The 71,669-nt window shown below is 46.0% G+C and overlaps 1 protein-coding gene, 1 long non-coding RNA gene and 2 other non-coding genes across 4 annotated transcripts; 3 read left to right on the plus strand and 1 right to left on the minus strand.

The window, feature by feature from the left end:
- The first annotated feature begins 11,827 nt into the window (after positions 1-11,827).
- TRNAF-GAA (transfer RNA phenylalanine (anticodon GAA)) lies at positions 11,828-11,900 on the plus strand. Its single transcript has one exon. It is a non-coding gene; the product is annotated as a tRNA-Phe (tRNA).
- A 12,058-nt stretch (positions 11,901-23,958) lies between these two features.
- TRNAF-GAA (transfer RNA phenylalanine (anticodon GAA)) lies at positions 23,959-24,031 on the minus strand. The gene has a single exon. It is a non-coding gene; the product is annotated as a tRNA-Phe (tRNA).
- A 17,695-nt stretch (positions 24,032-41,726) lies between these two features.
- On the plus strand, positions 41,727-45,002 carry ARC (activity regulated cytoskeleton associated protein). The gene has a single exon (XM_009503866.2). The coding sequence runs from the start codon at positions 42,242-42,244 to the stop codon at positions 43,454-43,456; it is 1,215 nt and encodes a 404-aa protein (XP_009502161.1). The 5' UTR covers positions 41,727-42,241; the 3' UTR covers positions 43,457-45,002.
- Positions 45,003-45,570: 568 nt separating this feature from the next.
- On the plus strand, positions 45,571-47,924 carry LOC135312270 (uncharacterized). The gene is made up of 2 exons (XR_010371839.1): positions 45,571-45,735; positions 46,146-47,924. It is a non-coding gene; the product is annotated as an uncharacterized LOC135312270 (long non-coding RNA).
- The last annotated feature ends 23,745 nt before the right edge of the window (positions 47,925-71,669 follow it).

Below are 71,669 nucleotides of genomic sequence, written 5' to 3' on the forward strand. Positions count from 1 at the left end.
GGGAGTAACTATGACTCTTAAGATGGGACCATAGTTACTAACTGGGCTGAGCTGCAGAGGCCACACCTCCTCACGGTCCCGCTGGATGCCCTTCAGGGTAACTAAGTTGACCTCTGCCCCACTGTTCAGGGAGTTATAGTCCCTTCCTCCCCATCAATTAGCTTCAACTATCGTTCAATAGTATTCACAAATGTGAAACAAATTTCTGGCAACGAGATTACATTAGTGCTCTGGGTATTAGCTGGGCCCAGTCTGACAGCACTGGAGGGTGGTGCTGTCTGGCAATTCCTCACCCTCACTTTATATTGGCGAAATGGGCAGACCAATGCGGGTGTCATTCACATCCGTGTCTACACAAACTTGTTTCACCGAGTGGCGTGATGAAGTGGTCACTAAAAACATCAAAGACTGTGATAAATTGGTGGAAGAGGAATTAAATGTGAGGGGATGGAGTTTGTTAACTCAATTGTTGGTGTGGAACGGTACCTTCCTTCCACCTGGACTGAAAGGTTGGCTGTGTTTCTGGAGGTGGATGAGGTACCTACCTATTCGAGCCTCAAGGGCACTACCATCAGCTTGCTCTTAAGAGAGGCTGAGAGTGAGGAGAAGGAGGGTTTGGCTGTGAGTGTGTTATATGACCATTTGTTAATAAACTGACCCTTCCTTTTTATCTATCTAAGGTGAGAACTGGACCCTCTGGAGCTACTGAGGGCAACAAAATCTTGTGAAAATAAGGGTGAGAGTAAGTCGGGACAGACTTGGGCTTGGTGTCATGATGCATCATCATTCTTGCCAAAAATGAAAATTAACACTGGACTTTAACAAGGTGGCTGTCCACCTATATTTAACCTGGAAAAGGAACATATATATCACTATATATGTTTGATAAATTAGGGAGGACCATACCTTATCTGCCTTCTTGGCTTTTTGTATCTGAACAGTCATACTCTTAGACAGGAGCAAAGCAAACAGCAGGACCCTCACTGATGGGAAGCATGTAACTGTGGGACTCAATACTGCTGCCTGAGCAGTCATCTGACACCTTCTCAGACATGCTACTGCCTGTCTGCAATACAATGCGAGAAGCAGGATGGCCTTTATCCTTGAAATGAGTAACTTACACACAGACAGTTGGGTTGGTTTCCACATCACCTCACCTTAGAGAACTCAGTCTGAGCTAGTCATGTTCAGTCCATGCTATAATCAGAAGAGATAAGTTTTTAGGGTGTGATTCCTCCAAGCTACATTAGCCACTTGCTGCAGGATGAGATAATTGTGCCCTCAGCCTTGTGGCATCACTCCCCACAAACTGCAGGGAGCTGAGAGTGACTAACTCAGGAGAAACCCACCCTGGGCAAGAGATTATTTTGCCTGAAGTTATCCCAGAACTGGGGAGATGCGAAGGTATAGTCCAGAATTAGTTAAGAGGAATGCACCTGACTTAGCTCGGTCAAGGATACAGTCATCCTATGGCTAGTTACTGCTTTAGGAGGGCTAAAATATCTTGCAGAGCTCTGTCCCAGAGGCCAGCTAATGCACACACAACCTGGGAGGGTGAGCCTACCGTGTTGTACTGCCCCAGATGCACTTAGCAGCACATGTCTCCCGACCTGGACATCTTCTGCAAGTGCTCTATTTCACCATAGAGCTATAAATAAAATCCATCTGTAGGTTTTCTGTTGCATTAATGCCTTTTGGAATACACCAGTGAAAGCATTTACCTATGGAAAAGACCTCCATCATGATTCAGGCTGTTGGCATTCTGAGAATCATACATATCCTGACCCTGCAATGTTCTTGCCCTAGAATGAGCTGAAGAAACCATTTAGGTGAGAACTGGAAGGAATCCTTGCTCCAATTTCTTGCCCAGCTCTGAGTTTTACAGATTCATCTCTTGTTTCTTGTCCTAAAACACTGGGTATAATTAGACAACCCGAGAGCTAACAGTGTCTGCTAGACTTTGCTGAAGACACAGAGGGAAACACTTGTCAGTCACCCACCAGGAAGGTTGCCCTCGCAAAGCAAAGCAGTGTGCCATGACCTACATTGCATGCACCCACCTACACCATGCGTGGGCTGCATCTTCTCCTGGGGGAAGCCCAGCAGCTGCGTGTGGGTATTATTCCAATTAGTTTTCACATTGTCAGTGTGACTGCGATATGGAGACACGCTGGCATGTCCTGCATGACAGCATTCTGCCAACAAAAGAGACTCCCCCCGCTACTGGGAAAATATCATCTATCTGCAAATCTGTCCACAGATTTACAGATATTTGTGCTGTTCTGTGAAAAGAGTAATTTTTATTTTAGAAATATATATCTGCCTCTAAGCATGTGCATCTATACCCCTCTCTACATACAATACTTGGCTGGCATTTTTCAAACTCAGCCACTTAAGCAACAGAAGGGTTGTTTTTTTAATCTCTATGTGTCATTAGTTAGCAGCCTGCATCCTTCCATCTTAGGGAGGAAAAAGCTCTCAGATGAAACCCCAGTCCCTTTCTCCCAGGCTGAGTCAGCAGGAGATTGTTATTTTTGTGTTGCTGGAAGACAACTGAAGGGAGAGAGTGGACTTGCACTGCCCACAACACCCAGAAGGAATGGTGAACGCTCCACGGAGTCCACAGCATCCTCCCTAAGCATGGTGGGCCATACCAAGAGCCGCAGAAACAACATCCTCATGAGAATGTGCACTGAAATCACAGAGTTGTTCAGGGTTTGTGGGTTTCACACTTCAGCTTCGCCATCCAAGGGAGATGCTGGCTGTTGTTGTCCACGTGACTTGACAAGTTTTCTGGCTTTTAGCGTCCTAATGGGCACAACAGCCACCCCCTGCCGCTCACTTTTGCTTGCATTATGTTGGTGGGAAAATTAGGGGCTTTCTACTTGCTGGAGAGATGTTAAAAAAAATAGGCTGGATAAAAACAATCAGAGTGTATATTTGCAGGCAAAACTCTGCAGTTAGATGGGGCCTGTTACTTAAGACTGTGAGAACAGAGAGAAGTACAGCAGCAAATACAGTTACTGCTACAGAGAGGAGCAGATGGGGGAAGACTCAGCAAACATACAGTTTGCCTGTTTTCAAAACTTTTCAACAGCATCTTTTTTCCTTTTTATTTTGGTACCCTCTGGCTGTTGCTGGATGCCCAGTAGTTACATGTTTGGAATAACTGTAAAACGTATTAAACAGACAGCTTTGCAGATAGTGTGAGTTTTGGGTGGTGGTATTTCTTCCCTCTGTCCCATCCTGTTAGCAATCAGGAGGACATTTATTGGGGTTATAACTGAAGTTCACTCTTCAATCTAGGGCAAAATGCCTTGCAAACAGAAATATAGGGTTTGGTCCTGAAAGAATTTGCAAATTCAGACTGAAGGCCAAGCTTTTTTCTTTTTTCCCCAATATTATGTAACAAAGCCTTTGCTTCATAGCTTTCTATTTAGACTCCTCTTTCTGGATGTAGGAACCCTCAGTTCAAGCATTTTCTTTTTTTTTTTTTAGGGATAGGGTGAGGCTCTGAATTTCCATGAGATACAAAACCACCTTTTGGGCATTTCAAAGGGGACAGCTCTCAGTCAGAGCCAAAGGCATTAAAGTAGGCATAAAATAAGCCAGGGAGCAACGTTGAAGGACAAAAATTATTCACAGATTTAGTTATGCTTATTCGTGTAATAGTTCTCAGAGATGCTGGTCAGTAGCTGAAGCCCTGAAATCTCCCCCTCACACTGCTTTTGGGTTGAGCGCTGATCCTGAAATAATTTCTGTATAGGGAAAAGCTGTCGATGTGTCAGGAGGTCTGACCTCCCTCCTACAAACCTCAGGTGGCTCAGATTTTCAGCATGCCCAAGATGATTCAATGTCACAGGCTTCCCAGACCCACTGGGAGACTTATGGGGGCTTCTCCCCTATGTTTCACTCCTCTAAAACTGCTGTATCCTGCTGGCATAAAATACCCTTTGAATGTCAGATGAGCAGAAGCTGGCAGGTGACTTTACCTCACTCCTCAGGGACATTTCTGACTCCTTGGGGTCTCCTGACTCACAGGCAGTGCCTGGGGGACTGCACTACCCACCTCCTTGGCGGGGGAAGGCAGGTGGGCAAGGCAGAGCCCCGGCCCTGCGGGGAGAGGGATGCTTTTCTCTGTGACTCATCTGTGTGCTGCCTTCGGAGGGAGAGGCAGCAGCTTCGGTGAGTGGGAGTTGCTCTGCTATTTTCTGTTTACAGGTTTTTCTTGCTGTCTTTTCCCACCTGGGGGATGATGGTTTTGAAAGCCAGAGTGCAGTCATTTTGTGGTTAGAAAATTATTTTTTCCTTTCCTGAGGAAGATTGAAAGTTTGGTGTCTACAGGAGAAGCTATAAAATGGAGAAGGGGAAGGAAAGACTTATTTTGAGCAGGGACCAGCTATGCACAGGATACTCTTATTTCACATCCTAGCATCCAGCCTGTCCAGAAGGTTTATTGGCATTAAAGTGTAGCAACATGTCAACTTGAGAAATATGGGGGAAAAGGAAGGAAAAGGCTTCTTTGCCTCCAGGTCTTGGATGGATGTTTGATCCCAGACACCATAGCCAATGTCAGTCCTGCCACATAGGACCCAGATAAGCTACCATGAGTCCCTTTGGGTCAATGCTTCTCTCCCTCCAACCTGTCAATCTTCTCATCAAACTCAGTTGTTACTCAGGTCCATTTCACGCTGGATGCATTAGCCATGGTGAATCAATTGCATGGCTCGGGGCTGGGTTATTAGTGCCATTATCTTGTTTACTGCTTGTGGACCTCCCTAGCTTTAAAGCAGTGCCCTTCTAACATCCTAGTGAAAGAGAAAGTCAATTATTCCCATATTTCACATGTCAAAATGACAACTGGGAGATGGATTCGCTAAGGGTCTTTGCTCTGCCAGGCTTATGTTTTCTGCAGGGCTTGATCCTGTCCATATTCCCTGGGAATACCCTCCAGCCCCGGCCTCTCATTGCACACAGCTACAAGAGAAAGGCTCTGACACTCAACAGCCCAAGAGCAGTATCACTCACAGCTGTCAAGCCTCAAAACCTTGCCCAAAAAACTAACTCACTTATCAGAAACAACTTCATGGAAACTCCTAGGCAAGGGTAGATGATATCCTGCACTAGACTGGTATCCTTCTTGTTGAAGCCATGGACTAAATTGTGATGTGGATATGAATTGCCAGGAAACCCAGAAATGGCAACAAACCCAGAAATGGCTTTGTTGCCAGCCCATAGCTGTCCATGAAGTAAGAGTCCCACCATGGCAGCTGCACTTGGAAAGCTCATGAAATAGCTTTGGCCTCAAACCTGTTCTCTGGTCACCTCTGGTCTGGCATCAAGATAAATCTCTACACAGAGAGCTGGAGTTTAAAGCTTGATGTGATGAATGAGTGTTTAATAGTGGTGAACCAGCTTCAGCTGGCCAAGCTGAAGTTCTCCAGGATACCTTCAGCCTAGTGAGCAGAGCATGAGTCTTGGTTCTGAAGGATCTGATCTTCTCAGACTGGGGACTTGAACCTCCATCTCCTCTCTAACCACCAAGTACAATAGCTAATTTACTTCATGTATGTCTCAAGCAGCAAAGTTTTGTGAGACTAGGCAGGCTTAGCCACCTTCGTCCAGGAGAGATTTTCAGTCCTAGATCCTAAGTGAAGACCTCCCAACAGCCTGGTGTTAGTTACCTGACTTCCAAACAGATCTGAAGCTCACGTTTGCTCTTTCCCAACATACCCTATGAAATACTTGTAGTTGGCATGTACAGCCTCAATTCTTGTCAGGAAATGTCTGTCTGTCCAAGAAGGCTTATTGTGCACTTGCAGGAACTGCAAAAATTAGCAGCTGAGGCTCAGCCATGTACAGCAGTGAAATTTTGGAGGAGGAACCCTGAAAAGATGCAGCATACACCTAATCCGTGAAAGGAGTGGATATCTGGAGAAGTCCCCAAGGTTAGAAGAAGCACTCTCAAGTGCTGATAGATGGTAGTACATGTGTTTAGCCTTCAGGACTGGGTCAGCGTTGTGATACCCATGAGGATGCAGAACCTCCCACCCTCCAGATCACATTATCTCATTGACACATGCCATAGTCCCTTTCATTTTACATGTCTGGTTTTTGCTCCTTGTCATAGAGATTCCCTGTTTTGTATGGACAAAGAATGAAGCGGAATCATGCATCCAGACTTAGGATGAGGTAAAGCTTTGAATCCCACTGTTGAAACAGCCAAACACTAAGGAGAGGAGGGATTCTTGCAAAGGGTGAAGCAGACGAGTGAACTGATGGCCTTCAACTGCAGGAGGTTGCTGTGGAGGGAGTTAAAGATGCTCCAGTCCTCTTCCCCATCCCTACATGCTTGCTCTGGTCCTTGGTCTTTGCGAGACCCTGGTATAAACTTAGGTAAACTTTGTGGTGTCTCTGACTTTCCTTCTGGGCTGAGGGAAGCCAAGTATAGCCAGAAGGTGTCAGAACTTGGAAGTGTCCATTGCCTAGATTCCCAGATCCACCCTCACTCCACACACAGCATGTAGCTCTTGTCAGTGCTTTGGATGAGGGGCCTCTCCATGTGCCCTTTGAAACAAACCCTGCACAAGGGCTGCTCATGAAGCTGGAGCTGTTTTACCAAGCAGTAGCATAACCAAGCAACATATACCTTGTTCTTTCTGGTTTTGGGGACTGTGATTAAAAGTTAAGTCATTTAACATTTAGATTTGGGAATTGTTCTTATTTTTTGGTCCCAAACTCCTTACATTTAAGCACAGATATATACCCTCCAATAATTTCCAGCTGCCTTTCTATTTAAAACAATTGAAGATACAGAAAATTATATATGACTAGGTGTGTACTGTGGAACATAACTTATTTATTTAAGAGGCAGTGATGAGCCACTTATACAATTATATGGAAGATAGCAAGATTGCTATGCTTTGGAATAGGAAAGTGTCAGCTTTTGGAGAGAAGGGGGATTATTGGAGGTAATTTATGTAGTTTAGAGTGATTTAAGTCTAGTTAAACAATTGCACTTCATGGTACAATATATGACATAATAGGCCAAGAGAACTGAAAAGTTTTCCAGCCTGTTTTCTATGCCAGCTTCCCAGCTGGTGCTCCACTAGAGAAACCCCTGGGGGTCTGTCGTTTGGGGAGAGGCTGCTCCTGGCCTGGGTTTTCCCAATGCCTGTTCTCTCTTGCTTTGTTGTGTGGTCAGTCACTCACCCCAGGGTGTTTCCTCCAGGGGTCTGAGCGGGCTGTGCACCATTATATGAGCCATTAGAGGAACTGGTCTTACTGACCATCTCAGCTCAACTACTTCAAGTGTCTGGCCAGCAGTTCTTTTATTTTTGTTCTTTCATTGTCCAAAGTTTTTCCTGTGAGTGGAAGTCAGGGCAGACTGCACTTAGGCTTGAGGTAAAGGGAGCTGGGATGGAGTGTTTAGAAAGAGACATTAGCATTTTAGGACTGACAGTGCTTGTCAGATCTGAGCACTTTCCAGCCTCGAATTTTTGAGAGCTCTCACCTGCTAGAACAGAGAGTCCTTTTACTGATGGGGGAACTGAGGCAGAGGGAAACCAATGGATTTTTATTTTCCTTTTACTAATTTTACTGATCTGCTGCTCAGCACCTCTGGGAAAAACACAGCAAATAACGAACTAGCTCCATAAAACATATTTACTGAGTTTAAGCATCTGGAACATCACAGATTTCTATTACAGGGGCAGGAGTACCCCTCCCAGAAGTCTGCACCTAGAAAGGGTGAAAGAGTTGTTATGCTAAAACTTTTACTTCGAAACAGCCCCTTCCCTATGTGCAGATTCAGTTCAGGAAGGGCAGAGGAGTTAAGCAATGCAGCTCTGAGATGGTAAACAGGCACCAGTTTGGTTTGCATGACCTCTGGATGGGAGCAGAGCGGAAAGGGTGAACCGAGGGCTAGGCTGTGAGCCAAAGGACCTCAAAACATACAAGTCTAAGCAAGACACAGGAACGTCAGCAGGATCTCCCCAGGGATGGGGAGCGGGCTGAGGAGCTTCAGGTTGAGGGAAGAGGAGGCAGAGACTGCAATCACCCTGCTGCGAGTGACTAATGTTGTGATTGCAGCAGAAGCAGGTGACATCAACTAATATCATCCTGCCTGAAATGGCAGTGAGGGTGCAGGGGATCAGCATCTGGGCACTATTGCAAAGGCAATGCTGGCTTACGAATGGTCTCCCCTGACACAGACTCCTTTCCCATGGCAGAGGTGCTCGGAGGAACTTAACTTTAGACACGGTTACTATTTGTTGTGGTGGGAGTTTTTGGAGAGACAGGGTTAAACAACCAACATTTTTGGCAGATACAAAAGCACATGTTGCCCCTTTTCCAAACTCCAGCTAATGATTCCTAACATCTGATAAAAAAAAACCAGAGCTCTCCAGGCTGCACTTGTCTTGGCTCATGAGGTCCAATCACAGCACCATGTATCTACCCTTTCCTCCCAAACTAGCTGGTACAGTAATGTCTGTGCACAGGGTGTAGATAGAAGGTGCTCAGTTCACCTTCCCCAGCACCACACAGCTCCCAGAATGGAGGAAAGAGCCAGAGGAAAGTACTTACTGAGTTAAATCCTGACTGCAGGCTATCCACGTGACAGATGAGAGCCTTGATCTTGTCCTTTCTAGTCCTTCTGGGATACCCATCCCACACCCTCACACCCATGCCTGAGGTCAATATGCCTCAGGTGATTTGTTTTTAGGGGCTTGAATACTCCTTGATTCGCTACACAGTGAACCATTAAAAAAAAAGAGAGAGCCCAGCAAGCTAAAGTAAGAGCTGAAGCTACAGTCCCATGAACCTCACACACCTCATGATCACTCTTCCATGGCATGGTGGGGCTCAGCCCTTTGTTGCCCTACTCCTCAGGGTGCTTCTCCAAAGCCCTGAGCATCACGCCTTGGACCCACAGACTTCCCAGCCACAACACTCATATAAATGAACCGTTTCTGGTTGCTGGAACTCTTGGGTTCAAAGAACAGAAAAGTCACTGGAAATTGCCTGAGCTCTGAGAATAATTACCGATGCCCGGCTACCTCTGCCAGGCAGTGCTCAAGGCTTCGAGCAGCACCAGCTGCAGCTGCAGAGTCATCATTACCAGCAGAGCTTAGCTCCTTGCTAGAATTAATGATTCGAGCCTGCTTAATTGCAGGTTTCTCCCCTTTGCCCTAAATGTTAATCCTTTCTTCAGCCATGAATTTTCACAGGGGTTTTGTGAGCTTCCATTTTGCCTGTAATGGTGGCATTTCAATTTAGTGAGGTACTGAAAGTGGGACTAGATCCTCCCATACCTTCACTTGCACGCCTCCCAAGGACCAGCAGAAAAAAATGCTTAAACATCACATTCTTCTGTGTTTTTGGATTCCTATAAAAACTGCCAACCCTCACAAACTTTTTCATCCCAGGAAGAAATGGGAAAGAATCTTGGAAATACCTTTTCAACTTCAGGGAATCTGAGAGAAAGCGAGCCTGACTGAGACAGCTTAAAACATATGATTCATTGATGGCAGAGCTGAGATGAGATCTGAGAAAGACCAAGACCCTGTTCTAACCACTGTAACACACTCTTGCAAACTGATGGCAGCAGGGGTGCTGTCGTGAGCTAGACTGTCATGAGGAAATAGGTGTAGGTGCAGGGAAGACAACAAAATCAGGGATAAAATAATCCTTTGAGATTGGGACAGGCTTTGCTGCTTATTCCTGCCCACTCTCATGATTATGATATGAAAGAGCTGCAGGGGGTTGCCATGTGGAAACTTTTAACAGGTGCTGCTTTTGAGACATTATCTCTTCTTTTGCAGAGCCACCATCTGATTCCAGATGCCGCTGGGCTGCAATACTGTGTGGAGGATGCAATGCAGAGAGCCTGTCTCACCTCTCATTTGCAAACTATGTGACTAAGGAGAAATCCCACAGAGTCCTGGTCCCTCCCTGGCAGATCCTCATTCCCTCTTGTTTTGTGCTTGGCTCTTCATAACCCAAAAATCTGAGGTAATTTCCTCTCTGGACAGACTCTGAGCATCACAAAGGTCAAAAATGCTTCAGTAGCTTCAGGGATTGCTGAGAGTGGTTTTAAGCAGGAAGCAGAATTAATTTTCCCCGGGAGGTCTCGTTGGTGGCTCAGATGCTGGGGAAAAGGGAATAGACTGACGGAGGGATGGTCGTAAAGGAGCAGGAAAGAGAGACTTACATCAGAGCTACTGATTTCCATCTCTACGTCACCTAGCAACACTCCAATTAAGGACTCAACTTCCGAGAAATTGATTCCCTGGGAATTTTCCCGTTAGGTGGCACCACTGGCCTTGAGAAGGTTTTCCTCTGCTCTGACTCCTTCATGCCAGATAGACCTTAATCCCAATGCATAACCCCCCCACCCACACACACCCCAAAAGCTTTGGAAGCGTTGAAAGATGAAAGGAATTTTTGCAGACCCAGAAGTGACGTGGGCTGTCAGTTCTGATTTAATTTGGAGAAAAGCTTTTGTTAGGGTCCAGCCTGTCTTTGCAATTGGCATAACGCAGATTCTGGAAAACCCCCTGGAGTGACTCTATAACCTGGTTTCTCTGGGCAAAAGAGTGTTATGGCTTCGTTAAAACTGCACAGAAGCTGCCAAGCTGATCCCGGGTCCCTGAGCCATGCAATATCCTGGAGGACAACTCATGCAGGCTATGGCTTTCTAGCAGCTGGTGGGCAACAAAAAACAAAAGCTCATGTGGTGGCACCACCGCATTCCCAGTGACACTCATACCACACAGTGTAGCAAGCAGGGCATGCATGAAGGTAATTTCTATGGAAAGCCAATGCTTCGGCTGAACTCAGCAGTGGAAATAACTTTTTTCATTGTCACTGGGTCGTGTCATTTCTGGCATGGCTGCAGGGAGCTGAGCTGTAACTCACACCAATGCAGTTCTTGATGCATATATGAATTTCTGCTAGAAAGGGGATGTTGAATTTGCCGGACTCACATGCTGATAACGTCTGAGGTGTCATACAGAACCCCCCCAGAGCTGGCGTTCAAAGTTTTTGGTTTGGTTTGGTTGGGTTTTGAAGGGAGATTCAATTTGGGAACTCAGCACCAGTGTTCCTGATTTCTGTGGGCTCTGTCTAGTGATTAGAGATTTGCCTTGTTAGTCTTTAAATCAGGTGAGATTAATCCCACCCCAGGAACCTTTTCCAAACTGCTGGGGTTTGCAGCAACAAATCCTGCCAGGCTCAGCAGGTCTTCTCTTGTGGTCTTCGTTAGCTACCTTAGTGATGTCCCCATCTGGCCTTCTAGGAATTTGGTAATCATCAGCAGTGCTGGTAATGCTAAATAACTCACAGCTCTTAAGAGAAGGGCAAAACAGTGCTCTTTCACAGAATCAGAGGCATGGATGCTTCAAAATAGAGTCTTTAAAGAAAAAATAAACCTGGAGCAGGTCCACACTGCAGACATTAGTTACCCTTCAAAGCAAAGCTTTACATACAAGTAAACACTTATGATGGATCCCACAACAATCTTCTAATCTCAGGGTAACTGTACTCCTCTCTCAGCTCTTCAGGAACATTTATTTTGCTTCTCTGCTCCACCCTCCACATCATCCAGGGTCATGATATTATTAAAGTCACACATATACACAGAGGTGGTGTACATTGGTGAGGAGCCTGTGCTGGGCCAGATGATTGGACCATTGCTTTTGACGCCACCTGTCTGTGTCCTGTTTCCTGAAACAACTTCTTTGACTAATGTCAACTAACCTTGTCTGAAAAGGCTGAAAGATAATTATGTTCCAACAGGTTTTGTGAAAATTAGTGTTATAACAGGGCTGAAGTAGCTCAGTTGGGAGAGCGTTAGACTGAAGATCTAAAGGTCCCTGGTTCAAACCCGGGCTTCAGCAGCCTTTTCCTGTAGGTTTTCTTATGCCCAGTGCTGGGCTCGCCAGTGCAACAGAGACATGGAGCTACTGGAGAGAGGCCAGCAAAGGGCCATGAAGATGATTAAGGGACTGGAACATCTTTCATATGATGAGAGGATGAGAAACCTGGGACTGGTTGCCCTTGAGAGGTTGTGGAGTGTCCATTCTTAGAGCTATTCAAAAGCTGCCTGGATGTGGTCCTGGGCAAGTGGCTCTAGGTGGCCCTTCTAGAGCAGAGGGTTGGACCAGATGACCTCCAGAGGTCTCTTCCAATCATTCCTTGTGTAGAGGAGAAAAGCACAGGTTTGTGTCTAGAGCAGGGAGAAGCAAGGTTAATGTCATCCTCATGTATTTCCATCAGCAGCGGCCACCTGGCCAATCAGCACAGCCATACGGACTGACCAACGAGCCAACAAACAGCTGTGATTAAGATTAGGGTATCAGAAGGACCAGACCTACATGTAAATAAAAGCAGGCTTATACATTCCTATCCTTACAGAACAATTTATTGAGTTCAACTTTTTATCTCTTTCTTTTTTTTCAGACAAGCTAATAGCTCTGTGGACAGACACTGCTTCAAAATTATCTTTTCACCCGTTCTAAAATCCTAGTGTCTGTCATCTGTTGCAGGATCTGCAATGCTACGTCACGCGCAGAGCCCCCAAATAAACTTCCGTTCTCATTTAAGACACCATCTGTGTCCCATTTCTGCAGTGCTTGGCAGAGATCGTTTCTCTTCTGTGGCATGCTTGTTCCCCTCGCTGTGCTGCAGCCTTCTTTGGAGGTGGGAAAGGCAGCAGGTGGAAGGGATGCCAGCTCGGTGCAAATGGAGATCACTTTGCTGTGACAGTGCCCTTGGGTAGCAGGGTGCTCTTGCTGTTCAGCCTTGGTCAGGTGGGCCTGGAGCAGAGTCAAGGGCAGCCCCACAGAAGAGCTAGAGCCAATACTAGGTCATATTTGGCTACAAGAAAGGCAAGAGGCTTTGCTGGGATGTTGGCTCTTAATGAGGGCAAGAGTAGCAAGGTGAGGAAGAGCCAGGTTGGGGACATCATGGACAGGAACTGGAACACCCAATTGCTCTGGGTCCTTTTACCAAGCAATTGATGGAGTTCATAGTCTTGTCTTCCTATTATGCAATTAAATTAAGCTTTATTTCATAATTCAGACAGCTGCAACCCAAAACAAAGCATCAATAGCCTTAGCTTAGTCTCTCCATCAAACCAACTGAATGATCTGTGCAAACTGCACTACTATGTCTCAGTTTCCCTAGCTGTAACAGGGACATCTGCCTTCCCTTACCTTCCCCCAAGTGCGGTGAGAGTTAACTTGCAGGTGAAAGTACTCTGTGTTCTCAGCTTGTTTTTGTGTGTTATCCCAGCACATGTCCCCACGGATGATGCTGTATTACTCACACACCTCTCAAGTCCTCTTTTTCTCTAATTCCTTTTATTTGCAAGAACTACGAACAGTCATGCTATCCAGGAAAACACAGCCTTCATAATGCTGGCATCAGCGTCACTGAGCTGTGCTCAGGAAGTTGTTTGTTAGGAACTCCTATGACTTTCAGGTGAATTTACCTCAAACTTGATCGGAAATGGGGAGGGGGGAGCAGTAAGAAAGGACAGCTTATCTCAGAAGAACAGTGGAAAATGAGGTAAATAATAAAGAAACAGTGTGGAAAAGAGGATGATGGACTGGAGATGATGTAAGAGGCTACAGAAGCCCGTGGCACCTTTGATACAGACCATTTTAAATGGCCAAGAAAGACTTTGGGATTCATCTGGAAAGGGAAAGTCTATCACATAAATGGAGATGATAAAAACTTGGAACATTTTGCCTATCATGGCAAAGTCTAGGAGAGGCTGAGTGTTGTCTGCGTGTATCTGGAGGAGATAAACCGCCGGGATGAAGAATACGTGGTTGAACTAGAAGGCAGCATTGTAAGGAATGGGTTTAAACCGGTTAAGGGTGTGTGCTAGCTGTAAATTCAAAGGTTTCTACCAGTCAGTATACAGGAGCTCTCATCGAGCTCTTTCCTGTCCTTTAGCAAGGGCAACAGCTGCCAGAAAAGTCTTGTAGTGGGTCTTCTAGGAATGGTTTTTTACCACAAGCAGCTGGGAAACACTTTCCCATTCCTAATTTTCATTTTGCTGCACAACCGTCTCTGTTGCCACAGTGTCTGATCACACCGAGGATACTCAGGTTTCTTTAGACATAACAAAGTGGATGAAGAAGGCACGATGAATCAAAACCTCTTATCCATTCTCTTTCCCTGAGTAATTTTTAAATTGTTTTTAAAGAAAAGCTGAGATCTTGTATAAGCCACAAAACCCAGGGAAAGACCTAGGTTTTAGACTACTTTTGGAGTTATATTCCTCTTTGCTTTTGAAATTGTAGCCCAAAACTCTCATTGGACACGGCTTGCTTACCTTTAAGCATCCAGCAGTAGCAGCTTCCATAAACTAATGTCATGTGAAGACTGCCATGTCATCAGCCCTCCTTGACAAAGATGAAGGATCTGGAGACCAACAGCAGGCATAGGTATGTGGGAAGGTAGGATCATTGTGGGATGTTACTGTGTATAAATATTTGGTCTTACGTAGAAGACACTATCATGCCTGTCTCTCACTGTCATCAGCCCATGACCCTGATAGACAGTGATATGGCATCGAAGTGTGGGTTACATCAAGGGATTTCCATCCCTACAGAATAGGTATATTCTGGCTAAAACCAACTGTCAGGAAGGAGTCATATCCCATGAGCAAGTGGAACAGGGAAGGAGATAGGTCTGACCTTGCCCTTCACCTCCAGCTAGTTATTTCTAGGGAGGGTAAAGTGAGAAACACCACTTGGTCACATTATTCACTAGGGAACAAGCTCTCTTTGCAGTTTTGTTCTTCAGCCGTTCCAGCTCCTCAGCTGATAACAGAACATTGAAAGAGACAACTTTGACTCCACAGGATTGGAGTGGATGGCCACAGGTCCATCAAACCCTGGGTCAATCAGCAGAGGGTGATTTGAGAAAACCTCTGATATAGGGAGCTATGGAACAACCTTTCCTTTGGTTATCCCAGCTGCCAAAACTAGAGGTTCTGAGACATCTTCAGCTGCCAGTTTTCTTGGTGCTATGGTGTTATTAAAACTCTGATGCATCTGTCCACAAAGATTTTGTCTAAAACAGTTAAAACTGTTTTGTGATCATTTTGTTATTCGCTGGTTGATGGGGTCTGTTACTGGTTGCGGGTACTTCTGGTGCCCTTGCTCATATTGGCAAGAGAAGTGGCCATCACATGGAAGAATGGGCAAGATAGAGGTGCCCCCGAACCAATCTCCAGCAAGTTGAATTGCTTTAAAACCCTCTATCTTCCCTTCCTGTATTCACAGAGACCCACATTCACTCGAATCCCAGTTGTATGCACGCTCACTGGACAGGCTGCGTGTGTGTGCGGTTGGTCTGCTCTCAGACTAGCCTGTGGAAAGTTTCATTAAAAGCAACATTTCCATGAAAAGACATGGCAGAGAGGGAAAAAGATCAGTAATCTCATTTTTCAGCTTTTCTTCAACTCCACATTGGACTGTCCTCCATCCCTTCACAACTGCTGTTCTCCTGCTCCCTACAACAATAAAATGGGCTGGCAGAAGAGGCTGCCACGGGGCAGGTGGGCATGGCAGGGTCCCTGGGCGTGACAGCAGAAACCTTCCAGCAAGGAATAGGAATAACTAGTAACACATTTGCAGAGCACTGACTTGCTCACTGTCTGTGCTGTCCGCCCCCTCAGCTCGGCTGGCCTGCCAGCTCCAGGCTGAGTACACCCACCTGCGAGAGGGAGCCAGCCTGAACAGCAGCAAGGGAAAAGTTCACCTGGAGGGGAAAGTAAGCTCTCACCGGAGGAGGTGAGAGGAGGACGGGGGATCCTGTGAAATACCATGGCCTCATTTTGAGAGGGACTATCTGGACCGAACCTTATCTGGGAGTATGTAAGATGGGAGGCGGGGGAGGCAAGGAGGGCTCGAAGAGGTGTATTAGCATCCTTACCAAGGTGGTATAGAGGAGAACAGATCATCCAGAAAGTTCAGATCATTGAGATTAATGAATCTATTGCATATTCTCCAGGAAATCTCTCTTCCACATTTGCAAACACTGCTTGACTTGGCTACAGAGTGTAAGACCATCTTTTAACTATTTATCTAGACAGCCGCCAGCTCTGGAAAGGGACAAATCCCCCAGCACTGCTGGAGGATTAACGCTGCAGATGGCTACAGACATATATGCAGGTGTTGAAATGGGTGCAGTGTTTTGCCTCCTTCTCCTGACAACTCCTGTCTCTTTATTTTTTTTTCTTTTGCCTTGTTTATGTTTGATCTCTTCCAAGAGGACACATTTGACCCACCTGAGGAAGTCATGGATCACTTCCCACCACTCATAGCTGAGGCTCTCATAGGTCATGCCAGGGATGCCGACACCTGATTCCTACATGTGTCGATTGGATTCCTTATCAGTGCACGCACAAGCTGGTAAATCATGTTTATAGAGGTATGGTCTCCTGATGTCGTGTCCTGCTCCCCTGGAAAAATAAATCTTTGGGAAGGTCCTAGCATGCAGCTCCAGGCTGCTGCTGTGCTGTGTCACTGTGTTTCCCCTGTCGCTCACCAACGCAGGAACCTTTACGAGGCTGGCAGGAAAAAGATTTTCTATACTGCCACTTCTCAGCCAACCACAGCTGAGAAGACTTGAGGAAATAAAAGCTCCCTCAGCTTCTTGGGTGACCACATACCATCCATGAATTTGATAAGGAGTTGGTCTTGAGCTAGAAGCAAATGCTCTGTCCTGTTACAGGCCAGGACGAAAAGAGCTGAAAGCCTGGCTTGAGAAGCTCATCTACTAGAGTGATTTCAGTTCCAGAGAATTATCAGAGGCTCAGGGTTTCTATTTCCTAGATGCCAAGATTCTACTCTAAGGGTGGTGTAGGTACACTTATGCAAACTTTACAAGCCAAGTGCTCAGACACATGAGCTGAGCTGCAAGAGCTGTGTGCCTATGAATGGCAGTCTGTAACAAATACAAGGTTATCGGTGTTGCTGAGCGTATGGTAGGGCTAAGGTTGTGTGCAGGTACCTCACATCTGCTCCAGAAATACCAAGCAGCTGAGAAGTGCTAATCTATTTAGTGGGGAAAGCCGACTGCCTCTCCAAACCCTGAGCTAACAGGTCTTTCCCCAGGGAAGAACTGAAATTGCAGAGGAGCTGATTTTTACCTCTACTGGTTATAATGAGAGTCTGGGGAAAAAAAGGAGCTCTTAATGCAGAAACTTCAGTTAAATGCTTAAAGCTAGAGGTGATGGTCTGAGACCTTAAGGGCTAAAAATCCTTGGGCTGAAAAACCCCCACATCTTCAGTGGCTTTGCAAGCCTTCTAGTCCTGGTTTTATTTACATATGCCTTTTTTTTTTTCTTGTCTTATTGACTCCAACACTAGAGAGCTTGTATAGCAAATCTGTAGCCAAGGTAAAGTCTGAACTCTGCTTTTGCAAGCTTTTAGGTTGGCGCTGTAGCTGCAAAACTAGCTTCCCTCAAGCAACAGGCAATCCAGCACATCTGTGGCCACCCATCAGGATCCTTAATGGGGTGGCTTTAAAATCAGCAGGCAACTGTACTGCCTCTCACTTGGTCTGAGTAAAGAAAAGCTGATGCCGTTTTCTATGTTAATTTTATGGTTTTCAAAAGCCCATTTCATTTCTCTTCCTCTCTCCCTCTCTCTCGCTTCTCCTGCGGAGGTGCCAAAGCCTCCTCTGTCAATTTGTGAGAACTTCTGCTTGAAAACTAGAGCAGAGAATCACCCACGTAACCAGGCTGGCATGAAAATATCGGAGGCAGAGACACTGACTCAAAATGACTCGAGGAGTTTCCCCATGTCAGGGTGAAAGAAATGGGAGCCTGGAATTGACTCCACCAAAATCCTTGGGGGTTGAGACCTCTCCAGCATCTTCTGACCACGGCCAGTGAAATTACTCATTAGGAAGATGTTTTTGCATTTGTTTCTGCTGTCTGTTAATTTTTAATTTTATTTGTTCTCTGCTTGCCTGGGATTTGCAGTGTTCCCCCTTCTTTTCCCCATAAAGAAAAAAATCAGTAAGGCAGGCTTTCTTCTAGACGCTTCCAATTGCTTATAGTGAGGGATTATGGGACATATCTGAATTTCCACAGACCAAAGCAAAAGAGAAGCTTCCAACCCCTGTGGCACAAGTCAAGTAGCTTAAAAAGATGACGTAAGTTTAGTTTAAAGCCTATCTACTGATTAAAGTCACTCCTGTACTGGATTCTTGTACTTTTTGCATTAAATACTTTCTTGAATTTGCAGAGCTTTGCCGAGGATGTTTTCTGTGCTGCAAATGCTTGTTGGGAACCAAACTGAAATCCACCCACCCTTCTGCATGGACTACCAAACTCTCCCCAGTCTGTCACCTCCTGGGTGCTCCCAAAGGCTGACAGAAGAGTATTTACTCTTGCCCCAGACTGAATCCCACTCTGGGCAGGGAAATGAAGAAATCTCCATATCTCATAGGCGACAGCAGGAGCTCCACAGCCCTCTTTCTCTGGGCTTTTTTGAACACAGTTTGCGTATTTAAATAGCCTACTTCCACTTGTAATGAGCAGTGCTTCATGTTCTTTCCTTTTCCTCCACTAGCACCCTGCAGTCACAAATAAAATTAGACTTCGCTATTCAAACAGAAAATAAAGGATAGCCCATTGCCCCAAAAGTTAACAGCCGAAATACTTAACAGCCCAAATAACAACCTAAATTGCAATTAATTAATCAGCCATAGATACTAAAGCCAAGACCCTTCAAAGGTATTTTGACTATTTACTTTAGTACCTGTCATGGTTTAGCCCCAGTCAGCATTTAACTCTATCCCAGCTGGAACTGAGAAAGCACCTCTGAGGAACTGAGCTGGATCCAAAAAGTATTTTGTTATTCTCCAGTTTTAGCATTCATTGTTCATTTAGAGCAGGTCCTGGACAGTTGCTGCATCTGAAAGAGGAATTTTTGTCTTTTTTTTGTCATTTTTTGTTGTTTTGTGTCAGTTGGTTTTTTTGTTTTTTTTTTTTTTTTTCTTTTTTGGGTGTGGCGCATGATCAAACCCCATTTTAGGACACTGTTTAGACACAGAGAAGAAATCCTAACCCTAATTTTTCCATATCTGCTATCAAAAGGCCAGCACAGTTTAAGTCATGCACAACATCATGTTCACCAGCTAAACTAGGACCCATTGCCTTCCAAAATCCAAGCGTCACCCACTGCGAAAGGCAGGCAGGGATGGGTTTGCCGCTCTAAGCTTAGTTTTTGGAAAAGCTGACAGTTCATCTAAGCTTGTAGGAACAGCTGGACTCCGCTATGGATGGTGAAGAGTTGGCTCCAAGGTCATGGACTGCTGCCCGAAGCTCCTTGGGGCAGAACATTTCAGTTTTAGGTATTTAATGCAGGAAAGACCTTTGTTACCCCAGGCTCCTTCTAAAGCCGACGGGGAGAGTTGATGCCTCAGAGCATGATTCAGATTCCAGTTGCAAAGACGTTAGAGGCCAACCTCACTGGTTCAGTTGGGCTGAAAGGGCAGGGCTGAAAACACGCAGAACTGCTCAGGGGGTCTGGATGGCAGCTTCTGCACACCCGCTTCTGCCACAACTGCAGGATGCATCCCTTAATGCAAGCACAGGTGGTCTTCATCACAGTCTGGACCCTACACAGTTGCTCAAAAGCATGTGTTACCTTTACGACCGCACACAAGCTGTCTGTTCATGGCACGGTGCTGCTACACCTCCAACAGCACTGCAGTGCAGCACAAACCAAGCCTTAATGTCTTTATGCCTGGAGTAGTAATCGCAGGATTATTGCTCCCATGGCATGCAAATAATAATCCTTTCTTTTCGTCGTCTTGTAGCTGCCATGTAATTTAGAAAATTAATCTTCAGGGCTGGCAATGTCTTTTAATGGCTGCCTGTGCTGTCTGCCTCTATTTCCATCACGCCTTGCTCGTGCTGGCGGATCTCAGAGAGCTTTCCAAAGTGACTCTAGAGTACTTTGGCCAATTTTCTGATGGATGAAGCTGAGACATGAATAAAAGTGTTGCCTTCACCTCAGGTTAGCCATTGGCAGAGCAAGGGACGAAGCAGACACGCAGTCCAATTAGCTCCTATATTACAGTAGGTCCTAAAAGAACATAAAAAGAACATAAAAAGAAAGCAATAGCAGAAGCACTCCTTGGGAATGCAAGCTATCACAAAACCAATCAGCAAAACAGAGAAGGTAATGCTGGGGCCACGTATACCTCACCCCATCATCTTTTTTTTATCAGGGCAGCCATATTGACAGCGCAGCAGTGAATCGCAGTGACTGCAAATCAGAGGTCTGGGGTCTTCTGTCGGACCCCATAAAACACAAGCAAGCGAGCACTGCATATACGGTAACCCCTGGTGCGACCTGCATTCAGTAGTTTCAGTGGGAACTTTTCCAGGTGTACTAACAGACCCAGTCATGCTCCTGCAGTGACCACACACGCCTTGCAGGTTTTTTTTTCCTGTTTATCTTTTTTTTTTCTATTTTTTTGTCTATGCAGTAAAGGGGTTTAAGCCTCTGCTGAAGAGTTCCCATTTACCTAGCTGGCTGATCTTTCAGTGCAGCCTCCCGCACCTCAGCAGCGGTGAGGTATAGCTCTGGTGCTGTGCGGTCGGGGGGGGTGCATGCAGACCGATCCGCGCCAGCGCTCTTTGGGAGGGGAAAGTGGAGAGAGTTTTCGCAAGGATGGGGGAGCAGGGCAGCAGCAGCAAATTGGGACTGAAGGGATTTAAAGAAAGACAGAAATCACTAGAAAAAGCAGACAATCAGAGCTGAAGGGCACTGGCAGAGCTGTGAACGTTTGTGGGGGAGAGCTGGAGGCTGCAGCAGCGCTGTGCAGGGGCTCAGGAAGAGGCAATAATCAGGGTCTGACATGCGCTGATTGATCAATGTGGGGGCCCTGGTGCCGAAAGGAGGTGAACGGTGGTGAGAGGTGGGAGCTGTATGTGTGGGGGCTGGGTGAAGGTGCTGGCAGGGCAGCCGCCCCCGCTGCCTGCCGCCCACCACCGTTATTCATCCTGCACCTTCCCTCGCCGCCTCCCGGTGAGCAAGCACCACGGAGCACGGGGCCGCTTTTAACCCTTCTTTGAGCCAAACACAGGGAAACTTGGCAACTTTTGGCACTGAGGCTTGAGTCAAAGCTCTTCCAGCCAGGAGGGGACCAGGTCCTTGGGAGAAGGAGCGGGCAAATAAGCTGCTCTCATCACTTCTGGCATCACTGCGCTATGGTCTCTGGGGATTTCTTTATGTCCTGCCACATGAACATGAGTGCCTGATTGCTAATATCAGAGGGAGACTTTCCTTTGCCTTGCTACAGCTGTGGATCAGGCTTCAAAGCAATTTGATTACAGCTTCCTCTTTGTGCTGGACTGCAGCCACGTTAAGGGTGAACAAGCCCAGCAGTCACCAGCACCTCCATGTGAACAACAGTGCCAGCTTAGACCATGCATCCTCCAGCACTGCCTATGAGCAGATACCCAGGAAGGAGAAAGGACTGGGCAAATGCACATGATATCCGCCACCCCCAAATCTCTTCCAGCCCTAAAAATCTCACCTTTTGACTTTTTTAAGTGCAGGGGATTTCCTCAGCTGGCTGTGGTTTATCTCTTCAGCAACCCATAATAAAACTCCACTCAAAACACTTACCTTCTTTGTGGCAGGTCCTTTTAGACTGCCTGAGACAAAGGTACTGGTGGCCCACCAAGGAGAGGGGTGGTGGGAAACACCAGGTCCTCGGCAGGGAGAGTTATATTGCCAAAAGCAAATACAACTGGTCTGTCCTGCTTAGTGGGACTAAGGGCACATCTGTCATGGTGCTAAAATATCTTCCACTCTCTGCCCCAACAGAAATAGATATTGTTATGTCCAAACCTCCTTTGGGAATGGCTCCTGCCCCCTGCTATCCCCTGAACAGTGTCTGGACATTGCCTGGGAGAGCATGAGCTGGCACATTTAAGCAGTGTGCGGGAGCACTGGGCCGTGCTCAAGCCCCAGCACTGTCCTTATTTAGATTTCCAGCACACTTGTTAAACCATGAGGCTAGCACCAGGTCAAAGTATTATTTAGCAGGACTGCCTGTGCCATCCCACTGCTCTCTGACTCACAACCTGTGTGTCTGGTATCTGATTTGCTTCTGCCCTTAGGGCCCAAGGCTGCATTTCTTCAGCGCGGTAAATGAGGTCAGAGCAGTTCAACATAGCCACAGTGTGTAAACTGTTCTTAAACCTGAGGGCAATGCCTGGGATGCACATACACAATTGCCTGAGGTCTGTTTTCATAACAAAATGAGGCCCCAGACATATACCGAATTTGAAATAATTTAATCCTGCATATGAATCATACAGGAGGCTCTGACCTACTGTCACCCAGTTTGGAGACCAGGAAGCTCATTCCCAATTTAGATGCAGACATAGACAATGCGGGTGAAGAGTCGAAGGAAAGGCATTTTCTAGCTGGTGCATCCTTGAGCCAGAGGATCCTGCCTGAGTACATCAGGTCTGCAAAGGGCGGTGATGGGTAAGCAGCGTTATATTTCCTGAGTTATGTGGGAGGGCAAGGCATGTTCTGGCCCTACCTGCTACTGGGGGGTGGCTGTTGCCACAGAGGTTGCCCAGCAGGACCCATGGTACCTCTTCAAGGCTTAAGCAGGTCATGATGTGATTGACTCACACACAATCATTATCCATATCCTGATCAGGGAATTCATCTCCCAGAAGTGCTGCAGGATCTGATAGGGTTACATTCAGAGGTTAAAGAGCACCACCAGAATGAAAGGGAGAAAGAAGAGGTCTCTGCCTTGTTATGGAGGAGAGCCTGGATGAGTATTGGGGTTGATCTTTGAGAAATCAATAGTCAAAGGTTCACTACTTCTCACTTCTTGTTTTTGCACAACTGACAGTTCAGGTCTTGCCTCTGCTGTTTGCCCGAAGGATTCCACAGATCAGGAATTAGTCAGAAAGGAATGGAGAACAAAATGCAGAACACAGTGACTCAGTTATAAAACTCCTTGGGGTGCCTGCTCATTGAAGATTATAATCTTATAAAACCCAGTTTAAGAGTAGAAAATGTTCAGAAAAGGGTAGAAATCTTCATCGGAGGTCTGGAGCTGTTTCCGTATGAGCAACAAGTAGACATACCAGAACTCTTTAGCCTGGGAAAAAACAAATTCTAGGGAGAGAAATTGCTTCAAGGTCAGCTGTGATTCATACTAAAATTAACTCTTTTCAACAGGGTATTTTTCCTTTTCTCAAATTACAGTTTTAATCTCCTGCATGGTCCCTTACACCAGTGGTTCAACATCACTACTTCTTTAGAGGCCATTCCCTGACATAGGACTAGGAACAGGCAGTTGAAGGTTGAGGGAACAAAAAAAACCAACCCTTTATATCACTATTTTTGCTGAAGCCCTTGGATTGTAAACTGTGCCCCTGTTTCATAGACTCAGAATGGTTGAGGTTGGAAGAGATGTCTGGAGATCGTCTGGTCCAACCCCCCCTGCTCAGGCAGGGCACCTATAGCCAGTTGCCCAAGACCATGTCCAAGAAGCTTTTGAATACCCACACGGACGAAGACTCCACAACCCTTCTGAGCAACTTGAGCCAGTGTTCATCACTCGCACAGTAAAAAGTATTTCCTGATGTTCATAGGGGACCTCCTGTGCTGTATTTTGTGCCCATTGTCACTGCTGACCACTGAAAAGCACCTAGCTGTGTCCTCTTTGCACCCTCCCCTCAGGTATTCATATATACTGTTAGCATACCCCCTGATACTTTTCTGGGCTGAACAGCTCTCTCAGACTTTCCCAACAGAAGAGATGCTTCCAACCCTTAATCATCTTCATGGCCCTTTGCTGGCCTCTCCTCAGTACCTCCTTGTCTCTGTTGTACTGGCGAGCCCAGCACAGGGCATAAGAAAACCTACAGGAAAAGGCTGCTGAAGCCCGGGTTTGAACCAGGGACCTTTAGATCTTCAGTCTAACGCTCTCCCAACTGAGCTACTTCAGCCCTGTTATAACACTAATTTTCACAAAACCTGTTGGAACATAATTATCTTTCAGAGCTTTAGTGTTCACACTAGCTTGGTGGACACTTGACTCTTGTCTTGACACCCGGAGTTGGGGAACCCTTAAAGCCTTTGGAACTTGACCTGCCTATTGTCCTCCAGGGAATTGAACCATGCCTTTTATCTCAAATTACAATCCCACTGCAAGAACTCTTTTCAGGTTGCCTAAATATACACATTCAGTACTATTTGTGATACCTCAGGCTATCCCAGCTGACCCACAGGTCCTACTCCAGAGGACTGTAGGTTTCCTTTATGACCCATCTCACATCTTTCAGCCCTTTGATGATGGCTTGAATGCTCTTGGCCCTCTTAAAAAGCACCAGGCACTCAAGAACATAAAATGTGCCCTCCTAGGTCTGATTAATGGTCTATCTAGTCCAGTTCTCTGTTTCTGAAAATGGCACAGGGACAGGCTCCATAGAAGATCACGTGAGTGTGGCTACAGTCCATTCGGCTTGAAGCACATTCAATAAGCTAGAAAGAACAGCTCCACCTGGTCGTTCAGCATCTCTCTCTGGATCTATCACCAATGCTTAAGCCTACATTTAAACACCTGGCCCAAACATCAACTGTGAGAGACCAATAAGGTGAACAATTATTAAAGACTGTTGAATGAGAATGGCTTTGGTGGATAAATGCACTAGTTAGGAATAATTCTTACAGCTACATTTCCAAAGATAACACCCCTACAAGCAGATTTTCTGCGAGGCTGGACTAAGCTGTCACTCCATAGAGCCTACATCATTCATGCCCCGTTGGCTGTAAGTGAAAGGGTGACAAGGAGCCATCTGCAGGTTTCTCCTTAGGAAAGGAAGACTTGCCATGTCAGCTTGTGTGGAAGCCTGGCTCACCCATGACTTAGCTCTGCCTTTCCAGATGTCCCATTTTTGCTTCACCAGCTTTCTCCTTGTCAAGGAAAGCAACTGCAGAAACCAAAGCAGTTCTGTTTCTCACCAGCTTTCCTCAGACAGGAAGAAATGATCCCAACATGGCAACTGTGGTATTTTACAACCCACTCTGCCTTGACGGAAATACTCAAGCTTCAGCTGGGTACAAAATTCCTACTGAAAGATGAGCTACACTACCACTTCGCAAATGCTAGCAGTGCTGGTGGAAACAATGAAGTGAAGGATCTTATAAAGAACCAGCCTTGAAGGAAGTGCTATATTGCAGTTAAATTAGAAACCTGAGAAGCTGACTTGCTGGGAAGTTGGCTTATTCAGACGGTAAACATTACAACTAAAAGTCTATGAACAAAGTTGTCAGAAGGAAGACTTGCGTTGCCAATTTAACATGTCAGATGGAAGAAGGTGGAAGCTTAGACTTCCCTTCATTGAAGAGAAAGAAATTAAACCTGTCCTTATGGCTCGTTTCAGACCCAGGGGATGGAGCTCTGTAGGCAGCTCTGCTAAGGGGACTGAATGAAGCGGAAGGAGGAATGAAGCTGGGATGACTCCTCTGGCTGTCTTGTTGGCAGGTTGAAATTGCTGCTTTTAGCAGATGCTGCTTTTCTGGGCCAAAGCTGTGGATACCTCTCCCTACCACACACATGTCCAGCTCAGTGCTGGACGGTGCAAATGCAGAGACTTGGGAAAACTGCTTAGACAGCCTATCCGCTGTCATGAAAAAGAGATGGATAGCCACCGCGATCTCCTGCTGGAAAAATACCGTGTCCCTGTGACACTTATCTCCCCCAGTGAGACAGTCCTGGTTTCCATCTCTGTCCCCACTTTGCCCCCTATGCCAGAAACTTTCTGATAGGTAGTACTGTGCTTCACCTTTGATTTCCTTCTGGTGTTTTTCTCAGGTCAGTTGTGTGTCCTTTGCACCAGGGGATCTGTAGGGTGTGGGTTCTCCATACTCTGTTCCCTGCTGTCGTCTCTCAGCTGTCCTCATTCCCTCTCCAAAAATTCACGTTTCATTCACGTCTTGAACGCTGCCTGTTTTGTTTTGGTGTCCCCATCCCAGGAAGGATGTGAAAAAGACCTAATCAGTGGAAAGGGGTAATAAAGTCGCTTCCACACAGACTATGGCCCTGTAATCTTTTTTTATTCAGTCTGGAAAAATAAAGGGTAAAAGAAAAGATGTTATAGGATCTAGAGAGAAGTAGTTAGGGGTTGATTGGTTATTGTGTCTTCTGATGAAGGGTTATTAGTTGAAATGAGCAAGTGTCAAGCTCAGAACAAAGAAAAATTAGTTTCTTCAAACAATAACTGTTTATCTGTGCAACTCCCTGCTGTAAGATATTACAGATCCCTGAAGTTTTCAGACATTAAAAAGCTGACTAAGCAGATTCATGGAAGGAAAAAACTCCATGAAGAGCGTGCAGATATGAAATTACCTGCTTTGGTTCATGCAGTGCCTGAGCCACAAATCGCTGGAGATTAAGAGAGTATCTGGTGATATGACATTACATTCTTTTTTCTGTTGTTATGCTCTTCTACAGGCATTAACTCATGGAAAATGTTGCAGACTGGGTTTTGAGCTAGGTGTTCTTTTGTACATCTTCTCTGGCACCTCTCTATACTCATGCCCTGGCTTCTTGTGACATTAGGGATGTGTCAGCCTGTTAAACCACATTGGCACGATGGGCAGAGGTGTGCCGGAGGTGTCATTTCATGCCATTAACCGTTTGATCTACCACTCCCACACAGGTGTTTGAGGTTTTGGTCACGTCAGACAGATGACAGGAGATCCCTCTGTCTCCACTTTTCCTCCTCCCATTCTTCCAGTTTTGCCAGCACTCAAGACTGATCTTCCAGTGCTTTTTAAAATACCCGTCTGGCATCAGCCGGATGCAGCTTTCAGAAGTCATCGCATTACTCCCATGCATAAAACTACTATGTTGAAAGGCACGAAGCTGGCCTTTGTGGGCCAGCATGGGCTCATCACCCCTTGCTGAGTGCACTCTTTTTTTAATGGGAGGTAAATGCATCAACCAGATGTAGGTGCAGAGAGCTGACCTTTTCTACCCAACTCAGCACATCAGATTTGTTGTAAATCTTAGTTTTCATTGCAGACTTCCTGGCACCAAACTATGCCACTGATGGGATTTTGTCCTATTTCTCCACTCTTAACCCAGCTACCTGCACCAGGGGAATGACTGACAACTGCAGGGTCGAGATGCTATTCCTTTTCACATACTGATTCGGCTCTGATGTGTCAAATAAAGCACATGTTCTTCCTTTAGGTTTCTTGAAATTTTTCCGTCTCATTACTCTGAGTGGGCTTCTGGTTTACTTGAAAAGCATTTTTAGTGATTATCTCTATTTTGCTGTCGCTATTTTCTCTTCTTTCTCTTTTTCCAAACTTTTCTGAAAATGATCTCATTAAGAACATGGAACTCCTGTTTCTGAAAGAGGTTCCTTGAGGTTTGCAAAGGTCTCCCAGCAGGAAGGTTTCTTGTCTCCATTTTCCCTGCAGTTCAACAGACCCCCAAGAGAACCCATTAGCAAAAATGGACCGCCTGAAAAAAAAATTCTACAAAATATGCAACAGCAGCAGCAATAGCTCTGAAACGTAAGGCTCCAGTAGGCAACAAACTATGTTTGCAAACCTCATCTTTGATGGCAGTTTAATATGTTAGGGAAAAAAATGAGATAATGGCACAAAGGGGACTGCGGGTGCTTGCTACCTACTGCAATAGCTGTGAGGGGATGTACTAAGGAGAATGGAACATGGCGTCTCAGTTGTTATTCTGGAGAGATAAATGCATCTTTGATAAACAGAGTTAATGAAATCCTGCTGCCAAACCATGCCTGTCACATAGCGCTTTCCTCCTCTCTTCTTAAGTCTGATGTCTAAAAGATGCTGAGAGGGTTAGCCAGTCCTTCGTCAGGGGGTCCAGCAGGTGTTCTTTAGAATTTTCATTTAAGGTTTGGCTCTTGGGATTCCTGGCTACGAATAACAGCACTTCTGCCCTTAAGTGCAGTATCCCTGTGCTCGAAGCATGTACATTGGATGGAGGGATGCAGGCTGTGCTCCCGCTGCTGCCTAAGAGAAATTATCTGAATCTGGGTGAAAATTTGTAATATCTGCCCTGTAGTGAAATGCCCACATACTCACTGGTAGGGACACAGAGCAAGGACAAACCCCAGACCTGGTTTTTAAGTTCTCCCCAAGTCTGAATCATTCTTTGCTGGCAAACCTAAGTTTTACTCTTTGCTCTAGTGACTCTTTTATACAAAGAAAGAGACCTGAGAGATCTTGGATGTATTTCACTCAGAGTGGTGGGGTGATTTGGAAATGCAGAGGTCTGTGTTTATCAAATTCTTGTTTCCAATCAGGCAAAGGAATGTATGTGAGGCAGAGCTTTCTAAGCTTTATGGGGGTACCTCAGCTACTGTGCAGAAAAGACAGAGCAACGGCCCTGCCCTTGGTTGTGTCCTGCAAGGATCCAGGCTGACCAGAGAGCAGGAGAACACCTAGTCTGAGAGTCTTCTCCTGGACCTAAGCACTGAGAGTCACAAGTCTTGGCCTAAATTTGTTTTGTGTCAGTTGCTGAATATCAGAGTCTTGCAGTTATGCTCAGCGTACAAGTCCTGTTGCTTTTCCCAGGCTTAAAAACATTTGCCGATCCCGCTCTGCCTCCACAAACTCACAATGCACTATGCTTTCCCCAGATCTTTCTTTCAAGACGGATCGCCCACTGCCATTTCAACTCATCAAAATTTCATTTTCAGAAGGATAAACCAAATGCATTCAGGAATCACTCTTTTAATAACTGTCAACAGACCAGAGCAATAAAACGGGTACTAAGGATGCAGAAAAACAGCACCAAGAAAACCCTTGTAAAAATAATAGATGCATTAAAGTGTGTGTGGGTATGTAGGTATATTTGTAACACAAACCAGGTGGCATACTACCTCATTAGCAATCCTCTTGTTCTTGCCAAACAGGGTTTGGTGAGATTCCCTGAGAGGTTTCCCAGAAACTCATAAAATCAGTAGTAAACAACCCTTCTTGGGGGTTGGGAAATATTTTCTGACTCTGCCTAGCATCCCAGCCCCCTTCTGAAGTTTTTCTTTGTTTTGCAAAACATCCAGAAGTTATTGGGAGGAAAATTAGGGAAAAAAGGAGGGGGAATAAGATGAGTATAGGCAGAATCCAGAGTAATCGGCTTCACATTGAAAAGCATAAGAATGATTGCTTGGACAGTGATGGTATCTTGATGTATAAATGGGTTTGTTACTTAACTCTGGTGATTCATGCTGTCAGGCACAGGGATGAGACAGCTGCCAAATTTGATGCTGGGAAGGAATTTTGTCTCCCAGAACAGATTGGCAGGGAATTTGCAAAGCTGAGGGGTCAATAAAAAGGGCCAGATATTGTTATGATGAACATGTGGACAGGCAGGGGGAACATCCCAGAGCACAGCAGCACTATCATGTTCCTACCTTATGGTATCAAGCATGCCCCAAAAATCAATGCACGACCCTTTAGCCCTTTCTCCCACAGCTTCAGGAGACCTGTAATCTACAAAAGGGTGACTTTGGTGGACTAGGTTAATAAGATTACTCTCCTGTTTCCCATAGATGACGACTGGGGAAATGGGTCTTTTCATATTTTTCACATCATCTTTTTTGTCCATGTTTCTAAATAAAGCCTAACTGAAGTTACATGAGTCTTAGCTGTTGCGTGTTCGGGGTAGGGTTTTTTTCTTTTGTTTTTAAAAAGTATCTACAGAACGTGTTCCAGCTGCCTGGAAGGAAAGAGCCAGAAAGAAAAAGGGAACAAAGCAAAACAGTGGAGATATTTAATTGAGATAATTTTAGCTGTTCTAAATGCCACAGGCAATCTGCACAAATATTTGGAGAAAGGAAATGAGGAAGGAAGGAAGAAAAAGTTCTGTGCTGGTTGTTCAGTCCCCAGATTCGTAGAATCATAGAATCATAGGATGGTTTGGGTTGGAAAAGACCTTTAAAGGTCATTCAGTCCAACCCCCCTGCAGTGAGCAGGGACATCTTCAACTAGATCAGGTTGCTCAGAGCCCCGTCCAACCTGAACGGGAATGTTTCCAGGGATGGGGCATCAACCACCTCTCTGGGCAACCCGGGCCAGGGTTTCACCACCCTCATTGTAAAAAATTTTTTCATTATAACCAGTCTAAATCTACCCTCTTTTAGTTTAAAACCATCACCCCTTGTCCTGTCACAACAGGCCTTGTTAGAGAGGTTGTCCCCATCCTTCCTATAGCATTAGGGGAGGGAGAAGAATTAGGGGAAGGAAGGTGTCTTTTCAGAGGTCAAGCAATACTCTACCTCACAGCTCTTGGGTAACTGCCTTTTGAGCCTCCACAGTCTCCTCTGCACTCCACCAGGCTACAACACACACTCATCCAGACCTAACAGGGCTTGATGGGGAAATCCTCTGTTTATGGGGCTGAGCAAAGACATAAGGCACTCTCAGGGTGAGTGAACAGGGGTGGCCAGCCTGGATGATGTGAATTCAGATCCCTTCTTGGTCTGGACCCTTGTGTCCTATGCGAAAACCTGAGGAAGCACTTCTGGGTCGGGGGAAGGCTTGGTCACTCCTTCTGGGATCTCTATGCTTTGTATGTGACTGAAGCAGAGAGATGACGTTAGCTTTCCTGTAAGATATGGGATGCAAGGCCTGGGGTATATATTCTGAGCTATACCTTGGTCTGGCCTGATGGATGTTTGATCAGTTATGCAAAATGGCAAAGCTCTTGCAGAAGATGCTGGTCTAGTTAGCTAATGGAGGTTGGAATTCTTAAGATGTGAAGAAATCACAATTCATGTGCTAGTTAAAAGAAATGTTGTGAATGTGGTTTTCCGCAGCTCCCAGGAAGGGCACCCTACCCCTCACTATTTTCATAGAATCATGGGATGTCCTGAGCTGGGAGGGACCCACAAGGATCATTGAGTCCAACTCCTGTCCCTGCACAGGACAACCCCAAATTCACACCAGGTCTCTGAGGGCCTTGTCCAAGTGCTTCTGGAATATTGCCAGGCTGGTGCCGTGATGCCTCCCTGGGGAGCCTGTGCCAGGGCTCCACCACCCTCTGGGGGAAGGGCCTTCCCCTAATGCCCAGCCTCACCCTCCCCTGGCCCATCTCCCTGCCATCCCCTCAGGTCCTGGCGTTGGTCACCAGAGAGCAGAGACCAGCCCTGCCCCTCCTCCTCCCCTTGGGAGGGAGCTGCAGAGCGCCATGAGGCTGCCCTCGGCCCCCTCTGCTCCAGCTGAACAAACCCAGGGACTCCAGCCGCTCCCCGTACGGTTTCCCCTCTAAACCCTTCCCCAGCCCCGTGGCCTCCTCTGGACACTCTCCAGTAGCTTTATACCCTCAATGTCCTGCGGCGCCCAACGCTGCCCACAGCACTCGGGGTGAGGCCGCCCCAGTGCGGGGCAGAGCGGGACAATCCCCCCCCTCGCCCGGCTGCGATGCAGGGCTCGGTGCCCCCCAGGGCACGGCTGGCCCCCTGGGCTGCCAGGGCACGGCTGGGGGCTCGTGTTCAACTTGCCGTCAGCCAGAGCCCCCAGGTCCCTCTGCAGAGCTGCTCCCCAGCCCCCCGTTCCCTGGTCTGTCTGTACAGCCGGGGCTGCCCTGCCCCAGGGGCAAAATCCGGTACTTGCCCTTGTTAAACTTCATACAGACATTCTGGAAAATGACAGCCTTCTTGTTAATAATGTAAGTGGTGTTAAACATGCTTTTAAGACCCCCTGTTCCTGGAACTAAAGCTTTGGGTGGAGACTGTTGTCCAGTCAGCTTCCTGCACGACTTCTGGCCGAAATATGGGGGTTTCCTGATGAGACTGCTCTGCCCTCACAGGACTTAACATAGCAGACAAATGGTGCACATCCATCATGTGCAAAACTTGGGGACGGAGTTGAAGGATTTTGGCGAGCAAGCGGTGGATGGGACGGAGGGGTCTGCATGTGTTTATTGTGGGGGTCATAGAACTCCACATGTCAGGGTTTTCCCCTCCTTCACAAAGTCACTAAGCACTAGCATCACTTCAGAGAGCCTTCTAGCCTCTGAGCAAATCAGCACTGCAGGTTCCCTCTCCTCCTCCCTGATGCAGAACCTGGGGAGGAGGAAAGATGACTGTAAATCCCCTGCCGAGGCAGGCACCACATTCGGGGAACCATGCCCACAACAACCCTATTTTAGCAATGCTCCAGGGGTGCTGCCTTCGCCTGTTTTCACCCCCTGCAAAGCTCACACAGCCGGCTGTCTCCCTTCGCTGTGTGCAGGCAGGTGAGGGAAAGGCAGGAGCGTGCGGCAGATCCAATCTGGCACACACACTGCTCATCCCTTTTGTCTTCCCTTCTCCCTGCTCCCATTCACCCCTTATCCCACTCACCCCTTCTCCCACACCCACCCACCCACCTCGGTGTCTCATTCAGGGGCAGCTCAGGTGCTTCATGTGGCCGCAGGGATGGACACTAACCTCTGCCGGGCTTCTCGTTAAGGAACCCATTAATATGGAGCTGCTGCCTCTCCCTCCCCTTCCTCCCCGCAGTCAAACCCGACTGATGAAAAACAGAAAATGGGGGTGTGAGGTGGGAAATCCAGGATACCACGTCCTCCCCCACAGCATGGGCTGGGATTTCTTTGAAAAGGTCAGCGGTGAGGCCACCATTTGTGTCAAGCGGGGAGAAACGGTGGCGATCAGCAGAGGAGCGTTGGCTTGGTTGGCTGGATGCCACTGCATCTCCCCCCCCACATCCTTCCCTTTCTCTGTTGCAACATTCCTGAAAGGACCCGTGGAGAGCTAAATCCTATTGTGCTGGGAGTGAGCTGCCACCACCTCCCCAGCATCTGCCGGGCTGAAATCACAAGCCCAGCAACAGGGCAGTGCTGCCTATCCCATCCCCATAGCCCTACAGCAGGACCATCTCACCACAGGTCATGTCTGAGGGACATGAAAAAATCATTCTTCACTCCTTAGAGACCTTTCACTAAAATCAGGCATAAAGAAACCCAGCTACAATTGCAGCCTCTGATCTATTTTTTTTCTTTTTTTTCTTTTCTTCTTTTTTTTTTTTCTCCCCCAGTTTGGCCTTGTTGAGGCTGAACAAATCCATGGGGAAAAATCTTCCCTTCTCAGCTGTCTTCTATCCAGATAGGACCAGCCCTCCTGAGAGACAACATCTACAAGGAGAAGGGAGATTGAGTAAATTTCCATGATCATGTGGGGAGACACTAGCAAGGAAAAGCCTTGTGTCAGGATCACTTCTGTCCCAGATTTATGCTTTTTAATCCTCCATCCTTAAATAGTGCCTCCTCCCCTGTCATCGTCCTACTCATGCTGTCTCAGAACAGACTGCACCTCATGCAGGACCTGTAGCCCCTGTCCCATGGCTCTTCCAGGTCTCAAGCTCTAAACAGGACCTACATGTTCACCTTCTCCTAGTCCACCCTACGTGTTGCATGTGCCCAAATACACACCTTTCTCAGTGCAGAGACGTGAAGCCTCTGCAGTGCTTTGCTCCCATGGGCCAGCTGATCTCCAGCCACCCGGAGCAGTTGTGTTCAGTGTGGGGATATTGGTGTACTGGGAAGCTGTGGCACTGTGCTAAAGGTTTTTTGGGGGAAGAGAAAGCTCCTAGAGAGCTTTACACAGCAGCTCACTCCCCAGCTGCTGCTAGCCCTGATCTAATATGTCTTTTAGTGATGTTTGGGGCCTCATACATTCAGAAAGAAGAAATTAGTACAGTCTGCTGCTTGCTTCTCACGTTCCTGTTTCCCCTGAGCTTCCCTGCTGTCCCTAATTATCCATCTCTCATTTACAGGGACTTAAATAATGGAAATGGAAAAGCTGGTTGAATTAGACTGGGATGAGGATGTGCTGAATGAGGCTCCCTTCCCTTCAGAAGTGACCTAACATTACCCTTTCTGTATTAGTGATGCAGGCTCCCCATTACCACATGAGGCAGCTGCTCTGTTGTTATCTGCAGCCAAGGGGACACAACTCCTGCACTGACTCAAGCTGTGGCTCCCCATGGCTAGGAGAGATTAGCAACAGAAAGCAAGGATGCTTAGAGGAAATCCTTTGTTAACAATGATGCCTGGGGAGAAGAAAATAAGAGAAATAGCTTAGAATGAGAAACAAAAGGAAAAATTTGGAAAAAGGTAAATCAAGTAACCACTGAGTGGGATACAGCTGCTAAAACCAGGTGAGCAGTAGCCTAGTTTGTGGCCTCATGGTGATGGTGGCTGTAAGAACAGCTAGCTGAGAACTGACAGATGTCAGTGAACAGAGCTCTGGAAACATGGATTTGGCTGGCAAGAGCAACCTCATCCCCCACCGTGACCACGGAAACGCCCTGTGTCCCTTTGGTGCCCTTTGTGGTGCCTTAATGGAGCTCACGGCAAAGAGCCAGACACATTCTTATTAAGGGGGAGGCAGAACAACTTGTACCCCACCATCAAAGCAGGATGTTCATGGTCCATAGGTGAGGAAATCGCCGTCCAAGCGTTACAAGAAACAAACAAGTAAACAATGTCCACAAAATGAGTTGAAATAACGCATTTAGCATTTTCTTTTCCTTTAGGAATGTCCCAGCACTGAGGAGACGTGGGTTGAAACCCTAGTGCCAAATCAGGCAGATGATGGCTTCAAAACTGCCTGGGGTCCTGTCAAAAGATGCCTATGATGTTGCCAAATCCTAGCTAGGCTGGGGTAGGCAAGTTTGAAACTGCTTTGGGATTCGAGTGCAAATGAGGGTAAATAAAACATTTAGGCAGGGTTTATATGTGCCTGAAGAGAGAAAAACTACCCTTCTGTTCAGCAGGGCAATAACTGATCCATGGTTAAGGCAGAGAAGAGTATTTTTGGATGAACAGAAGACTAGACTATACCAATTTGCAAATGAAGGGATCTAGACCTGAATACAGAAAAAAGGAAATTCTGCTTAGTGTGTCCCCGTTATGAATCTGGAGCTCTCTAGCCCAGGTTAGGGCCGTCAGCCAGAAGGAAGTTGATAGGGAATTTGAGAATGAGGTTAGCGTGGAGGTGTCCAAACAAACATGGCTTTTGTTGCTGTTGCACAATACCATGTGGAAAAAGGCTTCTGCATCCCCTCCAAATCTGGACTGCTTTGTCTGAGCACTCCTTAGCTTCCTCTGCTCACAGGACGGGTAGGACTATGTAATATAATGGAGAAAGGGGGCTGTGGTAGATTTTTCCATGGGGCTGGGACCGGCTGCTAACAACCGCAGCAAGGCAATATTCCTATTATGGCTTCTCCTCCTCTGAAAGGCACCCAGGAAGATTCAGTGGCTGCGTGTTGGGTTTGTGTGGAGGAAAGAGGCCAGCAGCAAGCGAAGTCAAGCTTGTCACAGGAATCTCCCATTGCTTCCTCTTCCCCACAGCCTGTAGCAGGAAGTCTGCAGCTCTGAAATCTTCCCATGAGCCAGTCCAGCTTCACTGGTAGAAAACCAAGCTCCCACCACCCCTAATGCCCTTCCCATGTTCCCTCAACCAGGAGAAAAATATCCATGAAGGTGATGAGAAAGTGAAGGAGGGACTAAGACAGTCTCACCCATGGGAACAGCAGGATGGCCCTGGGGAGCAGGAGCAGGTGATATAAAAGGGGTTTGAACTTCTCGCTCCTCATCATGTGTATGTCTGGTACTGCCAAGGACACATGGCTGCCCAGCCTTCCCCGGCTCACTGCATGACCAAGGGTATGGTTTGACGGCACAGCAATCTGCCACCAAAAAGGGTGATGTCCCATTTTCCATGTGTGGCTGTGATCTCCCAGTTCTCCTCTACCATCATCACTGGACCTCATCTCTCCTTCCATGGGGGTGTTAATGTTAAACTCAGATAGAAATGTTAAACCCATATAGGCATGGTAAAGCAGGGTCAGTGCTGCAGGGAGGGTGGGTCCTTAGAGAGGCATGGATACATCATCCTGGAAGACAGTGAGGAGCACAGCTCTCCTGGACTGGTGGGACTCCATCAGCCCAGACATGCCGGGAGATGAACCAGGGCTATGAGTTTCACAGTCACGCCACCACTTTTCCTTATTTAGCAGACCTGTGATTTACACTGTTTACTGCTGAGGACGAGTCAAAAAGCACTAAATTCAGAAACTTTTACTAGAACACTTAGAGGGGCACCCTAAAGGGGGGAAGGTGGGGGGAAAGTCAAGTGTGTGGCCAAACGTAGGCCAGTTCAGCTTTCAGCTATGTGGCATAAAGCCAGATGAAATTTTGTAAACCGGGTATGAATCAGGCCCTTTGACATGGGGCTAGCTTGTTTTGCTAGCAACAAATGTACTCTACCAGCTCGTCAGTGATGTGCACAGGAGGAAAATGAAGTTCATTTGGAGATGTTTTTCTATTTGCGTTGACCTCATGAGGGTCATAACAGCCAACAGCACAGTTCAGGTTCTTGCCATGAAAAATACCGACGCCTCCTTTGACTTTCTTGTTCCGCGTGAGGAGGCAAACGCAGCACAAGGAGGCACTCATTAACATTTCCTCTGCCCAGTGAGGAAACGAAAATAACAAACATCCCGTTAAATAAGGGGAGAAAAAAGCTATGAAATGCAGAATATATTTTTAGTCTGTAAACAAAGCATTCTACCTTCCCCACAAAGTAGGGTTTTTCAGATGAAAAGAAAAAAAGAAAGAACTTGCAGGCTCCTCTGCACCAGAAGGAGAGGCACTAATAACAATAATAATTATTATGATTATTGTTAATATTGATAGCGGGCTGCCCTCAGTTTCCCGCTTGCTTCCCCACCCTCCCAGCAAGTGACGTGTGGGCCCCAGCCATGGAGGACAATGGGTGGCCAGGAACAATGCAGCCACTGACGCGAACCCTGTTTTGAATGCGAAACTCTGCATTGTGAGTGCCAGCTTCAATGCAATAAAGTGTTCCGGTGCTGGAGATGGATGAATAGAGACATACGGTGTAAATTAAATGTGTTATTCTTTTTCCTCTTTTTTTTTTTTAAAAACAAATTAAAAAACCCAACACCTTGGTTTCTCTAAATTTTATTCTTTTCTTGGCGGTTTTGCTACCAAACAAATGACTGGCCAGCTTTGCCTGGTAACCTATAGGTGTATCAAAAGGGATTGAAAAAGGCATGGAGGCAGAAGGGAGGGATCATTGTTTCATTTTTTTTCTTTTCTTTTCTTTTTCTTGTAGAACAACAAGGCAATTCTGCAAGTGAAAGGGAAAATTCTAGCACAGCAGATATAGGATAACAGAGAAAATCCCTTGTTCACCAGTAGAAGAGATTAGTTCCTGCAAGAGTATGGGAGTAATTGCACACCGGCCTTCAGACTTCTAACTTAAGGCATTTCATAGAGTCCTTGGTGAAAGACAGGTTCCTCCAGACAGCAATTCAGAGAAGGAACGCAATGCACATCAAATGCATAATTGGGGAGGGACCCTGGCATTGCAGCAGGGTAATACAGCATCTAACAGCGCTCTTCTGAGCATAAGGCACTAAAAGGCAGCACAACTCAGCTACACCATAAACTTTCCCAAGCCCTGGAATCCCCCCCTTCTCACTCGCCCACCAGGTTCATCTGGCTCACAGTTCAAGTTCATCTCCAAGAAGTGGCATATCTTGCCATAAGATAGATCTGGGCGAAACACTCATCCAGAAGAGGTGGCAAAGGGATGTCAACTGAAAAAAAAAAAAACCCCAAACCCTATCAAGGTTGCTCTAAGGTGCAGCGAAAGCCCGCACCCTGAACGGCTGCAAGGCGCGAGTGCCACCAGGCTCTGGTTGCGTTGCAAAGCACTGATGTGACAGCACTGGGGAAGGTGCCAGTGCTGGCTACGGCTCAGTGTCCCTTTCATCTCATCTCCCTCCCCGCACCGGGGTTTTCTGTTGCTGCTTGCTGCCACATACTCCTTCTGTCTGCCTGTAATTAGTCTGCTGGATTTTCTCTTTCTCTCTGCTCTTTTTTTTTTTTTTTTTTGGGGGGTGTGTGTGTGTGCTGATTCTAATCTACTGTGCCTTAAAACTGTTCAGGAAGCTCTAGGGAGAGAACCCATATTGACACCATCCCTGCTGACCTATGACATGTGGCTTTCACTCTTTTCTCTCCCTTCCTTCCTCCTGCTCAGCTGTTTTGGAGGAAAGTACCCCTGCTGACAGCTCACCCTTTTTCTTTCTCCCTTATACTCACTTCCCACCTCTCTTTCTGCTCTTCTTGCCTCCCCTTGCCTTGTCTTGGACCTCCTGTGGCCACCCAGAGCACCACAAGCCCTGTATTATCCTCCATCCATCCTGCTGCCAGCTCCTCTGAGGCCAGACAGATAATTTCAACAGGACTCTGGCTGCCTCTTTGTGAAGCTGTGAGATAAAGCTGCGAGATAAAGCTGCTGTGGCAATAAGAGCCTCCTCCCCAGCCTGCCCCTGTCCATGGCTCCTGTCCTTCCATGCCCGTCTGTCTCTCTGTGCCCGGAAATTGTCTGTCTGCCTCAAATTGCCTCTCCCCATCAGCTCCCAGCACTCTATGTCTCCCTCCTCCCTTTGCTTCCGGCTCCCCTCTCTCCTCCTCCTCTACCCACGCACCTTACTTTAATTAGAAATACAATGAAAATGCTTAACACTATGTCTTAATCAGCAAGTCATTCCCCAGCAGGTCCAGAAGGAAAACCCCCGTTCCTCCTTGCCTCTCCTGTCTCCCCCACCGTCACCAAAGAAGAAGAGCACACAGATTAGGAGGAGACATAGTGGAAAGGTTGCAGGATGAGATGAACCTAGAGACCTGGATAAACCGGAGGAAAGGGCCAACAGAAACCCTATGATATTCAACAATGGCAAATGTTGTGCCTGGGAAGAAAGAGTCCCTGGCAGCGACTGACTGGCTGGGGCTCAGAAATGGGCCTGGGAGTGCTGGGGGACAGTGAGATGAGCATGATCCATCAGTGTGTCCTGGCAGTAAAAAAATTATCCTGGACTGTGGGAGCATGAGCACAGCCAGGAGATCAATGGAAGCGATTATCCCCCTCTACTCAGGATGTATTAGGCCATATCTAGCTGATGCAACCACATTTAAACCCCTTAGTACAAGGCATTGATCAACTAGAAGGAGTTCAGCACAGGCCATTGAGATGGCCAGGGTTACAGCACTTGGCTTGTGCCTGGTGTGGGACCAGGGCTTGCCCGTTTTGGAGAAGCAATGGCTTCAGGGGGACCTAACAGCAGTTCCCCCCACCTGTGGGGAGGTTATCAAGGAGGCAGAACCAGGCCGTACACAGAGGTGCCTGGTGAGAGGGCAAGAGACAGCGGGCATAAATTGAAACAAGACACTCAATCTGGGTTTAAGGAAAAAGGTTTCCCTCTAAGGACAGTGGAGGAGGTTGCCCAAAGAGGGTTGTGCAATACCCATCCCTGGGGTTTTCAATATCTGAAACTTGAACCACCTCATCTGACCCAGTAACTGACCCATCTTAGACTAGGAGGTTGAGCTAGAGCCCTCCTGAGGTCCTTTTCAGCCTTAATAATCCTGAAATCCTATGACCAGACCTAAGCACCAAATGAGGCCATTCAGACTGTGATGTATCCCCCCACAGTGAAAACTAAGGGAGAAGGGAAGAGATGTAGCAGGGGTTGGAAAGAAACAGATTTGGTGGGGTAGGTTTTACAGCCAGTTCATCCCAGAGTCTGGTGTTTGACACGACAAGGTGAGGTTAAAATCAGGTTACCTTGCAAAATTAAATCCGGTCTATAACCTGTCCCTATCCTCCGGCAATCTCTTATGGGTCGTTTCTGGGGATTCTGGGTGAAAACCTTTCAGAATATATCTTTGCACTGATCCAGAGATACACACATTGCACAGTCTCTCCCAATTCATGTGGTCTCTTCCTGGCAATGCAGGTTTAAGGTGGACTCTCTGGGGTGTAGACACCACAGCATACAAGGCCCCATGTCTGTCCCAAACCCTCAGGTGGTTGACATTTGACCCTTTCTAAACACAAACATAGATGTACAAAAATCTTATGCTCAGGAAAGTTGGCTGAAAGTGGAGAAGTAAGCAAGGCAGAGGACATAGCTCTCTGCCAGTCACATCATTGTCACGGTATGCGTGGGGGATGAAGTGGCATTGGGAGTGTCTGCTGGGTTGGGAATTCTGAATTACACCATCAGGCTTTTGTCCCCTTCCCCACTCATTGGCATTCCCCACCTTCAGCCAAACCGTGCAACCCTTTTGTCAGCTTGCTGCTGCCCTAAACAACCACCGTTTCACCGAAACCACCGTTTCACCTGAGAGCCATACAGCAGAAATGTTTGCCCATGTGCCATCTCCTGGTAGGGAACAGACACGTGCCTTCCCGCAGCACATGGATATAGGGGGGGGAAGAGAGTCCTGACCCCTGTCCCTCATGCCCTTCAGCTTAATCACCACCGGTTTGCTCCAAAGGGACTCTGCTTTAACCAAATGCATAGGGTCACTGAGAGCTCCTTTCAGCAGGACTTCTCTGAAAGACCACCCATCTCCTCCACATTTTGCTGTTACCAGGCTGGCTGCAGTCCCACCAGGAAACATGTGGCCACGAGCCACAGGAGTGGGGAGCCATCCTAAGCCTCTCTGGCACACTGCCTACCACCCTGCGCGGAGGCAAGGCATCTCCCCACTGGCAGCAGGCTTGAAACCCCTTTTTTAGGGGATATTCATGAATCACCATCCCACTGCCTCCGGACACTGTCACTGAGAGGGGACAAGAAGCCCCGGATGTCCCCAGCACCTCTCCAAGGGTGTTCCGGCAGGGAACTCTCTCTGATTAGGGAATCCTTTATCTCTGGCTTATATAAGACCCGGGGACTCCTTTTATGGTTGGCTTTTCCTGCTTTGTCAAGAGCAAAGAACAAATGTAGCTTCATCTGCGCTTGTGGGTTGGCTAACTGATTAAACATCTGATTCAAGCTAAGTACGGAACAGGCTTTTGATGGGCGGATTTAATTTGGTGTAAAATCCAGGATGCCGTCCCCCTCCCTTACTGAATAATCCCAAGATAGGGGTTGGTCTGGTGCAATTAAGCAGTGGGGATGACTCCCACCTACCAATGCTTTAGAAAGTCCAGCGTGCTCCAGTTTGTACTGAAGTGGCTCCTTTGAGTGTTTCCCCCTCTCCTTCCCCCCTCCTCTTTTCTTTTCTTTTTTCTCTTTTTTTTTTTTTTTCTTCCTGCTGACTTACCCCCATCTGCAAGCATTTGCATTACGAGTGAGCTCACTCTGTGTGTGTGTGTGTGTGCACGCATGTGCGGGCGTGCGGGGGGCCCGTGGGCGTCTGTCTTGGTGTGACACACTGAATTCCTCCTCATCTCCCCCTCCGCGAGTCCTGCCAGGGGAACCATGCTAATGATGACCTTGCTGAGTAAATAGTTGTGGAATGAATAAGTGTTTTTCCTGCAATCTGAAAGGCGGAAGGTGCGATTACTCATCCATCTGCCCAACTGTCTCCAGCACCTTTCAAGTGCTTCTCGCGTCGAGTCTGGGGGCGTGCGCGAGGGGGTGGGAAGCGAGGGGAGGCTGCCAAGATCTGGGTTGCCACAGACACCGGCCTCGCTTTTCCTCCAATGAACGCTGTGCTGAGAGTGCAAGAGGAGGCAGGGCACCACCCACATGTTGAGCTGTGTGGGGTATAAGTAGATGGAAGAGCCTGGACTAGTGGCAGTTCAGACAGGGAAGAGAAGCAGCTCTTTGCATCTCTAGTGAAAGCGCTTTTGACTCGCCAAGTTTACCGGAGGAGAAATCACCGGGATTTTTGCAGCAGCTTCCGGCTTCTGTGTGCATCTCTGTGTGTTTTTCTCCAGCGGGGACTCTCTGCCGTTTGAGATTCTCAGCTCCGGATGAGCAGGTAGCAAGCACGCGTGCGGGGCTGGACATCTTAGCGAACTCCTCTCCTTGTTCCTGGAGGACACTGGCTCTCTCTGGGACACCCTGAGCACGTGAGACCGGCGTTTCCAGCTGGGCACCGGGAGAAATTTACCTACAACTCTCTCTGGGATCCACAGGGACCGAACATCTCGCTCTGCGGTGATATTTGATTTGGTTGTGTTTGTGTCAGAAAGTCCTTTGAGGGGGGTTTAGAAGTCTCTGTGTGTCTTTTGGGAAGTGTTGTGGTGGGGTTTTTGAGAGCCAGCTCTAGCGCCAGGGCTTGCAACCCAGTCCTTTCTGTGTTTGACACTCGCACGGTCGGAGCCATGCAGCTGGATAATGTCACCAATGCGGGCATCCACTCCTTCCAGGGGCACCGTGGAGTTGCCAACAAGCCCAATGTGATCCTGCAGATAGGGAAATGCAGGGCAGAAATGTTGGAGCATGTCAGGAGGACCCACCGGCACCTCCTGTCTGAGGTCTCCAAGCAGGTGGAGCGCGAGCTGAAAGGCTTGCAGAAATCAGTGGGGAAGTTAGAGAATAACTTAGAGGACCATGTCCCAACTGATAACCAAAGGTGGAAGAAGTCCATCAAGGCCTGCCTGGCCAGGTGCCAGGAAACCATTGCCCACCTGGAGAGGTGGGTCAAGAGAGAGATGAATGTTTGGAAGGAGGTCTTTTTCCGTCTGGAGAAGTGGGCGGACCGTCTGGAGTCCATGGGAGGCAAATATTGTCCTGGGGACCATGGCAAACAGACTGTGTCCGTTGGGGTGGGAGGCCCAGAGATAAGACCAAGTGAGGGGGAGATTTATGACTATGCCCTTGATATGAGCCAAATGTATGCGCTGACCCCTCCTCCTGGGGAGGTGCCCAGCATCCCCCAGGCCCATGATTCCTACCAGTGGGTCTCTGTGTCGGAGGATGCTCCAGCCTCCCCAGTGGAGACCCAGGTCTTTGAGGATCCACGGGAGTTCCTGAGCCACTTGGAGGAATACTTAAAGCAGGTGGGTGGAACAGAGGAGTACTGGTTGTCTCAGATCCAAAACCATATGAACGGCCCAGCTAAAAAGTGGTGGGAATACAAGCAGGACTCTGTCAAGAACTGGGTTGAGTTCAAGAAAGAGTTCCTGCAGTACAGCGAGGGGACTCTGACTAGGGATGCTATCAAAAGGGAGCTAGATTTGCCCCAGAAAGAGGGGGAGCCCCTGGACCAGTTCCTTTGGCGCAAGAGAGACTTGTACCAGACCCTCTATGTTGATGCAGATGAGGAGGAAATTATCCAATATGTGGTAGGCACCCTCCAGCCCAAACTGAAGCGTTTCTTGAGTTACCCCTTGCCCAAGACCTTAGAGCAGCTGATCCAAAGAGGGAAGGAAGTCCAAGGCAACATGGACCACTCTGAGGAGCCCAGCCCACAGAGGACCCCTGAGATTCAGTCAGGAGATTCTGTGGACAGCGTGCCTCCCTCAACAACTGCCAGTCCCGTGCCAAGCAATGGGACCCAACCAGAGCCCCCTAGCCCACCAGCTACTGTCATATGATCTAGTGCAAGGGAGGCAGCAGTCTGGGTTACATGAAAGGGAGAAGGGGGCATATTTAGGGAGCTTCTCCTTGGAAAGAGGTTCTGGCTGAGACGGGACATGAGGTGTGCTCAGTCCAACAGCCCATAGCAGAGGCATTAACTTTGCTTCTGGGGGGAGGGAGGCGATAGGGGAGAGGTACCTTAGGATGTGGTTGCCCACCTCACCTGAGCCATGCAGTACGGTGGTGCTGGAGATACTGCTTGCACCACTGTGGGGAACGGACAATTTTATGAGATCCCTGACAAGAAACTAGAGACAATTCCCAACTTCAGAGACAGCCTTTTAGCACTGGCAGCTTTCAAGGACTTCATACAAGTGCAGCAATTGGCTGAGGGTTCCTACCCATCTGGATGTCTCCTTCTCCTTCTCTCCTCCCTCTTCTGAAGAAGGGTCCCTGTCCTGAGGACATCTTTCTTTTGACCCTTGCCCATTTCTGATTTACCTCTGGGCTTCTGTTCACTTGGCAATCTCCTGTTCTTACTTGCTCCAAAGGATTAAATAATTTTAAAAAATATTTTCAGAAGAACTCCTATGACTTCAGGAACAGAAAACTTTAAGAATCTGGATTATTTTTAGCGGTTTTTATTTCACTGCACCTAATACCTGCTTTAATGTTTTTCTTCTCAAGAGGTTCTTACTGGTTTACTTCTTGTCTTAGTTTCTGCTCACTCTAATCAAGACCACTGCAGTGCAGAGGTAATTTCACCCTTTCTCTGCACATTATACTGTGTATTCAGCAGGAAACAGAGTTTCAAATTAAATTCTTAGCTCAGGGGCAGTCTGATTCCTTTCAGAAAAGAGAGGGTGACAAGGTGGTGAGAGGAGGCACCAGAGCTGTTCTGAGAGGGTGGGGGGAGGTAAGGGAAATAAATCCTTATACATTGAATTGAACAAACAAACACATCCTAAATCTAGAGCAAAATATCCCCAGAGCAGCAAATCGAGTACATGCTGATGTGTGGAGACAACAAGAGCTTTTGTCATGTAAAAGCAAAAAGAAATGAAGAAAGGAGCTGTGGGTCCCAGCACAGTTTCAGCCTGTGCATCACAACAAAGGGTTTCTACTCACACAGACAGACTCAAAATGCTGTTGAAAAGCCTGGCACCCCTGTCCTGGAGCACCTGAGGACTGATCGTTTTCTATTCACAAAGAACTTTCTGCAACATCTCCTTGCCATGGATGTAGATGGACTTGGACTCTGTGACATTTTCCTTGTTGAGACAGTAATGCTCAGCATTCACCTTGCTTTGGCTAACACCTGATGATAGGATGAAACTCCTGTAAGACGTATCCAAGAAGTTTGGCTCTTCAAAGCTTCTTGAGGCTGGACACATCTTCAGCGTCATCTGCATTCACCACCAGACCAAATAAACAACACCTCTGCAAGAGATGCAGCAAGGATGCAGCAACAGCAGTGCCCCTGGGATGCTCCTGGCTCTACTACAGCAGTGACATGTGGCACCGGTGGCTTGGAAGGCCTTTGGTGTGCCTCCTTCCAAGAGCCTGAAGGTAAGGCAACTCTGACATTCCCTTCTCTGCACTCCTCGAACCTAAAATAGCCATAGCGCATACAGTAAAAACATTGCACTGGGATAAAAAAAAATCTGAAATGGGACATGAAGCATTTTAAGTGACAGACTAGGATTGGGAGAAAGGGGAAGACAGATCCAGCCAGAGGGAAATAAAGGACAGTGAACAGGAAAACTTTCCAAATAGGACAGTACCTTGCACTTTCTGATTAATATGGGGAGGAAATGGGAAGTTTCTTCATTAGCCCAGCCCAAGGACCTGCCCCATGGCTTGAGTGCTCAGCTGTGACAACACGTCACAGGTCCACGCACAGCCCAAAGGAGATGCATGTCTGCTCTGCACCCTTGCTAGAAGGGAGCCGCTCTTGGGAACAGCGGAGGCTCTCCTGTCACTTGTTCAGTTAGTTTGACAGTGGCTGTGTCTGCAGAGAAGGGAGCATTTCTCACTAATGACCTGGGATGGGTGGTGGGGGAGTGGGTGTCACTGCTGAGGATGAGCTGGCCGTGCATTACAAGTATTATCTTCTCTTGGTTACAGTGACTCACTCAGATCCTCCTCTGAGAAGGAATCGCTTTACAGTGCTCAGGATTTGGAAGGAAAGCCAAAGACAAAAAGCTTCAAAACCAAGGATTCAACATCAGATCTGCTATCACGATCCCCAGCCACCAACTGCCGGAGCCACTGTCTGAAGGAAAGGCCGGCACAGGTAATTACCTCTCATCTTACCCTTGTGGGCCTTTCTTAGCCTCCCCAGTGCCCTGACTTGAGACACTGACCAGCCCAGGTGCAACTATCTGTGCTGGTCCTGACACCCTCAGCCCCAATGGCCGCAAGAGGCTGGCACCAGGAATGGGGTTGGATTTCAGCTTCTTCCTGTAGGAACCCGAGCACCAGCCCCAATGACTAACGCTCTGGGGACAGTATGCATCATGCACTGATTTCTGCCAGACCATTGGCAAATGCATAGACACCAATACCTAGTGGGAACTCCAGGCTGCAGACACCTATTGGGCACAGCTGAATTTAACCCTATCTCCTTAGAAATCCCCTATACTCTCCACTTTGGACATCTAACCTGAGCTGCTGCATTTTTTTTCTTGTTATTTTCTTTTACAGCAATCCCTGCTGCTGTTGCTGAGTTTCCTTCTCTGTGTCCAAGAGTCCTGCTTTCCCAGGGAAGAAGTGAGTGCTGCAGGAAGACAGAGGGCAAGTCATGCACCAAAGAGCCTCCCACACAGTACAATGCTGTGTTCAAGATGCTGAGAGCCAGAATGAAAGAGGGAAGCCACTTCCAACAGGATGAAGAAAAGATGGAGCTGGTCTAGGTGCTCCAAGCACAGAAGAAAGTGTTGAGAATGAAAAAAGGAACCAAGAAGCAGAAGAGAAGAACCAAGTCTGGCCTTTTGGGACAGCAAGGATGCTGGGCTTGTACTGACTGTCTGTTGAGATGATACCATACCTCTGCAGTTTGGGGCCACTGGGACTCACCTAAAGAAATCTTCACTAGGCCACCAGTTAAAAAACTTTCCTGATTAATTTTGCCAAATGACTGACCCTGCCTAGGCTACGAACCCTCCATGCTGTTAATGCTGTAACTCATTTTTCCTGAGTTGAGGGTAACTTCATTTCATGCGGGTATCAGTTTTCAAACCTCAAAGGGCTCTGAAGGTTTGGAGAAGCATCCTGCGGTCCAGATGCTTGTCTGAACTGCTTGAGCCTGCACAACTGGGCCAGCTGTCTTGCCAGGAGGGACACTCTTGTGAGACAGCAGGCGCTTCTTGGATCTGCATGGGCCAGAGTTACTGCAAGAACTGGCGTTCTTGTGCTGGCTTTGGCATGACTGTTTCCATCCAGACCCAAGGAGCACAAAAGTTGTGCAAAAGACAAGAGCTCGAGTGAGTTGAACAAGACAGTTTTGGTTCACATCTCAGCTGAAGAGGTCCGGTTGGTTCCTCTCTCTTCCAGAGCCAACTGTCCCGGGTGTGCATGTGTGCGTGTCAGCGCGGGTGGGTGTGTGTGTGTTGAGCAATCAAATCGACTTAACCAAATTCTGTGGTGTTTTGTTGCATTTGAACGAAGCCAATGGGACCTAATGTGCATTCCAACAACGCTCAGCAAAAATGTCCAGGACTAGAAAATTATGTAGAACCATGTAAAGGCAGACTTTGTAGGCATCATCCCAAGGTCAAAATGATGTTTGATTTTGAGGTGCTAATTTCCACAGTCCCTTTCAACGGACCTGACTGCCTCAATATGCATTTTATTTTTCCATAGACTTTTCTGCCTTTTTAATGAATTAGCCAATCTGTGCTACTTGGTCATTTGGTCCTGAGGTTTATACATTTTCAGCTGACTTTTTGGAGTGTGCAGAACTGAATCTCCTGGACTGATTTTATTTCAATTATTGCTCCTGGTGGATTGGAGCTTTACTTGTAGCACCCTGGTTTATATTACCAGCCTCTCCAGGAAGGACTGGTAGTTTATTTTCCTGGGGCAGAGTCACGTGAATGAAGAAGTGTGTACGTGTAGTGTCTGTGAAACTTCAACGGATTTCAACCATTGATTTTTTTCCTTAGGCAATTTTACATTTGACTCTGACAAAACTACTTTAGAGTTTTTATTTTTACTAGAGATATTATTAATTCAAACAACCTTGTACAAAAGGCAAACACATTGAATCACTGCAGGTTATAGGGGTTGAAGCCAAAAGGTCTTTGTAAGCCAACATCACTTGCCCTAGATCTGACTGTATCAGGCAGTTTATTCGTCATGTGTCATGTTGGAGTTACAAGATCACACCGAGCCACTAGAACCTGTCAATAGAATAGTGCTACACTCTATTTGCTATTGTAGCAAAGCCTTTTGTAGATTTATACAATAAAACTTTGAAATATCTGCTTCAATTGCTTGGTGCCTTGCTTTCTGATCCTTCTTCCTTGGTTCATGGGAGACTTAAGTATCCATTGCCCTGTGAAGATTTGGTCTTGTCAGCCATTTGGGTTTATTTGACTCATGAAATCTTTCTGCTTAGAAAAAGCAAAAGATTGACGTAAAAGTGAAATGTACTGGGCCTTTGGAGAAGAGGGGTTGGATACAGAAAATATAGAGATGTTTTAAAGGGGCTGTTTAGCATCTCCGATTAAGTCAAATGTAGCCCATGAGGTTGAAAGAAACACTCCCTTGTGATACTGTGGATTGGGCAGGGCTCTTGTTGGGTAGAGCTAAGAGAAAGGCTGTTGAAACAGAGGGCATGCACATTCCCTCCCATGCTTGGGAGGCAATATGCATGGAAGAGCTGAGGCAAGTCAGGGAAAGGTAAAGAAATTGCTAAGCCTGAATCAGCTCTACTTGATATCCAAAGAGACTTCAGCAGTCAGAAGCTTCAGTTCTCAGCAGCACAGAAATCCAGGAGCTACTATTGGGCTGGTGCTTTGCTACCTACAGCATTCCTCTACAGCAGGGTTATTCTCCATTCGTTGGGTTCATTACTTGTAAAACACCTCGGGGTCACTGGCGCTGGAGGAAGGGAAGATAACACGGGATGTTGCTTAGAGTGTTTTAAATTGAAATGAGTATTTTTGTGATAGGCTGGGCTCAAAGATCTGACCCCAAAGACCTCTAGTCCATGAGGCTAGAGGTCTCTGCTCTGCCTCTGCAAACCCCTCCTCTTCTGAAAAGGTTTTGCATTCAGGTGGATTTAACCTCTATTCCCTGCTCCATCCCTGGTCTCTCTCCAATGAGGAAGGAGTTAGGACTGACAATTCAGGGTGTGATGCGACTGCTAATGTGCACTTTGGTAGGTCAGCTGGAGAAATATATGGACTCATTCCTTTCACAAGAGACACTAAACATTGCCAAATGCAACTCCCAGATATCTTTTTTGAGCTCAAGTTGGAAAAACAGAACATGGTCTGATGGCTGAAGATGCCTAAAGGGCAGTTGCTAACCCTTGTGTCTTCAGCCCTTTACAGCTCATTCAACCACAAACTCTTATCGAGAGAGAAAGAGATCTTGAAGATGCAATCTGGGTCCACAGCTGAACTCTGCCTTTGTGCCTCCAACTACTGTCATCCATAAAGAGGTGAGAAACCAGCATTAAAGGGTCAGACCAGCAGCAGGGGTGCAGCCAGTGTCACCCCATCCTGGGGCAGCATAGGAGAAACTGGGTAGGAGAGCAGGGTTAGGCTTTGCATGGCCTATGGACATGGCCAAAGGGCTGGGTCTCCTGCAAGGACCAACACAGTGCCTTGCAAGAAAAAGCAAGAGCTGCTCAGTTGGAGGTGCTGAGGTCTTCCAGCAGAGGGGGGCAGAACTCCACTGTACACGGTGGGAATTAAAATTTAAAAAAAACTTAAGAGAAAAATCTGTCCTTGTCATCATCCATCCCCACAAAGCCCACTCCTACAGCTTCAGCTGTACAAGATCATTGGTTGCTTTGGTGGAGGAGGTCTGAGGGCAAGGAGAGGAGGGGCACAGAGAGGTCAGTGTAGAGAGGTAAGGAGGACTGATGGCCAAGTTACACTGGAGGAAGGAGGACAGGATAGAGATGACCTGCTGAGGGAGGTACACGAGGCTGGGAGATGCCTGACTGTGCCGGATAAACCCAGAGGCTTTCCAGTTTTGTTCCAGAGCCTTCCAGATTTGAATCTAGTAATTGTTATTTACTTTCTGACAGTTCCAGATTAAAATCCCTAAAAAGTCACTGGGCCTACAGCTTCATTTAGTGAAGAAATGCCTTATTACTGCTCCTGGCTCTGTCAGGAGGGAGTCACCTAGGATATATATAGCCCAGCAATGGATTAACTGCCTCAAACTGGTTGAAACCCTCTCCAAAATCGAAGTGGGAACCATCCCTGTGTTTTCTGGAGCATGGTCCAAAATGCAGAGATATTCACACGCATCTGTCCGCTGGTGGAGAAGGCATGGGGGGTCAAGCACTTATAGAATTGAGAAAAAAATAACTAATTCACACTTGCTTGATAATATATATTATTTTTCTTGTCTATACTGATAAGATCCCTAATTTTCTTATTCATGTCAACTTAAAGAAAGTGCTAAGATGGATCTTCTCATTGTATTGCATTCATATATGAAATATTTCTTCTCACTTTGTTTTAATTCTTTTTTCCCCCCCTTCTACCTCCTTCTTTTTTAATCAAAGTGATTGCACCGGTCAGTCATGTAAATCATATTTATTGACTTTTCAGGCAGGCATGTGTTTGTGCACAGCCAAGCTGCTCCCCTGAAACCACTTTTTCCAGCAAAGTAATGTGTAATTAGGGAGGCTGTGAAACTTTCATTATTGACACAATTGGCTATAATGGCTCCACTTATGATGTCAATATGATGCTCTGGTGAGCTCTGGGTGCTCACCCTGATCATGGAGCAGGATGTTGTCTTAGACCTATTCCCACAGATACTAATTCGTACTAAGTACAAATTGCAGGCAGGTGACATGCTTTTTACAGCTAATATCATTAAAAATTGAAAGAAGGATTGCTGTGTGCAAAATTGAGCTCAATTTAGCAAACAATTTTAAGTGGATTAAAAAAGTAGGTGACAATTATCAAAGGGACAGCCATTTTCATTACTTTTTAGGCTACATTTAGGACTGTTTAGAATCACATTTCTCAAAGTTAAAGTGATCATGCAGTATCGGTGTATTTTTCAGTCTTTCCCCCTTGCACATTTATTAACTTTCAACCTGTTAACTTGTATCATGCAAATCCGGAGACTCCCAAAGTCACGAAAAGCCTACATGTTTCTGATATGGAATTGCTGAATAGAGGACAGTGGTTCCATTTCTCCCACATAGGCACAGACTGAATGTGCTCAGCCAATGTTAGTTAAAAGAATTGAACAACAAGCCGTAAGTCCCTAGAAAATCAGACTTAATTTAGTCCTGAAGTTTACAGATCCACTTGCTGGCATAAAGTATTTCTTTTTTTCTAAAGGAACAGAATCTTGACATTTTCAAAATGAACTTTTTGACTTTCTGTTTCTAAAAAGCATCGCTTAAAAACTGCCTTCAACTTGAAAAAACACAAAAGAAAGACGTAAAAAAGAAAATGAGAAAGGTTAGAAAACTCAAAAAAGTAACGGAATGAACTGTTTTGGGACTCAGAAGCATATGCTGAGTTGGTGCAAGAAGAACTCTCTCTTTCATCTTCAGTTTAATCCATTGAGATATGAGGAGAGTTTCTCTCCTGACTTGATCTTGCCCCATTTTGCCCTCTCCTGATTTGAATATACAGCTACAAAACCTCCATAATTTCCCTTGTTGCAAAAAATACACCCTCTGTTCTACTATGCTGCACACTTCAGCAATGCAGAATTTTAGGGGTGTCACTGGACTGATGTGAATCCCTTCCTCACCCAAAATGAAGTTATTTTCCCAACAGGGTCAAGGAACAATCCCTCTTCATAACCAGGATTACAGAACAGTGTTATACACTTGAGAAATGACAAATCCACTCACTGGAGGGCCCAAATTCACTGCCAATTTTGATGCCAAACTTAAGTTTGTCACCTTAAAGGCTGTTCTCAGCTTAGCCAATGGTATCAGTGCAATACTTGAGCTAGTCTATGCTGGTGTGCGGTTATAGTATGCCCTGGACCTGAGTCCATTTGTGCTTTCTTCATCTCAATTAGAAACAAAGGGAATAAGAACAATGGGAATTGCCAAGAGGCTCTGGGTGGCAAAGCTGTGCTTGTTGTGCTGTGGAGGCAGATGTAGGCTAACAGTGATTGTGGTTTGTATTGTCATCTCCCAATGGCTCAGGATCTCAGCTGTGTCCTATCCACCCTGGGCACTCACCTAGTCCTCCGTCCAGCTGGCTGTGTTGTGTCCCACTATCACAACTGTGGTTAAGGAGAAGATGAAAATAGTGTAAAAAGAGCCGTCAGTGAAGGCAGACATGGTAGATACAAAACAAAGCACTTCCTCCCTGCCTTGGTTCCCCAATTACATGTGTCATACCCAAAAAGTCTCTTTAGAGACTCTCAAGCACTATGGGGATTTTTTCATGCTGTGTGGAGTAATTGATTTTGGAAACATGGTGAGGAGAGGGCAACACCAAAGCAGACTTTCTAGATGGTACAGGGGTTCCTTTAGCACTCTTCTGGTGCAGGAAGGCCTGGGAATGACTTTATGTACAGAATCACAGAATCTCAGAATGGTAGGGGTTGGAATGAACCTCCACAGATCATCTTGTCCAACCCCCCTGCTTGAGCAGGCACCCCCAGAGCAGGGGGCACAGAACCGCGTCCAGGTGGGGTGTGAATGTCTCCAGGGAAGGGACTCCACAGCCTCTCTGGGCAGCCTGTGCCCCTGCTCTGGCACCCGCACAGGGAAGGGTTTTTTTCTCATATTGAGGTGGGACTTCCTGTGTTCCAACTTGTGCCCGTTGACCCTTGTCCATGGCACCAACCATATCCAGGTCAGGAGAGGAAATACTGACATTACTCTACCCCCATCCATCTAGATAGCTGGCTCCTGGGCTTGTTATAATTCACAGCTGTCACCCTGCTGCCCTGGTCCTCATAGCTTAGCAGATCTCTCAGCAACCTGACATCACCCAAAACTGTGGAGAAAAACTGGCTCACTTACAGTCAGTGCCCCATCCAAAAACACACTTTCCAGACCTGGTCCTGACCTGCTGTGTTCTACTAGGAAACCAGAGACAAATTCAGCCCAAGGACTGCCCTGTGCCTAGGCAGCTTTTGGGACTATCATGGTTAAAGTACCCCTACAACAGTGACCAACAGCACCCAAAGGACTTGATGAACACTAGCACATCCATCTGACCTAGTAACTGGCTAAATTTTTCAAGCAAATAACCCTCTTCCTGGTTAATCCTAGGCCCTCCTGCACCAGAAGAGTGCTAAAGGAACCCCTGTACCATCTAGAAAGTCTACTTTGGTATTGCCCTCTCCTTGCCATGTTTCCAAAATCAATTACTCCACACAGCATGAAAAAGTCCCCATAGTGCTTGCGAGTCTCTAAAGAGAATAATGGTTTGCTTTGGCTCAAGTCTGGAGCAAGGTCTAACTGCTCTATGCCTGTGACTACCCTTCTTAAACATGCAGATGAAATGCTGTGATGTGAACAACTGCTGAGGTCTGTGCATATTCGGGCTGAATTTAGACATTGAGTGACTTCTTCAGCTGGTGAAAGGCCATCAGCTGTTTGTTACGATCTGCATGCCTTCCACTCCTAGTGTCACTGGGAACATCTGGGGTGCGGTATCCTCATTTTCCCAGAAGAGTCAGAGGTTGGAGAGGGGGATTTACTAAATGTCTGAGGGTGAATGCCAGAAGGAAACTGGCTGCGGACATCTCTGCCCCGTGTAGGGCCCCTGTTGACATATTGCTTCCATAGCACACGTCCACCTATCACAGATCATTCTCATTTCATAGGTGGGGAAACAAGCACACAGCTGAACTATTTACCAGTGCTAGAAGCAGAGGACAGAGGGGTTTCCCAGGATAGAACTTCCACCACTGTTTTCTGTTTTCACTGCTCAACTATCAGTTTCCTCTGCTATCACTATTGTTTGTTTCTCATGGCTGTTTAAGGTTCCTAAATCTCCTTGCAATCAAGTAGAAACTGGACCCTAATTTATCCTCTTCCAAAGACCCTCATCTCTGAGGCCTCCTCTACACAGAGACTTCCACAAAAGTCAATCCAAATTGAGCCAAGGCATGGCTATATAGGAATTTACTTGGAAGACTTCAAGACGTGTGTCTTCCATCTTCTTCAGAATTAAGGTGACCTTACTGCAATGTGGCTTACTTCTCTTCTGGATCAGACAGGCATGTCTGGAAGTGAATTAAACTTGGCTGAATTAATGCCTCCTTTGATCCTCATGAGGTTTGTACACACCAAGCATTTAGGCTGGCCTAGGCTATCTGCCATAAAAGTCAATGCCATAAGCTTTCCTGCACATCTCCTTACAAGCAAATGCTACAATGAGTCTCGCATTTCTCTGCCTCTCAGATGCAGTGGGAGGGCATGGTTTCTGAGGCTGGCCACATCCCATAGTCCTGCTCAGGCTGATAGGCACTGTGGCAATTGCAGGCAGATGCCTCCAGCATCATGGGCTGGGCCATGGGTCTCGGTCACAGGCAGTAGCATTCAGGCCGTTAATGACAGTCCATCCAGAGGTAATGGTGCCATGGGGAGGTGCAGACATCCCTAGACTGTCCTAACAAGCTATAAAATTGAAACATTTAAACCTCCTTCTGTGGGACAGAAGAGACACTATAAAAGTCTCCTTCCTATGTAGATGGTTTCTTCTTCCTTCTTTGTCAAAGAGAATGCTGAGGGGACTGGAAGGCTGGAAATCTGCACAGAAACTGCTGGAAAAATGGGCAGCCAAGCCCAGCCAGTATTTTTATTAAAACCTACCACCAGCAGATTCTGCTCCCTGACACGATGGACACTCTCATGGGAACCACACTATGATACTGAGAGGGCAAGCACCTTCTCTTCTCTTCCCCAGAAGGTCAGACCCACGGGTTCCTCTCCATGACAAGATCACGCAAATCTTCCCAGGTCCTGCTTCACACAGGGTGTATATTGCATCATAGTCATTACAAATGAAATACAGATTCAACCCTGGATCAGAGACTGATGCAACCTTACATGATGAATGTACAACCCAAGCGTCTGGAACTGCAGGCAACTGCTATGAAAATCCAGGATACGTTGCTCCCTGGTAGGCTTTTCGTACATGAGATTTGAACATCTAGTAAATGTCATTTGTTTAAAATATGTCACATATACCCTAAGAAGATAATGCAAAAAACACATTTTTCTTGACAATTTGCACTATGTTTTGTCACCTTAAATCAGACTAGATAAAGAGACTGGGCCCTTTCGACATCCCTGCTAGATTTTCCCACCTGGACTAAGCTGGATGGCACAAGAGGAGACCACCAAGGACCTCTGCAAAACAGAAGGATGTTGGTACAGCTGATTTCCCCTGGAGCCACCCACTAGAAAACTGGGACATTTGTCACATGTATCAGCAGAAATCACTGTCTGGTTACCCTTCTAGCAAGACAGTGAAGTTGTGCTGCCTAAAAACATGCAGTGTGGAATAGGGCCTAGAAGCAATAAAAACAAACCGGAAGAGTCTGCCTGGTAAAATTATTTTTTACTCATTTTTCCCATTCAACCCACCCAGAGATGTCTCTTCAGGGACTGGACATACTTAGTGCCTGATGTCCAAAACCAGCATCACACTGCAGTCATGAGACCAGATGTCAGGCCCATTCCCCATCCAAGGAAGAAGTGGCTCCACTCAATGGACTTAATTCATCCCAAGCCATGCAATGTATTTAGGGTACAAAAAAAATCAGATTACTTGGCCCTTTCGACACTGTCATGACTTTAAGTGACCACCTTTTTCTGCTTTCATGGAAGATTGTTATAAAACTACCCACAGCTCATGAAGTCATTGCTTGATACGGATTTCCTCTTAACTCTGATTAACAGAAGCAATCAGACACTTTTGGTTTTCCTTCCTACTCATCCTTTTCTCTAACAGTCAGAATGCAAACTAGCCATTTGTCTGCAGTTTTTACCTGGTTGCTGAAATCAAGATGTGATCACAGACTCCAAAGCTGTCAAGCCAGCACCTTTTCCATGGCATGAGAGAAACTTGAAAGAAAAAAAAAAAAGAAAAAAGAATATTTTTTTAAATAAATAAAATAAGAAAACCCTGACAAGCTCAGCCCCCTGCCATGCAGGACTTAATAAACATTCAGAGCTTGTTTCTATGACGCTGAGGCTCTACCTCTCACAAGGTACAAAGTGTCAATCAGGATTTTCACTGCTGGGAGCAGGGACCCAAGTCTCTATGGAAACGAGACGGAGGTGACAGTGCCTATGGAGAGGCTTTCTGCATAGATTCCCATTCTTACTGTTTACATTTGCTGAAGATATTAATACCAGTGTAGTTCTGGAAAAGATAAAAAAGTGTTACATCTTCCCTGGACTGCAGACCCTGACATTATTATCCCTCTTCCTCCTTCTCTCCCCTCTAGCTTCAGCCAGTGAACTATACCCTTTGACTGGTTTTACTTATTTACCACCATATTATAAATGATTAAATTATTGATGTAGGTGAAAAATCAATCTAATGAGTTTCCCTCCATAGAGGATATCAGGATATAATGAGGATTTGCAGCCTCCCAGGATGGATTTAAACAGAGATGTACAAGCAGAGGGGACGCTTTGGGAGTAGACAGGGTCCCCCAGTGCAACATGTGTATTTATGGGGGAACATAATAAAGAAGTTTCCCCAGTACGAAGAATGTCCTATCATGACTTCATCCAGCCCTGACTTCTCTCAAAATTAGCCCCAAATTTGCCTGCTAGGCAAGTGATATGAGGACCCTCGATCATCTCATTTTGAGAATTCCCCAGAAAAGCATCCCTCTCACAGCTCTTTGCTGCTGCTTTGCTTTTCTTGCCATAAGCCAGCCAGGAAACGAAGTCATCAGAGCTGCTCCATGGCTACATGGTTTCCCTTTCTCTTTTGTTGCTCAGATGCTTGTCCTTGGGCTAAAGAAGAAGAGAAATTGGTGGGTTATTCAACGTCCTGACTGGATCCGAGGAGCTGAAGGGCTGAATTTGCTGCCGGAAGAAGTTCATGAGTTGTTCTGTGCCTGTCATTGTGGAGCCTGGGATCTGAAATGGATTTTGGCCATGCACAGCACTGAAAGATTAGAGGCAAATCTTCAAATTAAAAAGCTCCCATGCAGTAAATATGTTGAGGGCAGGATTGTGGAGTGTCAAGGGACCATGAAGGGGAGATGGTGAAGGGCCAAGTGTCAGACTTAACAAGTGTGCTAGATATAAAAAGCAGTGTGACGTGGCTATGACTACCATGCCGTGAAGGTGTAGACAACTGGCCGCTAGGACCTTGGCCCTGCTCCTCACAGACTCAGTAAGACCCTACCAAAACTGATTACAAGTCAAGCAGGAGCTGTCACTCCTGGGGTAGTGGTTTAATAAATGTCCTCTGCAGGAAATGTTGAGAACGGTGTTGACTCTGAATCCTGCTGCTCTTTGGACCTGAAACATAATGAGTCATAACCTGCCTCCTGCTAAAGTCTGGCAAAGACTTTTGAGTAGCTCATCCCATGCTATGAGAAGGGAAGTGGCCACCTACCCATTTGCTGTGCTATCTTATGCAAGAGTGCCAGATGTTTTGCTCTAGCATAATCATAGCATTGCGGAGGGAATTCTGGGAAACTCTGCTTCACTTGTTGGGGGGTCACACAACCGCAGAGAGCTGCAGGATAATACCGTCTACCTGTTTCAGGAGAACATTATTTGTTACCACATTGCAACTCACAGATCGTGTTCTACACCTTTTTTAAAGCTCTTCTAGTGGTGGAGACCTCATGCTTTCTCCAACCAATTTGGCTCAGGGCTTTTTTACCAATAGCTAGAGACAACAAGACAGCCCTTCCTGCCTGCAGAAGCCTTTTCTATACTGAAAGGCTCTTACTATATTGACTCATGGTACTGAGATAGTTGGGGTTCAGCCTGGAGAAGAGAAGGCTCTGGGGAGACCTTATTGTGACCTTTCAATACTTAAAGGGGGCTTCTAAGAAAGATGGGGACAGACTTATTAATAGGACAAGGGGTAATGGTTTTAAACTAAAAGAGGGGAAATTCAGAGTAGATCTAAGGAAGACATTTTTACAACAGTGGAACAGGTCATCCAGAGAGGTGGTCGATGCCCCACCCCTGGAAACATTCCAGGTCAGGTTGGATGGGGCTTTGAGCAATCTGATCTAGTTGAAGATGTCCCTGCTCACTGCAAGGGGGTTGGACCGGATGACCTCTAAAGAGGTCATCGGCCCATTCAATGATGTTATGATTCTATGAGTCTATGTCACCCCTCAGGATGTAGTTTCAGAATACAGGCAATTGGGTTGCAAAAATTGGTGTAAAAACTTCCCACATTCCTTCCTATGACTGGCATCCTCTCTTTCAGATCCAGGAGGCTCAGTTTGACTCATTCCCTGTTCGTTCATACCACTGTCCATGGGACCATGCTTTAAATAGGGTTGCTGCTCTGATCCAATGGGTTTTCTTCATATGGATCTTATTACTCCATTAAACATAGTTGCTGCACCACGACTTTCTCACTGCACACCCCTTTCTTGTCTAGTGTGTCCTCCCACTCCTGAGGCATATTTTACACCCAGTAATGTCCTCCTTTGCTTTATATAAACCTCTCAACTCCACTGAGACCTGCTCTAGGTCTCCTCTATCGGTCATTTGCCACTGATAGCAGCTGGTAGAATATCTGATGTCATCAGCTATGGTTTTGGAATGTATCCTACAAGCAAATCCCTCTGTTGCAATAGCTAATACCCCTCTTGAAGAAAAATGGACCTCAGAGAGTAAGATTCTCCATTTCCAATATTGAATTTCACTGAGAGAATTATATCACTGCAGAGGACCACCACTGAAGAAAACTCCCCAGCTGCCCCCTGTACCTGTTTTCTGCATAATTCAAGAATATTCTTCTTTCCATATCTCTGCGGGGACTTTTCTTCTGAACACTGAAGCTGAGTTTTCAAAAGGTGCACTTTTGAATGACAAAGCTGGAAGATTTCTGATAAGAGTAAGCTCAAATGTTCACTAGGGAATTATCTATACCCCAGGACACGTAAAATAATACAGAGGCCAACTTATACCTCAGGCAGGACACTGCTGGGAGTGCGAGGTACATGAATGGGTTGAAGAGCTAATCAGATCTGAGTGCTTCCATGGCTGCTGTTGCTAGGGAGACCGCTTCCTTGGCATCTGCATGATGAGTACTCCCCTACCATTAACTTCTTTAGAAATTAGGCTCCCAGGTACTAAGTGATGAGGAGAAAGACAGAGCCAGAATTTCAAAAGAGAAAATACCCTTATAGACTCCAACAAGCAAACAAACACAAAGTGCTTTTCACATGCTTTTGATTAAACAGGGTTTTCCACACCAAAGCTGTTGTCATGCGATTGAGTCTCTGAGTCAAGATGCAGAGTGAGGATGATGAAGAGAGATGCCGAACCACTTTTTTTCTGCATGCAACAAAACTATAGGTCAGTAGCTGAGCAACCCTTCATCCAGGCTGAGTTCGTGCCTTTTCTGCTCTTCTCAGCAATACGTCTCAGTCCTGATCTACTCAGGGGGCTACGGAGGCGTTAAGGTCTCTACACATTTACCCTCCACTCCAGAGCCTTACACACAGTAGAAAGATTCACACCGTATGAAATATGCCTTGGGTCAAGGCCCTGCTCCTTCACGCCTCTAATGAAGAGGTGGTTACACATGTGCTATAGGTGTGGGGCTGACTCTACCAGCTCAGGACTCAGTAGAGATATAGGACAGGTATGGCTGGGCCGGCTACAGGAGATGAAGCAACATGACTGTAGAGGAGTTGCTTAGGAATTCAGACCTGAACTCGCACCTCAAGGGGCTTCCAGACTTTGGAGAACATATTTCTGTAAGAGGTCTTCCCAAAAGCAGTCCTGGCCCTGGAGTCCATCAGGTTGTCTTCTCCTCCTCTACTGCTGTTACTAGCCTTTAGGTCAGCTCAGGAGCCTTCTAAGAAAAGCAGCTATCCTGGTTGACATTTTATTCTCCAGATTTTTTCCACTTATCTAGAATGACATGCTGAGCATTTTAAAATGTCTCTAACAAATGAAGTCCAAAGCTGCCCTTGGAAGAGAGCATTTTGGGCTCTCTAATGTATGTATTTATCTTTTCTTCAGTTTTGGATTTTTCAAGGGAAAACAATGCATTTTTTCTGCAGCTTTAGCCTGCCTGCATTCCCAGTTTTAATCAAACACACACATTCTTTCATGTCTAATTCTCAGCAACAGTGGCCCAACTTGCATTTTGCCCTTCTTCTGTAATGACACATTAAAACCATTTTCTCATTAATTCCCTGACTTTATTCCCTATCATTAATGCTGTCATCATGACTCAGCTCTAGACAAGGATTTTTGTCTGAGAACCCCAGGTTCCCCATCAGTCCTTGAACTGCTGAGCTGCCTGTTTTGTCTGATGCGAGATGTTGCTTTGTTGACCTATTAATTACACACCTTTGCCAGTGTGGATCTACTGGGATGGTTTCCAAACTAGGAAAATGATGTTGAGAAGACTCTGCTCACACTGACTGCTCATGAGCTATTCACAGTGATGTTGAAAAAGTTGTTTGTGCTCAAATCACAAGCAGCGAGGCTGGCAATCTGGTATCTTCTTCAAACCCTCTCACTGTCAACCTGCTCTTCTGTAAGTCAGGTGCTCTGGGAAGGAAAAATACCCTAAAAGTGACTCATTTATCCTCAGTAGTCTCACCACAAGACTAAATCAACCTACTTGACTTTCACTGTGATAATAGCCAAAAAAAAAAAAAAAGCAAATAGCAGTGAAATGGGGGTGGCAGGGTCAGTTATGACTTTCCATTTGCTGGTTATGCTGATAATTTGCCTTGGCTGGATTGGCTTTGATTGCCTGTGGGTAATCAGGGCATACCCCTCACACCAGCACACCTTCATCCTGTGGAGGACACTAGGATGTTTTTATCTCCTCAGATATGTCTTCAGCAGCATAGGTGGGGAGTGGGTACCAGACAACATCTCCCTGTAGCTGAGATCATTAATATATTGACTGCAAGCCCATGGGGAAGGGGGATATTCATGGATAGGTTATAGGTAGGAGATTGCAAGAGTCCTAGCTGTAGGAAAGGAGCATGGTGGGCTGGCTACTGGGTGCTGTGTGGCTCTGCAAAGCCATGCTTAGAAGGTCCTGGTGGTTTGCTTCATCCCAAGACTAGGTATTTAAATTATTCAGTATGCCAACTCAGCTCTGTTGTTGGTGTGGAGACATAAAGGTAATACCAGTGGGCTTGCATTGCAGCCACACTTGTCCAATTCTTGAGGAATTACATGTAGCCACAGGACAATTGGTTTCTCCCCCCTTACCCTACATGGGGGGAAAGAAGAAACAGTAGCTTGAGAACTCATAAGAGAGGCTGAAATTTGTCCAGAACTTAACCACCTGCTGCAAATTACATGTCTTGTTTTTCTCTCCGGATAACAGAGAGAAAAAGGCATCTTCCAAGGACCTTTTGTTCCAACTCATGATTTTGCTTAAGGATACAGTATGTTTTAAAAGGTATCAAGTTCTCAGCTCTTCAGCAGCTAAACCTGTCTGAGAAAAATCCCGTTCCTAGAGTCAGTTCCTGTTGAAACAAAGCCCCCTCTCTTTTTCTTCTACGTTGGCCTATTGAGACTATGAGCTTATATAAATATATATATGTTTATACTCATATTATACTCAATACTTATATATATACACACAGAGTATTAGTTGGTAGGAGGCTTCTGCCTCTTCTAGGCCTCCAAGCACAGCTTTAATATACACAAAGATGCCTTGTATTTTACAGGTTTCCTGTAACAAAAGATACCATATATCGCATGCTTTCAATGGATATTGGGCCTAATTAGAAGACTGACTCCACAGCCTTTGACTCAGCTGGTGAAGAGGTCCCAGTGGCATGTGAGCTAGGAGAGGGTCCATGATGCTGTACTTCAAATACCTAATATCCAGTCCTGGCTATGTGGGACTGTGAAATGGCAGGTGACTGCAAACCTCTCACTCTCAATCCGTAAGACTGCTTCTCCAGTGTGAATGGATGAGTCCTTTGCCAGACAAAACCAATCAGCTGAGGCTGAAACATGACAAATACCAAGTTTTGGCAGGGATTAAGTATTGCCTAGGATAGTCTAAAGTCTCCTCCATGTCCCTTTAAAACAGACCAGCCCAACTCTCCTGCTTGGAGTTTTACAGCCTACTAATAAAATCTTCCTGAATATACTGCAGGCTGTAGGCTTCCCATTTTGCCTCTGAGGCATTCTTTGCTACAGGGGGCTTTTATTTGTCTGTTCCTTTGAAGCTCACCGTCTGCTGCCTGTTCCCATCTCTCTCTGCCTGACATATGTGAAGCTTCAATACTTTCCCTCACAGATACTGCCTGCTTACTGCAGACTTTAAAAATAATTCAAGCCAGGCAATAGTCATGATTAATGGCCTCATGCAAAGCCAGAGCACCAGTCAGTAATCTATGACCCAGCTTTTCTGTACCAACACTAGGGCTGAGCCCCCCTTACAGTTCTCCCCTTTTTTTTGTGTCTGTAAGTTGCCTTTTTCTGCTTTTCTTTCTCAGATGGCTCCAGCAGTCCATCCTTATACTCTGAAAGTCTTTCCTCCCTCCCCCTGGGACAGATGGAGCTTATCAAAATGATAAAGGAGAAAACAGGTGACATTAGTTCAGCTCTGTTAATGAAAAAGCATCTCTGGACTTAATTGGGTATGTGCATGTGGAATAGGGCTGGCAGGAGAGGAAAGGGAAAAAGAGACCAGGATGCTGTTTCCAGGGGGAGAAAGGACACCTTACCCCAGTCCTAGAAACTATAAGTGCTGCCTCTGTTCCCTTCAGAGCTGTTCACCAAAAAGGATAGAGGCCAAAACCAAGCAGGGAGACCCCCACGGATGTCCTCAAGTTGGACATCCCCTAGCAAAAAGCCTCAGAGCAGCAACAACGGATGATAAACGATGTCATCTGACAGCATTGGACATCGCCGCACCAAGGTCCAGACCCAGCCTTTCTTGCTTGTCTCCCAGTTTCACCTTGTCCTCAGCTGGGCAGGAGAAAGAGCAGTGAGGGAACAGATGGAGCTGCAGAAGGAACAGGCAAATTTTCCCCAAGCATGAGGCCGCATATGGACCACTACAGCAGGAGCTGAATGGAGTGCCTGAAGGGGTTGCCTCCTTTGCTAACTCGCCTCATCCCCCAGGTCTCCATTTCCTCCCTTCATCTTGTCCACTCGGATGGTTTTGTAGGGCAAAGAGGGTCTTTTCATTGCACATCACCCGATCCAGCAGAGCCTTGATGTTGTCCTGGGCTATGGGATGGTCCTGTAACAGCAGCAGCAGCAATGCTATCCCTGTCCATAAGTGGAAGGACAGTCATAGACAGCAGAGAGGGTTAAGTGTTATGATAAGGAAAACTAAAGAAAATCTCTGGCTGTAAGTAGCAACAAAAAGAAGTAGGTTTGCTGTCCTTGAGTGTGACCCAGAACCATTCAACTTCACATCCAGTGCTGGCTTTTTTTTTACTGCAGCCTTATCCACCAGTGCCTTGTTCAAAGGAATAATTCCCATCTGGGACTCATAAGGGAAAGCATTAGGTCCTTGACTGAACATGTATTGGTTCTGGTGCTTCTCACCAAAAAAAGCATGCTGGTATGAAAAGGCAAAAGGAAAAAATATCAAAGAACAAAGCAAAAAAAACCCCAACAAAAATAGACTTAGACTTTATTGCAGATGTGTACAGAGGTTATTTAGAAGTAGCAAAGTGACTTTATGGTGAGTAGACAGCCTGTGAGCTAGCAGAAACCAGAGCTCAGTATGCAATACTTAAAGAGCTCCCATTGTTTTTAAGGTTATTTTGGTGGAGAGGAGAAGAAAGTTAAGGAAAGGCTCCTATCTTTTCTCCCTTTCCTGCTCATCGCCTCTGGAGAAAAATTAAATAGCAACACAAATGCGTGCCACAGCCTAGATGTACCTGATTCTGGTTGCAGATCTGGATTAAATCAGAAAGCAATTTTTTATATATGTACACACATATATTTTGCCTTGTTCAGCCAAGGCAACCGTGCTTAGCTGGATATTGGTATGGTTAATATAACATCAAAGTGATGGTGGGAAAAAGGAAGGACATGGGAGCTCTGAAAGCAGTGGACAGGAGGTACAAATTAATCTGTTGTTAGCCAGAATATTCTTTTTTGGTGGAACCCTAAATGAAAATTGAGTCTAGCTGTTGTTGCTTTCTGAGTCTGAGCTGACTGTGGTCTGAGTTTTCCACAATATTATATATATATTCTCCTTCAGCTCCTTTCAGTAAAGTCTTTCGCAGCACATAGTGAAAAGGCACTTAACAATGAATCAATATGTTTTGAAACCAATTGATATTCATCCTTATGAAATTGTTTTCAGTTTTGGTAAATTGTAGAAAAATGTGCTTAAGGGTAAAGTTTGTGTTCAAGGAAAGAAAGAGTGAGAATCTGGCCCTGGAATTCTCCATGGCATGGCTTTCTTGAAGAGGAAGCACAGTCAGCATGTAAGTGCACTAATAAGGTAAATATGAACAGGAATAGTACACTCCGTTCCATGCTGGATATAGACATTCTCGAGGAAAGAAAAATACATGTCGTGCCAATAATTTGTATGTCAGTACCCAACACACACTTCCAGCTGGCATCTGATGCATATGGAGAGATAGGGACCGTTTGGTAGAAGGAATGTTGGTAAAGTAAATTAATATTATTGTAGCTTTCTTAGATTTGTCAGATCTTAGAAGAAAAATTAATAAAACAATATGCGCATGATTTTCAACCTGAACTTTAGATTTTCCTCCCCAAAAATGTGTTCAGTTCTCTTTCTCTGCCAAGTCCATCATTTTATGCTTATTTTAACTGGTGAACTTTCTGAAAATCAGCTATAAATCTGGATTTGATTTTACATTAGGTGATGGCATGTCGTTGTCACTAGCTCGTCACATAATATTTTTTATTCCAAATGGAGGAATGAATGTGAGCTCGTCTGGCAGTTACACAGAGAAGTCCCTGATCCATGGCTTTCCTTGCAAAAAGTATTCTGTGCTGACTCTAGGGAGTCAACTCACTTGCCACCCATAACCTTCTTGACTGGTAAATGCAGGAAAACACAATATCCTTGGTACTTTAAATGATATTTGGCAACAGAATCTATTGTTTGTTCTCCACTGACTGTAACAGAACATTTATGAAAATATACAGCCCAAGCTCACCTCAGCTGTAAAATTCAGTAAAGGTAAATTCATCCTCTGTAGGGCTGAATCATGGTGTTGATGTAACATTACAATAACAACAACAGCAAAAAAAAAAAAAAAAAAAAAAGAAGAAAACCAAAAGGAAAGGTGGATTTGACTTTCATTTTATAAACGAAGAAGTGGATTTGACCGATCTGCACCAGCAGAAGTCTTGGCAAAGTGCAGGGTCATTTTGAAGTGGTTCATTCAGAAGACCATTACAGATCAGGGGTTCATATAGGAACTGTTTTTATCCAGCCCGAGGAAAGTGCAACGCTACGTTGCACTTGCTGATTTCATAACAGCCTCTCTTGACTTCTGCAAATTTTGGCCTGACCTATTTCATGAAATAGGTTATTAAATTCTCCCAACAATTCCTATATCTACCCAACAGAGAGTGCTTCTGTAATAATTATCTTTTAAAACAGTCCCAGCCTTTTCAGAAGGACCTAGCTGATAGAAAATATATTCTATTCCCATGGTTATTTACCACAATAACCTTTGTTTGTACCATGTTTTTAGTCTGCTTGTATCTATGCTTGTCTTCCAGGCTCTGGATTTGGATCCAACTTGATGCGATAAATGGAATATCCCCCACCTTGTTGGGCCATACTAGCTCCCTCTGTTCCTCTTGGGACCTGTCTTACTTCAGTTCCAGTTTAGCATTAAATTATTGCCAATTGCCACAACACCTCTTCAGGCAAGTTAGAATGAAAAGCTACTGGGAAAACCTACTGGTTACATATAGGATTTAAATCTTGTTGAAATTATTGAGCAGGAGTTGTACTTGGTTGGGGTGGCCTTCAGTTTGTGTATCCTGTTTCTAATGGGGGAACACAAGGGATGTCACTGCCAAGCTGTATCCCTCCCACAATAAATAGGATGTGAAGGAGGCTCTCCTGGATTTGCAGAGTGAATCCTTGGAGCACTTCACAGACCAAGCGCTGCACAGCTTGACACTTCCTGAACTTTGCTTTTTAATTGCATTATGTGATCACTGTCAGCCTTGGGCATCCCAGGTGTGCTCAGCTGAAACGTAGCTCTTCCCAAGAGCTGCTCACCTCTGTAATAGCACTGCCACCTCTTATTAGCACCTTCTCAAAGGTAATCCAAACAGACACCGCCGTCCTGGTGCAGCCCACCATGGGTCATTTCCATGAAACAGCAGGATTCATTATGAATGAGCGACCACTGCAGAAATCCACAGCAGGTGGAGGGTAGAGAAGTAAATGGGGAGAGACTTTAGAGCATACCTCATGCATCTATAATACAATCGCTTGCCAAAGGGAGTGATGGCTTTGATGTGGTTCTTTTTTTTTTCCTTGGTACACTAAGTCCCAGACTCTAAGCAGAGCACAGCACCTCCATAGGCTCTGAAATGGAGATGAAAGCAAGTTGCAACTCAGTTGCTGGTTTGCAAAAAGGTAGGACTTGGCAGCTGAGACTGCACCATACTTTAACATTCCTTTGGACTTTCTAGGTGGAAAGCATATTATTTAAAAGGGCAGGGAAAGACAGTGAGCCATAGCCGCTCCTGGAGGAGGTACTTCTCTTTCCAGTTGTAGCCAAGTCTGAGTGCAAATTGCCTGTGATGCTGTTAAGAAGTGATAAGGAAAGAGAAAATTATACATGTGTATAACCTAAGATATCCCCTGGATAATGCTATATTCTTTAAGCTTACATATCGGAGAGTTTCAAGAAAATATCTCCTTCTCTGGAGAGGCAAAGACCCAAAACTAGCCAGGCTAATCAGGTCAATCCAATAAATAAAGACCTGCAAAATTTTAAAGTTCTTTCTCTCTACTTCGGTAGGTTCACATCAAATCACAGCGTTCTCGGACAAAGACTTATCCCCAGGTGAGATTCCCTTGAACTACTGTAGATACTTTTATGATTGTTTTGCTATGTAATTGGGCTCTGGGTTGCAATGATGTCAGACGAGAAGAGTGTGCAGCCTTTCTTTGGCATGCAGCTGGGGTAGTGGATTCTGTCTTCAGCAGCAAGTGAGTGTCTGGGGATATTTTAAAGAGTGTCTGTGTGGCCTGAAAAGGGACCCATTTACCAAGCAGCTCCAAAAGGGACATATCAGGAAGTAACATCCCAAGCAATTAACATAGCTACTTCTCATTAAAATGTGCCACTTGAATGCAATAAAAGGGAGCCGCAGCGTAGCAGCTAGGCAAGGGGATTGCCCAGGTGTTAGCAATACTTACTGCCCACACCAAGCTCTTGCTCAAAGCTCCAGCAGGCATTTTGCAATCCTCTCTCCCAAGCCATCCAGCCCAAGTCCGGTGCCTCTTTGTTATTCCTGGTTTGCCCACTGGGAAGCCAACGCTCAGAGCTGTTTCTCGGTCTTTGCCTTCAAGGTTTCAAGGACACTATGCCTATATTTTTGACCTCCAGTACACTACCCTGACTCCTTTCAGAACAGCATCTCACTGCATTGTTGACCAACCTGCAAGTCAAGGGTCTTGTAGCTTTTTAGATACCTGAGGGTGCCAAGAGACCCTCACTTGCACTGTTTGTTTTTTCTAGGGTTAACACAGAGACGGGCTCTAGGAAATGACCATTTCTGTCTGCTGCCTCCAAGCACGGAGAGATCCAAAAACTTGTGGGTCTGTACCAAGTGCCTACCCCAGAGGGGCATAATTTTTCCATGTTTGCAGACTGCTTTCGGTTGCCATAACAAAAAAATATTTCCTGTGAAGAAAAAAGGCAGTCTTGGATGAATTTAACATGGGAATAGGCACCAAAGCAGTCATATGCTCCTTACTCATTGTGTGACCTATAGCAAATGCTGTTGCACCCAAGTTCAGCACCTGTGAAAGGAGAAGAATATGTGATTCATGTCTACTACATGTCAAGAAATGCACTGTAGGCCTCTACCGCCCGGCTGGCCCCCTTAATAGAGGGAGAAGCCCAGGCATTTTATAACATGATTCATCTCTCATTGTTTAGCTGGCTACTTTAGGATGAGAGGAATTACCCTCTGGAAGTGCCTGTTGATTGCAAAGGGAGTTCAGGGTGACTGTCACAGATACTCCATTTGTCTGATGAATGTCTCCTAAACTGCCTCATTACATGTGTAAGCGCAGCCCAGCTCAGCCAGGCCCCAGTCAGAGCTAAATGCTACTGTAATATTTAAAACAATAAAGAGAAGCTGCTGCTGGGTGCAGGCTGTGTATTTGGTTTCCCGGTCGGGTAGACTGGTCTCTCAGTGCTGTGGCTGTTCCTGTTTGCATTCCCCTTGTTTACCACCGAAGCAGCCTTCACAGAAAGCTTGGGAGAATGTGCAATATGAACTGCACACAAGATATAGGCACGGTTTACGGCTTGCACTGAATGAGTTCACTGGGGCTTTGCAGGCCTTCTCTGGAGCAGATGGGCTCCATCACACACTCTCTCCGAAGGTTTGTGTTCATAGCAGACATCAGCAAAGAGCATGTTCTGGGACACAGGGATATTATCCACAGATAACAAAAAGGATTCACTATTCACTGCTGCCCAGCAGCCAAGTTTGTTAGAAGTCGGTGACACTTTTCCCCTTGATTTGGAATGATTGAGTTCTTGATGGCTCTGCCCTAAGTCTTTTCATTGACTTGGTGGGGTGCATCTGTCTGTAGGGCCCCATCTGCAGGACCTCAGCTTAAAGAGCATCCCTTGCGCCTAGGCTGTACCAACAATGGGTATTGCCAGCTACCACCGTGTGAGCACAACTACTCCTCCGTGGGAGGTGAAGACACAGGCACTTTTTGCCAGCTTGTGTCAGCGCCTTCCTTCCCATGTGAGCTTGCTCCATGAACAGAGCCAAAAACCCTCTCTTTTGCTTGCTTGTGCCTTTGAAAGTCCTCCTTGAACGACTGTTTATTTACAAGCAACTGTGCTGTTTAACTGCGGCATTGCCATTATCTCTCTGCTGTGCTCCAGGATTCACTACGTGGCATGGAGTAAACCACTCTCTTACTCCGTTGTTATCTGTGCCATGTTATCTCACTTTAGCTCTCCCTCTACTCCCCCACTGTGATTCTTTCACTCAAGATCAGACCCCCACACTTGGGCTGGTGGATGTGTGGTCTGGACTTTATTGAATGAATCCCTCTGAACCTTTTGTCACGGCTCCCAACACACTGCTTATGAATATGCGTACATCAGTGACAGCTATAAAGCAAGACATCGGCTGCTGAGCCGGATTCCAGCCTTTGTCTACGATGACACCCAGAGATTGGTTGTGCCAGAACAACCCTCACTCATGTATTAAGACGCTTCTGATTTTTTTCAGTTGTAAAGAGGGATTTCACTTACCACCAGCAACGATATTTCAGGCTTAGTATTACTTCCCTTACAAAACCGATGAATAGCAAGGCGCTTGTTGCATCCTATGCATCACAGCAATAATCCCAAAATACAAACAGTGCAGCAAGGGATGGAGCAGCTGCCTGCAATGAAATGAAGTGATAAGCTTTGGGCTGCAGTTCTGCTGGGCTCAGTCAGTCATCAATAAGTCTGCTATCCCCCTACATACACAAAGGATAAGATCTGAAAACAAATGAAAGCAATATTGACTCTACTTTTCATTTGTTAAGACTGGAGGGTTCAAAACAAGGCCTGTGTCCCAAGCCTTGAGTGCCTCTTCAAAATCTGTCACTGACTACGGGAAATAACATGCTGGGAAAGGCCACAGAGAGCCACATCGGCTGCTTTGGATGTGACAGTGCAAAGACCAGCCATCTGACTGGGAATTAGCTTTGGCTCCAGGGGCAGGATGGTAGACCTTGCATTTCTGGACTGAGACCTGAAGAGCTTTACTTCTGCTCTGTCATCTTATCTTCAACCAAATCACTTGCTCATACTCCAGCTTGTTTTGTTTATTTGCTTTGGGGGAGAAAAGGAACAGAACCTTCCAATCCTTTTTTTTTTTCCTTTTTTTTTCTCTTTTTCTTTTTTTTTTATTTTGTGAATTCCCAAGCTATAAAGCGTAAAAGCTAAGACCGCGCCTTTATGAAGACATGGAAACTTTACAAGATTTAATATTAAATAAAAAAGCTAACAAGACCAAACTTGTGGCTGGCTTTGGCATATGGCATTCCTCTGTCCTGCCATTTCTATTCTGCTCTCCTGCACAGATGATTGGTTATTATTTCTGCAATCATAATCAGGAGGATTTTGTACCTCCAAAAATCTCCCCTATTTTGAGAGAATGGAGGGATGAACAGTTGACTTTTGATTCGGGTGTTTTACTGTCGACCTAATCAGACAATCTACTTAAACACCTTCCTGTCAAAAAGGATGTATGAGAAGCATTTTGGCTTCAATAAACTTTAATTTCAATAAAATGTCTTTCAGTGAAACACAGTTTTGACAGCTGCAAAAGCTGATGAGGAGAATGCTGGCAAACTTGAATCCTTTTCTCTGCACCATACATCCAACGGGGAACAGTAAGGACTGGACTCAAATAGTTTACCATGGCGTGCCTACCTGTACTTATTGAGTGGGGATCCAAGGTCTGGCCTTTTTCTTTAGCAGACTCATTCATCATCTCAAACTTTACACACAGTAGTAGGCTTTTGCACGTCTATTAACCATGTGCAGTAAGTGGTACGAGTATGGTCTTAAATATAAAGTGCATTAAATTCTGATGGGAAGATCAACATATATGGAGAGCAAAGCTGTTTGAGGAGGAATTTGCAACCAGGATAGAAGAGCCCAGGTCAGACCTATTCTACTTGGACTGCTTTAGCTCAGTGTCCAGTTCGAGTCCAACTAGGAACAACGATATAATGCAATTCATCCACGAGTGATTTATAGCCCTTTACAAATGACCGAGCTGACACCTTCGACAATAGACAAAACCTCTAAATTACTCACAGAAATGAGTGAAATGACTGAGGTAATTTCATGCCTAGTTTGACAGTGAGTCACCAGGTGCTCCAGGGTGATCGCTTCCGTAGTCTAACAGCCCAAATTTGACTGAGCCCAGGTACCCAACTCTATTGGCACTTTGAGTCAGGCCCAGGTATGTACTAAAATATAATAGCTTAAACCATCTTCAAGGTGTTTCAGTTGAGGTGAACGTCACAAAATCATCCACGCCAGCCCAGCTGACAGATGGCAATGCAGCAATGCATTGGATGACACACCCCTACTATTGATTTTAATGACCTAGAGGCAAATGGTCTATGTATTATTTTAGGGCGCTTCTCTTCGTGTCTTGTTCTTTTATGGATCCTTTTTCACTGAAAGTCACCTTTGAGGGTGTATTTCTGATATCATCATGTCAGTCTGGTACAGAGCTCTTTAATTTTGCATTTGTTAGTAAATAAGCAGAGACAAGGCTCTCAGACAATGCTGTCTGCCATTGTTTCACTGTTTCAGAATCAGTCTTCATCTCCTTCTCTTTTGCTCCTAAAGATCTGATGTATGTTTCATTTAATGTTTAACAAAGATTCGCCCAGCTTCATGCTACCCACTGTCAGATGAAGGTCTGCTTGGTCACACCAAGCACTCCGGCTTTGCCTCACTGCATTTTCTCATTTCATTTATCCCTGACTGACCTGGCAGATTTCTTTGCACTCAGTGCTTTAGTCCTATGTCTGAGGTCACTGAATATTTCACCCCTTCACCTTAGACCCTGTCTGGGTGATCTGTTGTCCTTTTCAATCTTCTAGAGATTTCAGATTGCTTACTGTTTATTTTATCTTACTTCACATT

Source organism: Phalacrocorax carbo, chromosome 2 (assembly GCF_963921805.1).
Source record: "Phalacrocorax carbo chromosome 2, bPhaCar2.1, whole genome shotgun sequence".
Lineage (NCBI taxonomy): Eukaryota > Metazoa > Chordata > Aves > Suliformes > Phalacrocoracidae > Phalacrocorax > Phalacrocorax carbo.

Coding starts and splice junctions, on each gene's coding strand:
- ARC (XM_009503866.2), top strand. CDS start 42,242: ATGCAGCTGGATAATGTCACCAATGCGGGCATCCACTCCTTCCAGGGG.